Raw genomic sequence first — 72,089 nt, forward strand, 5'->3', positions numbered from 1 at the left:
ATGTGATTTAAGATTTAATTAAACTGGCAACACTTTTATGTTAACTACACTAAGGAAATCGAGATAAATTTTGAATTAATTCTTAAGAATTAAGAATATTTCCAGTTCCAAAATCCATTTATCTGGCAGATTGCCGTGTTGAAATGCCAAATTTTGATAAATTGCGTTAGTCAAACAGGGTTTTGAAGTAAAATCGACACTAGTAATTGATTAACAAAACAATAAACTTAAATAATTATTGATATAAATAAGCCTGGCAGCTCTGTTATGTTAACCACACTAAGAAAATCGAGATAAATTTTGAATTAATTCTTAAGAATGAAGAATATTTCCAGTCCAATATCCATTTATCAAGCAGATTGCCGTGTTGAAATGCCAAATTTTGGTAAATTGCTTCACTCAAACAGGGTTTTGAAGAAACATTGACACTTGCAATTGATTATCAAATCAATAAACTTGAATAATTATTGATATAAATAAGCCGTTCAGCTCTGTTATGTTAACCACACTAAGAAAATCGAGATAAATTTTGAATTAATTCTTAAGAATGAAGAATATTGCCAGTCCAATATCCATTTATCAGGCAGATTGCCGTGTTGAAATGCCAAATTTTGGTAAATTGCTTCACTCAAACAGGGTTTTGAAGAAACATTGACACTTGCAATTGATTAACAAAACAATAAACTTAAATAATTATTGATATAAATAAGCCTGGCAGCTCTGTTATGTTAACCACACTAAGAAAATCGAGATAAATTTTGAATTAATTCTTAAGAATGAAGAATATTGCCAGTCCAATATCCATTTATCAGGCAGATTGCCGTGTTGAAATGCCAAATTTTGGTAAATTGCTTCACTCAAACAGGGTTTTGAATAAACATTGACACTTGCAATTGATTATCAAATAAATAAACTTGAATATTTATTGATATAAATAAGCCTGGCAGCTCTGTTATGTTAATCACACTAAGAAAATCGAGATAAATTTTGAATTAATTCTTAAGAATTAAGAATATTTCCAGTTCCAAAATCCATTTATCTGTCACATTGCCGTGTTGAAATGCCAAATTTTTATAAATTGCGTTAGTCAAATAGGGTTTTGAAGTAAAATCGAAACTAGCAATTGATTAACAAAACAATAAACTTAAATAATTTTTGATATAAATAAGCCTGGCAGCTATGTTATATTAGTCACACTCCATAATTATCTTAACTTGTTCAGTTTTATAACCAGTTGATATGCTTAAGAAGTAAGATTTTGGCGGATTTCCAACAGCAAAAAAAACTTACGGAATTCATAGAGGAAATTAACATTTTTAGTTAGTCGCCTCGGACAATTACGGCTTAAAAGAAAGAACGACACTAATATTTTGAAAAAGAAAAAAATTAACCTAAGTGATTAAAGATTTAATTAAACTGGCAACACTTTTATGTTAACTACACTAAGAAAATTGAGATAAATTTTGAATTAATTCTTAAGAATTAAGAATATTTCCAGTCCAATATCCATTTATCATGCATATTGCCGTGTTGAAATGCAAAATTTTGGTAAATTGCTTCACTCTAACAGGGTTTTGAAGAAACATTGACACTTGCAATTGATTATCAAATCAATAAACTTGAATAATTATTGATATAAATAAGTCTGGCAGCTCTGTTATGTTAACCACTCTAAGAAAATCGAGATAAATTTTGAATTAATTCTTAAGAATGAAGAATATTTCCAATTCCAAAAACCATTTATCTGGCAGATTGCCGTGTTGAAATGCCAAATTTTGATAAATTGCGTTAGTCAAACAGGGTTTTGAAGTAAAATCGACACTAGCAATTGATTAACAAAACAATAAACTTAAATAATTATTGATATAAATAAGCCTGGCAGCTATGTTATAATAGTCACACTCCATAATTATCTTAACTTTTTCAGTTTTATAACCAGTTGATCTGCCTAAGAAGGAAGATTTTGGCGGATTTCCAACAGCAAAAAAAACTTACGGAATTCATAGAGGAAATTTACATTTTTAGTTAGTCGCCTCGGTCAATTACGGCTTAAAAGTAAGAACGACACTAATATTTTGATAACGAAAAAAATTAACCTAAGTGATTAAAGATTTAATTAAACTGGCAACACTTTTATGTTAACTACACTAAGGAAATCGAGATAAATTTTGAATTAATTCTTAAGAAATAAGAATATTTCCAGTTCCAAAATCCATTTATCTGGCAGATTGCCGTGTTGAAATGCCAAATTTTGATAAATTGCGTTAGTCAAACAGGGTTTTGAAGTAAAATCGACACTAGCAATTGATTAACAAAACAATAAACTTAAATAATTATTGATATAAATAAGCCTGGCAGCTCTGTTATGTTAACAACACTAAGAAAATCGAGATAAATTTTGAATTAATTCTTAAGAATGAAGAATATTTCCAGTCCAATATCCATTTATCAGGCAGATTGTCGTGTTGAAATGCCAAATTTTGATAAATTGCGTTAGTCAAACAGGGTTTTGAAGTAAAATCAACAAAAGCAATTGATCAACAAAACAATAAACTTAAATAATTATTGATATAAATAAGCCTGGCAGCTATGTTAAATTAGTCACACTCCATAATTATCTTAACTTTTTCAGTTTTATAACCAGTTGATCTGCCTAAGAAGGAAGATTTTGGCGGATTTCCAACAGCAAAAAAAACTTACGGAATTCATAGAGGAAATTTACATTTTTAGTTAGTCGCCTCGGTCAATTACAGCTTAAAAGTAAGAACGACACTAATATTTTGATAACGAAAAAAATTAACCTAAGTGATTAAAGATTTAATTAAACTGGCAACACTTTTATGTTAACTACACTAAGGAAATCGAGATAAATTTTGAATTAATTCTTAAGAATTAAGAATATTTCCAGTTCCAAAATCCATTTATCTGGCAGATTGCCGTGTTGAAATGCCAAATTTTGATAAATTGCGTTAGTCAAACAGGGTTTTGAAGTAAAATCGACACTAGTAATTGATTAACAAAACAATAAACTTAAATAATTATTGATATAAATAAGCCTGGCAGCTCTGTTATGTTAACCACACTAAGAAAATCGAGATAAATTTTGAATTAATTCTTAAGAATGAAGAATATTTCCAGTCCAATATCCATTTATCAAGCAGATTGCCGTGTTGAAATGCCAAATTTTGGTAAATTGCTTCACTCAAACAGGGTTTTGAAGAAACATTGACACTTGCAATTGATTATCAAATCAATAAACTTGAATAATTATTGATATAAATAAGCCGTTCAGCTCTGTTATGTTAACCACACTAAGAAAATCGAGATAAATTTTGAATTAATTCTTAAGAATGAAGAATATTGCCAGTCCAATATCCATTTATCAGGCAGATTGCCGTGTTGAAATGCCAAATTTTGGTAAATTGCTTCACTCAAACAGGGTTTTGAAGAAACATTGACACTTGCAATTGATTAACAAAACAATAAACTTAAATAATTATTGATATAAATAAGCCTGGCAGCTCTGTTATGTTAACCACACTAAGAAAATAGAGATAAATTTTGAATTAATTCTTAAGAATGAAGAATATTGCCAGTCCAATATCCATTTATCAGGCAGATTGCCGTGTTGAAATGCCAAATTTTGGTAAATTGCTTCACTCAAACAGGGTTTTGAATAAACATTGACACTTGCAATTGATTATCAAATAAATAAACTTGAATATTTATTGATATAAATAAGCCTGGCAGCTCTGTTATGTTAATCACACTAAGAAAATCGAGATAAATTTTGAATTAATTCTTAAGAATTAAGAATATTTCCAGTTCCAAAATCCATTTATCTGTCACATTGCCGTGTTGAAATGCCAAATTTTTATAAATTGCGTTAGTCAAATAGGGTTTTGAAGTAAAATCGAAACTAGCAATTGATTAACAAAACAATAAACTTAAATAATTTTTGATATAAATAAGCCTGGCAGCTATGTTATATTAGTCACACTCCATAATTATCTTAACTTGTTCAGTTTTATAACCAGTTGATATGCTTAAGAAGTAAGATTTTGGCGGATTTCCAACAGCAAAAAAAACTTACGGAATTCATAGAGGAAATTAACATTTTTAGTTAGTCGCCTCGGACAATTACGGCTTAAAAGAAAGAACGACACTAATATTTTGAAAAAGAAAAAAATTAACCTAAGTGATTAAAGATTTAATTAAACTGGCAACACTTTTATGTTAACTACACTAAGAAAATTGAGATAAATTTTGAATTAATTCTTAAGAATGAAGAATATTTCCAGTCCAATATCCATTTATCATGCATATTGCCGTGTTGAAATGCAAAATTTTGGTAAATTGCTTCACTCTAACAGGGTTTTGAAGAAACATTGACACTTGCAATTGATTATCAAATCAATAAACTTGAATAATTATTGATATAAATAAGTCTGGCAGCTCTGTTATGTTAACCACTCTAAGAAAATCGAGATAAATTTTGAATTAATTCTTAAGAATGAAGAATATTTCCAATTCCAAAAACCATTTATCTGGCAGATTGCCGTGTTGAAATGCCAAATTTTGATAAATTGCGTTAGTCAAACAGGGTTTTGAAGTAAAATCGACACTAGCAATTGATTAACAAAACAATAAACTTAAATAATTATTGATATAAATAAGCCTGGCAGCTATGTTATAATAGTCACACTCCATAATTATCTTAACTTTTTCAGTTTTATAACCAGTTGATCTGCCTAAGAAGGAAGATTTTGGCGGATTTCCAACAGCAAAAAAAACTTACGGAATTCATAGAGGAAATTTACATTTTTAGTTAGTCGCCTCGGTCAATTACGGCTTAAAAGTAAGAACGACACTAATATTTTGATAACGAAAAAAATTAACCTAAGTGATTAAAGATTTAATTAAACTGGCAACACTTTTATGTTAACTACACTAAGGAAATCGAGATAAATTTTGAATTAATTCTTAAGAAATAAGAATATTTCCAGTTCCAAAATCCATTTATCTGGCAGATTGCCGTGTTGAAATGCCAAATTTTGATAAATTGCGTTAGTCAAACAGGGTTTTGAAGTAAAATCGACACTAGCAATTGATTAACAAAACAATAAACTTAAATAATTATTGATATAAATAAGCCTGGCAGCTCTGTTATGTTAACAACACTAAGAAAATCGAGATAAATTTTGAATTAATTCTTAAGAATGAAGAATATTTCCAGTCCAATATCCATTTATCAGGCAGATTGTCGTGTTGAAATGCCAAATTTTGATAAATTGCGTTAGTCAAACAGGGTTTTGAAGTAAAATCAACAAAAGCAATTGATCAACAAAACAATAAACTTAAATAATTATTGATATAAATAAGCCTGGCAGCTATGTTAAATTAGTCACACTCCATAATTATCTTAACTTTTTCAGTTTTATAACCAGTTGATCTGCCTAAGAAGGAAGATTTTGGCGGATTTCCAACAGCTAAAAAAACTTACGGAATTCATAGAGGAAATTTACATTTTTAGTTAGTCGCCTCGGTCAATTACAGCTTAAAAGTAAGAACGACACTAATATTTTGATAACGAAAAAAATTAACCTAAGTGATTAAAGATTTAATTAAACTGGCAACACTTTTATGTTAACTACACTAAGGAAATCGAGATAAATTTTGAATTAATTCTTTAGAATGAAGAATATTTCCAGTCCAATATCCATTTATCAGGCAGATTGCCGTGTTGAAATTCAAATTTTGAAAAATTGCGTTAGTCAAACAGGGTTTTGAAGTAAAATCGACACAAGCAATTGATTAACAAATCAATAAACTTGAATAATTATTGATATAAATAAGCCTGGCAGCTCTGTTATGTTAACCACACTAAGAAAATCGAGATAAATTTTGAATTAATTCTTAAGAATGAAGAATATTTCCAGTTCCAAAATCCATTTTACTGGCAGATTGCCGTGTTGAAAGGCCAAATTTTAATAAATTGCGTTAGTCAAACACTGTTTTGAAGTCACAATGACACTTGCAATTGATTATCAAATCAATAAACTTGAATATTTATTGATATAAATAAGCCTGGCAGCTCTGTTATGTTAACCACACTAAAGAAATCGAGATAAATGTTGAATGTGAGCGCCAGCGTTTTAAGACTGGGACTAATTGCTATATGTATTTCAGATTTCAGACCAGAACTGAGATTACAAATCAATATTGCCTTATTACACAACCGACGTCTCGTTGATTTTCTGATGGGAATACTTCCTGCCACCTGTTCATTGCTATACCTCGTCAAAACATCACTACAGCAAAATAGAGAAATCTCGCATTACGCCATCTGAATTATATAGTAAACGCATCGAGAATTCTACTAGTGGTATACTTCCAGCTTCCTGGTCGGGTAATCTACGTCTGTCAACAGTGATCTCCTAACTTGTCTCTTCTAAATAAGAAAAAATAAATAAAGTGTGCCACTTCACCACTACGTGGCGTGCAAAGTTACGATTGACTTTTTTGCGAACCGCCACTTCGCCAGATAAGAGATATCGAACATCATTAAAAAACTAAAAACAAACTTTTGTGCAAATATATGATCGAGTGGGAGTATATAAAGAGCTGCCTCATCGCCGCCGAAGTTCAGAGCGCCAGCGTTTTAAGACTGGGACTAATTGCTATATGTATTTCAGATTCCAGACCAGAACTGAGATTACAAATCAATATTGCCTTATTACACAACCGACGTCTCGTTGATTTTCTGATGGGAATACTTCCTGCCACCTGTTCATTGCTATACCTCGTCAAAACATCACTACAGCAAAATAGAGAAATCTCGCAAGAGATAAGTGGGTCTATCTACCGATAAGGGGGCACCTGCGGGCGGGGGAAACGGGGGTGAAACGGGCCGTATAGGGGCCCCCTTTTGCGGCAATATTCGGCGGGGTCAAAAGGTTAGCTGAGTTACGATGTTAGGTCAATAGGTTATCTGCCCCTATGGACACGATGCAAACAGCCGTTAAATAGGTGTGAAACGGACCCCCTATAGGGGCCCCATTTTGCGTACATTTTCGGCGGGGTCAAAAGGTTAGGTCAATAGGTTAGATGATTTACGATAGGTTATCTGCCCCTATTCCGCAGGTGGTGTGGACTGACACGATGTTATGCAAACAGCCGGCCAGTCATAGTTAATAGCTGGAGGCACCCCATTTTAGGTCAAAAGGTTAGCTGATTTACGATGTTAGGTCAATAGGTTATCTGCCCCTATGGACACGATGCAAACAGCCGTTAAATAGGTGTGAAACGGACCCCCTATAGGGGCCCCATTTTGCGTACATTTTCGGCAGGTCAATAGGTTAGGTCAATAGGTTAGATGATTTACGATAGGTTATCTGCCCCTATTCCGCAGGTGGTGTGGACTGACACGATGTTATGCAAACAGCCGGCCAGTCATAGTTAATAGCTGGAGGCACCCCATTTTAGGTCAAAAGGTTAGCTGATTTACGATGTTATAACCCATAAAACCCAAGGTGTTAACCCATTTTAGGTCAATAGGTTATCTGCCCCTATGGCGGTGACACGATGTTATGCAAACAGCCTACCCGTCATAGTGAATGTCGAGTTGGTTGGTTTTCGCCGACAAACACTTTCGGCCCCCTAAGCGTACCGTAAAATAGCGGGCGGTCATCGGTAAAAGTGTTTTGGGAAAAAAAGAGAAGAGAAGAGTGTATACAAATTATAAGGTTTTATTAAGATATTTTTCGAGTACAGGCTGTATAATACGATTTACATTGAAAATACGTCTTTGGAAATGTATTTTATTTATATCATGGTAATTACGTCGATCTTCGTAGGGTATATACCAAAGTTCACTCAAAGGGTTGAAACGAACCATCTGAAATTAGCGTTTTTACGAGCATTTTCATTAAATGTTCTACCTCGAGGCGTTTGATGGTAAGAGTTACGTTGTCGCCGGGTCCCTCGGGGGTGGTTGTAGGTCCGCCGGAGATGTATTTTTCGGATGGCGGGATATCTTGGCCCTCCAAAGCGGCGGGTGACGGACAGTTGGGATAAAATTTGTCGTGTTCCGTTTGGGGTACGTCGCCGGTTTCCCAACTGCCTAACTGTCCGTGGCAGAGGTAGCATTCGACTATGCCGTCCGAGTCTACGGCGAAAAGTCCGGCGTGGGCCAAGTCTTCCTTGTTCACGTGTACGTTGTCCCATTGCTTGAACGTTTCTAGCCGACCGGTTACGGTGGTGAGATCCTCGTGACTAGCCATCCCGATTCTCTTTGAGCTACGGAATAATATTTCTGGGTCTAAACCCCAAAATGACGTAATCTATAAAAATGACGTAATCTATAAAAATGACTCACTAAAGATGACGTAATCTACACCATGAAACGTAAAGATTACGTAGATGCGTTGTGGTTTTCATAAGCCAGCCGCTATGGGAAAGAGGAAGATGTCTCCGCTTAGGCTACCAAAGAAATGCGGGATATGCTCGGAAATATACCGGTCCGTGAGAGGTTTCAAACAACATTTAATGACACATTTATCATGTAATACAATGAAAGAAGATTCGGATCTGGCGTGTGATTGTGATGAGAGTGAATCGCTCCATTACACGGAGGCCGAGGAAATGTCAGATGATAAAATTATCGATTATCTTAACGAACTTATTGGGACATGTAAAAAGCGCGGTGCCACAATGGAATCAACCGAACCAACTACATCTAACCTGCCAGCCGAATTAAAAATGCCGACTGAAAAGGAAATGGCTGCTCTGATTTATTTTCAAGAATATTGTAAAACTAATCAAATTCATAATATTAAAACCGCTGTAAAGAAAATGTGAATAAACGTTTTTATATTGAATACATTGTTATTTTTAAAGGTGACCGTATAAAATAATTTTTACATTGATAAATTGACACTTAATATTTTTAAAATACGTTTATAATATTTTTCTACCGTGGGCGAATGAATGGACACAATGAACTATTAATTACGTAATCTAAAAAAAATGACGCGAGCAATGAGAAATAACGAGTCTGATTTATAAGATAATAAAAAATATTTATTTTATAAGATGATATATTACAAAAATTATTTTTCTTTTACGAGTCAAAAAAATATTATAGTGTGATACAAAAAAAAATTAAAATGGACATCGTAATTGACTGTCTATTTCAGCGCGGTTCTGGGTAATCCATTCGGCGAAAAGTAGACTTCGTTCCAAAGAACACGGTTGTCGGGTGTTTAGAGTTTGATGTCGGAATAGACATTTTACTGGCGGGGGCGTATCAAAAGTCGCAGCTCGGGGACAGTCAAAAGTTTCCAAATCGTATATGGCGGTCTCAGTATAATCGGCTAAAAATTTACACTTTACGTCTCCTTTTGTAAAAATCATATCCGCACTCGATACCGCTGATATAAGGCAGGCGGGTAGTTTATAATAGGGGAGATACCCCGCGGTCCAGCAAATACCGTGAAGGTTCCTAGACACCCAGCCGTTTTGTCTTTTAATGGCGTTCGGAAGTTGTTGTACTGGATAGGGTTGTTCGAAAGTCCAAGCTTGAACGGCGGGAGGGGTCGATACTGTTGATATAGCTAGTTCCTTCACGACAATGTCGGGGGGCTCTCCGCCGGAGCGCGAGGCGGATTTTCCTAGTAGAAAGTCAAATTCGACAACGGCCATTCTCGCCATGCCACCGACACGATACTGAGGGTTTAGTTAGGAATAAAAACGGGGTATAGTCGCGCGACGGGAATTTATACTCCGTTTATGATGACGTAACAGGTTGTTAAATTTTCTAGTGGCCATTATATCATTGTTGACGTCTCTTCGTGAAAAACCCTTAAAGAAGCTTTGGTGACTTCTACGTTTTGATCGGTGACGTATATAAATCACGCAATAATGTCCGCAAATGACGCTCGTTGTCGATTGAAGTCGCCGCTTGGTGGGCGTGATTTTTCTCGAATTTTGTTTTAAAAAAAGTTTAATGGCTGGCAAAATGGGCCGTAGCGCCAAAGAGTCAAAATACCAAGCCCGTTTTAATTTATCAAGGTAAATCGCGACCCAATGGCTGCCGGGTTCATCGTGGGGGTCCAGATTTACAACCAGTGACGCTGGAAAACTATTAATCTTATCGGGTAGACAATCCGAAGCGAATACGCCCATAAAATTGCGCGTACGTCTCAAAATGTTTAAAATCTCGGATCCGCGCATAATTACACGTTTTCAATAGAAACGTTACGATCTTTGTCTACGCTAAAGCTGGCTTGAAATTCGGCGAAAACTACGCAGCTTAACGTTTGCGGGACTGGTTTAGCGAACGAAAGCTCCAAACGCATCTGTCCCTGTCTGGAGGGGTTCCAATAATGACTCTCACCCGCGCTATGGTCGTTTGAAATGTCGAAGACGTAAAAAGCGTAGCCCCCGGCATAATCTCCCCGGGAAATATCGATCCCGGTGTTTCTATAATGAATTCCGCTACCCGTGAATAAAGTATGATAGGCTTGAATATATTGTCCCGCGTCGTAGTTTGGCGTAATAGGTTTCGAATCCACACCGTCAGAATCCACGTAAAGAGCTAAACTCGATAAATCTTGATGTTCGAAAGCGTACGGGTTTTTTGCCAGGGTTCCATTGTAGGCTTCAAGCGAACCGGGAGGGTACCCAAATATACGTTGGGAATAACTGTGTTTCGGATATTCGAGTTGATGGTGAATATTTTTGTTTCGGTGCGTGTAAAAGCGTACTTTGCTGCTGCTCGTGACAAGGCGTTTTCGTGAGCGATAAGTATTTTGGGTGCAATTTGTATTCGACGTACCAACAAGCTCGCGTCCGTAATGATAATTTTATAGTCAACCCCGGGCTTCGGCGTACCCATTAACGCAAAACTCGCTTTACTTCGCGATAGTTTAATACGTAAATCTACGCCATTAATTAAATATTTTTCGACATTGAGCGCGTCAAGAAACAGCGGACCAATTAAATCTATTTCTTTCGACTGATCCGTGAATCCTTTCCGCTGTTTAAAACCCTCGTTGGCAGTGACCGAATTCATTTCGCCGGGGGTATCCTTGTACCACAGCGCGCCTGTTAAATGGGACGCTTTGGCACCCTTGTCAAAATTTTACAAAGTTTCAATGTACGCCCGATAAGCGTACGAACAAGCTGACGGAGACAGTAAGGTTCCGTTAAGGTAAACTTCCGCGTGATTAAATAGCGTGTGCAAAAAATTGTTACACCCCCCTACAACATCCGACGGTAATAAACTTTTGCCCGCGTCATCGGCGACGATTTTAGCTTTAACAAGTAGGTACGTAAGCGGTAAATCAATATACTCGTGCCCGCTTCCAGGAATATTAAACTCGATGGTATCGCCTCGCAGCGACGAGATGGGTTTGAAGGTGGTCCATTTTCCTCCCTCAATTGACGTTTGGATAGGCGCGGATTGAAAAATATCAAGTTCACTTTTTAACGCTTCGCAATGACCCATAATTTTAGGAGAAAATATCAACGACCTTTCTAGCTCGTTTCCTGCCTACTAATGATTTTTTTCCACCGCGTTTTGGTCTTTTCTTAATTGTTTTAGTTTTGCGTTTACGTTTCCCAGTCCCGTATTGTTGTTTGAGATCATCGTACTTTTCTGTGAGGCGCCGTTTGGTAGCTTCACGTATGGATGACCCCGTCGAGACATCAGCCAAAACTTGTTTTCCCGTGGAGAGGGCTTGGCCCCCCAAAAATTTCGCCCCCCGTAAAAGAAACGGTTTCGCTAGCTTGTACAAGCCGGAGAAGAAACTCCCAAACCCGCTTCCGAATTGCCCGTGCCCCCGCTGATACGGCGATCCCACGTATACGTCGGGAATAGCGCCACCCGCCTGAGTGGCATAATATTGAGCGTACGGGCACGCTACGCAGCGTCTTTTTTCAAGAACGTGTCTTAAGGGCATCTTGGACGCAAATGAAGTTTTACTGTTAGATTGCCAAACTCAAAAGGAGCTGGTTTCCCATAAACATCGCGTAGATCTATTTGGATAGTATCAAAGTATTTCTTCTCAATGGGCACGTAATGCGGTGAAATGTATGTTTTCTCGATATGAGTACCAAATCGGGCTGATTCGTCAACCGCTATTATTCTTAACAATTTGACGAGCGACGAGCCCACCACTTGATCAGCGACGATATCGGAATAAACGAAGATTTGGGGCGGAATGTGGAAATTTAAGCGAGCCGGGTTCTCGCTTCTGCCCGCGATAGTTTTAGTTCTTTCAAATCCTAGCGTGTTGCTCAGTCCGTCACTCATAAATACGCCATAGGGGGTAATATTTTTTCCAACCAGCGCCACGTGTCTGTTCAGCGGATCGTGGGTAAGACACACATTAGCGGCGGTGCATAGCGCGGTGTCGTTTACTACTTTAAGTAAATGGTCTATACTCAAGTAATGCCCCGGAGGGATTTCTCGCATCGTCCCGACCATTTTAGGGTCAGACTGTCCCCCATGTTGGGCGGGATTAACGCGGAAATAGACGTAATTGTCATAGGGCAACACGTTGTAAAACGAAAAGGGATACAATATTTCCACCAACGCAACTTCCCACCCCCCCTTTAATTCAATAGGTTCGGGTAATTTTATCGTGAAACAGGCTACCGTATTATTCGGAAATATCTCGAGATTTGAATTACTGGGTATCGTTAGGTAAAAGGCTTCGGACATCTTTAGCAGAAACCCAAGAATTGAATGTAGCCGGATACCCTAACCAAGAAACGAAATATTCGACTTTACCCTTTGAGCGTCGCTTCTTTAATACTTTGTCAATTGTATATTCTTCCGGTTTTATAACTCGTTGAATTTCTTTGAAATAAAAATATCCCGTGATGGATTCGTCAGCCAAATCAACGAGCTTAAATTGAAGAGGTCTTTTAGTATTCTTGAAAATAACTTTAAATATTTCGGCGCTCCAATTTTGATCGCTGTACCCTTTTAAAAACGGTCTGGCAGTTCGGGTAATCCTTACGTAATCGCCGACTTTGATACGGCATTTTCGGGGCTTGAGGGCGGCTGGCTGAGACTGCCCTGGTTTGTAAATATTTCTATAAACTTGAAGAATATTTTTGTCGTTTACATCGAAGGGAGCCATTTTAATTGCAGTATGATAACTGGCGTTATACGAATGAATTAAATTGGGCAGCTCGTCGAGATAGCGTCGCGTGTTTTTATGAGTAAAAAAACGATACATGCGCTGTTTCAGGGTCCTATTAAAACGCTCTACCATCGCGGCTTTAACATCGCTATTTTCGGAATGGTAATGTCTAATGCCCTCCTCTTTTAGGAGTTTTAAAACAGTCGAATTAACGTACTCCAACCCACGGTCGAACTGTATAGCGCGGGGCTTGCCCCGCTCTTTAAAAATTATTTTCAGGGCGCGGGCAACCTCCGCGCCGGTCTTACGTTTTAGGGGGACGGCAAATGCCACTCTCGAAAAGCAATCTATACAAGTAAGAATAAATGTTTATCCGGAATTGTCGCTCGCTAAAGACCGCATATCTGCCAAATCAGTCTGATAGAGGTCTAGTCTGTTTCCCACACGAATCTTTCGTCGTTGGAATTTTCGAATAACTGGTCTATGTAACGTATAGGCGTCGTGAGTTTGCAAAAACGTTTCAACATTCTCCCGAGATATTCCGAGCTCTTTGACAGAATCGTATAATTTTTCAACACCCCCGTAGCTAGCTGGATTACGAGAATCGAAATATATTTTTTCGAGTCTAGTCGTTACGTTTATCGGTAACTCTCCCATTTCAAAATTTTGGCACGCGGCGTTTTTTTTTTACGTAAACGGTTCTTAATAGTAGGCGACCAAAGTTTCGGTGACTGTCGAGGTGTCGCGAAAGAATTAGGCCCGACCGCTGACGGCAAAGTTTTCTTTCGTTTGGAGGAGGCGAGTGAAAGATGGGGGCCCGGGGGGGCGGAAGCTGTTACGAACGAAGTAGACGGTAATGGGGTGGTGGTGGGGAAGGCTTGAGGGGTGATTTTCCGTAGTTTACCCACCAGGTTATTAAATTTTGACCAACTCTGGGGTCTCGGCGCGTGGGGACTTATTAGATAATATACTAAATCAACAATATCAGAATCCGTTTGTATTTCACCGTCTAATAAAATCTGCCCCTGGCTGTCCCACCGCAGTCGACCCGCTGTCCGAAATCAAATGATTAAATATAGCTCGGGCGCTCGCTCTGTATCCTAGCGGGAACAGATTGACTAATGTATCGAAACTGGGCGTATCGTTATTTTCAATCGGTTTATTTCGAGCGTGCTTTTTTAATAGCATCTCTTCGTATATCTTCCACTTGGTCCTGTCATCGAGCGCTTCGCTTTTTAAAATATCAGCCATTTCCGTGTCAATATCCGGTTTGAGTTGTTGATGGGGTGGCGTAATCGGCGCTAAAGTCATCTTTTTCGAGTACCTTAACATTTTTTATGTTCAACCTGTTAGGGCTCCCACGAGCGACGACACAATAGGCAGAAGAAACGAGAAAAATCCGGCACCTTTTTGATTTAATAATATTCGTTTTTTAGTTTGCCAGCCCAATTTTTTCTGGGCAATTTTGCGTAACGTTTTACGGTGTATTTTTAATCGTAGTTTTTGCCGCGTGGTTAGACGTATATTCCCGATAAGAGTATTATACACGCAATCAGATATTGCTTCGATCAACTCTTTATTGGCGTTAATTAAAATATTACGTCTCTTAACGCCCTTTAATTTGCCGATCGATTCGAGCAGATGTTTTTGCGACCTGACTCGTCGAGACATTGTACATCGAATGAATTCGACTCGCTGGGGGGGTGTGTGGTAACTAACCACCCCTCGGAAAAGTATTATTTCGGAATGTATACCGAGACTTGCTCGCCGGGGAAAATATTAGTTCTGATCCGATGTGAATCGGGGCAATCTTTCTGAAGGTCGATCAATACGTAAGAGTTTGGGTCTCTAGTCGCGTCAGAAATCGCTTCGATAACAAAGTTGGAGTTATCAGGGGCCATTTGGCGCGCCAAACAATTAATCTGTGTTTTGTCCCGTACATTTTTCGTTAAAAGTATGTAGTGCGCATTGAGGGAAATTTCGCGACACCCGCGACCCTGATGAAATAAATTTTGACTTATGTAGATAAAGCTAACATTACGATGATGCGAGACTTTGGTGAACAATTGGGCAACTTCTCCTTTTTGACCCGCCCCCATTAAATCGTCTAAAACGGCCAGTATCCGTTTCGAGCCGTCAAATAAGTCAGGATCGGGTAAACCCTTATGAAATATAACGTTATATTTTTTAAGTTTATCGTATCCTGGCTGATCCTCGCCGTAAAACCAGTGGATTTCTTCAATTTGAGGTTCAAACATTTGTTTTAAATGTTTAATCAGTTTTTCTACGAAATATGTCTTACCACTTTGGCTAGGCCCGCAAAGTATGATGTTACAACTGTGATAAAAAGGGTACATTATCACCGCGTAGCTGAAACCAGAATGAAATAAAATGGACATTTTGTTTTTATATATAATATTTTTTATTTTTGACAATAACAAAACACGTTTTCCCGTGACACACCCCCTTGCCACGTGGAAAGCGGCCGGCGCGCTAGAGACACACCCCCCTCGTGACCCCGACGCGCGCGGATAGCGGATCGAGAGAGAGAACGCGCGCGCGCCTCTCTCTCTCTCTCGAACGCCGAGACGGCGACCCGCGGAGACCGGCGCCTCTCGACCCGCGGCTCGCCCGCATAAGAGCGAAGGTTTTTTTTTAAGCGCGTATTTTATATCCGAATGGAACTGTTCGGTAATTCGATAAAACCCGAACTTTATCCATTACGGGCCGATACGCTTTTTCCAAGTCGACGCTAACGAGCGTATGATCCGGAAGTCGACGGATTTGTTTGGGCAGAGGCACGGCAAACGCCGCCGGTATTTCAGTTTCTTCGTCAGTCACTCCTAGCATAGTTTTTAAATTTTCGCCGTTAATGATATGCTGATTACCGACATTAATTCGAAATCCTTTCACTTTCGTAACGTTAAATTTTTCGCCCGTATCCGGATTTTTCACCCAAAACGAGTAATTTTTTGGCCCGCCATACGCGGCTTCGTAAATAAACGAATTCTTTCCATAACCGGATAACTCGCTGACCATATCGCCCAAATAATGGCCCGTAGTTATAAGGGGTTGTTTCGAGACGTACTGGAGGGCGTCAGTGTCCAAATATAACGCGTTCTCTCCGACTATTTCAAGATATTTTAATAAAACTAATCTCGCTTGACAGGTTGTATAAGCGGCAATTACGCAATTTGTATGTTTTAGAGGGATTTCCGCTTCCTTGATGGGGGCTGATTTCACTAGAAGAGTCGTATCGTTGACTGTCAAAACCGATTTTACGTTGATTTCAGGATTTGATAGCAGTTCAAAGAACACTTTGGGTTCGCGAACGATTTCAGTTTTGGTCACAATGGATCGCTGACCGAGTTTTCTGGAAAAAAAAAGTTTTAATATCTATCACGCTACCCAATATGATTTATAACCCCAATGGGGGGGGTAATAAAATCCATACAGACCCCCACATGGAATTCAGCATTAATTTCGAGATGGCACGAAGTCCTTCGTTTTTGGAGACTTTGGTAGGGTCCAATTTGACCCCTTCATGACGTTCGAAAGCCGCAATGTATTCAGCCTGGGCTTCGGGGGTCTGACAACCTGACGGCCAGCCGCTCGCCTCCACCTTGGTTTTTAGGAAACAGTCAACGTAATCTCGAAAAATCCCTCCACTGTCCGTTGCAGGATCGTATTGCGTCACCGTGTATGACCACGCCTCAATTTTTTTTGTAATTTTGTATCCGCGATTTACCGCCCATCTTAATTCGTCGATTACCCAAACGCCTTTAAGCATTCTTTCGTCGTCAGAATGCTCGCAGTCACCCTGATACCGTAAATCGGCACACGTCCGGCATAGGGTAAACGTTAACTTTTTGTTAACGGTCCGATACGGAAGAATAGGATGGAATAAATTGGTTGGCGGGAGCACGTTACATAACAATAATCCCTCAAAATCGTCAATGGCTGGAATATCGCTACCGAGCAGAATTGTCGGATGACCAACGGGGACTTTGCCACTATAAAAAGGAAAACACACTTAAATATTTGTTTTCGTTATATATATATTTTTCGATATAATACCGTTTGTTTATAAAAGGGTACAGGCTGCAAATGTCCACGTAGAATATTTTATCGTCGGTCCCTTCAACGTTACAGTACGTTCGTAGGGCTGATACTCTGCCCCCGAAAAAAGCGGCTCGCGGGTCTAAACGTTCAGTTAAAGTTTCCGAAAAATTAGAATTTTTTAAAAATTCATTTATGGCTGGATTTTGTTGTTTTTCCAAAATCCAATCGCACCCCCATTGTTGAATGACGGTATAACCCATTTCTTTAAGTTTATTGGTTGTCCGCATCGTGTTGGAAAATCGTGTATTAAGGGTATCGCTCGCGTTAGCGTATAATGGCTGGTTCCTATTTACAGAGTCCCCGAAGCAAGTCCTACAACCGTGATACCTTTAATGAAAAAAAACCTGTTTATATTTTGTCTCTTCGAACTTTTTAAAATAATACTTACCAACAGCCCTGATATTGTAGAGCGTTTTTCTCACCGATTAGACCATCAATTTTAATTTTTCCAGCACGCGGTTCTCGACCATTCAGCGTTGACACGATGGTAACATTCCGGACATGCGCTTCCCAAGCCAGCCATTCTAAAGCCTCGGTGGATTGAGGCTCGGATAACCGATACAAATTAGCCGGTATTATGCCAATCGTTTCTGGCTCCAAAAAGTTTTTCCTTAGCACGTAACTACACACTGACGCGATAGTCACGCCCACGCTAAACGGATTAACTTCGCACAAGTCTTGAAATAGTTTCATAAACTTTAAACAACCCTTAGCTAATATGTGGGTATCTCTAGAACAATAGAGTTTTAACGTTTCGAGGTAATTAAATCCCGAACTCTTTTCGGATTCGAGAGCGTACCATTTGTTAAAACTTTCGCGGTCTTTCGCCGTGAAATATTGGGCCCCGTAAGCTTCCAAGGGGGGCAGCGAGTTCTCCGAGACGTAGTTTGTTTGTTCGGGTTTGTAAATGTCAAAATTATTATCAACTACGTTGAATAGAAAATGAGGGAAAAAATCTTTCGTATATTCGCGACCCAGCTCGAACGTATCCGCGAATTTCGACAGAGGAATGGGTATATAATTATACGAATCCAATAGAGTTAAATTGTGTAGTTTCAGTTGCAAGATGCGAGTTCCATTTATTATCGGATCGGGCTCAAACGAGTCGGCACTCTCCATTATAACTTGTAATAGGAGTTGCGTATCATAATTACTCGCATTATGTCCCAGCGCGGTCACTCTTCTTATCCGAGCCAGTGTTCTTAAATATTCGAAAAAGTTTCGCGCGGAATCTGAACCCAGAAATTGTCTTTGGCGAACGCCGCAAAATTTACAGGCTACGTCGGGGGTATCAACACACGCGACACAATAAGTTTCCGACACGCATAAAATGGGTTGATGAATATAACAGTTTTTCTTATCGGGGTGCCTTTTGGTTTGGACCGTTTCAAAATCGTAAAATATCCACATTTGCGTGGGCTGACCGTTGGAATCGAAACGTGGTGGGGGGTGTCGCGGGTCTTTTATTACTTGGATGTAACATTGATGTCCAGAGGGGGAAAACTTACGACAAACGGTACAATACTGTTCGGTACAAGAATGCAGCTGGCCGTCGCGTTTAGTCAAATCGATTAGAATCGAACATTCCGTGCAATGAAATAAATTTTGACATATTGATAATTTATCGCCTGTTAATTTTATTTTATGATGAGCGTAGCAATCGACACCCGTAAACTTACGTAAACAGTCGGGACATTTTATTATATCTCCGGTACATTTTATGGCCCTGCAACACGCGAAACAATAGTCTGAACACGCGTGGGTGCTATCTTGTCTGTACCCCTCGAGACACTTTGAACAAAATTTTGCTTTCCCGAATAAGGGTGCCAGATTTTTAACTAGATTGAAATGCGCCCCCTCGTTTAAAAGTACAATACGTTTTCTGTCCATACCTCCCCGTACTCTAGAATCGTACACCAAGGTCGGCCAGCTGTTTTTAATTTGATAGATTAAAATATCGTATTCTTTGAGATACGTTCTAAATTTTCTAATCGACTCGGGCGACGCGCATTCTTTATTAGGTCGGACACCCGATTTGGAGCATAGGAGGAGCGCCTCGGCTCGCTGGGCCACATTGTTTTCTTTGGTATGCGACAAAGTTTCATAGACCGTTTTTAGTCTTTTGTTTTCGGGTTCATTCTGATATTTACACAGTGCCACACCGACGCGAAGAGCTCTAGCGAGACAGATTGAGTCGCTGTTCGCAATACGGACAATTGATTGTCTATTCCTAGAAAACATGGCAAAGGTCTCTAGTCGTTTCCGTTTCGTACAGCCACCGCCTTGGGGGAGACGGACAATGGAAAAAGTTAAATTAACGGGTGCCAGGAAAAACGCTTCTTCCTCATCTGAATATATAGATTCGGATACCTCGTCGAGAAGGGCCTCGATATCAATTTGGTCACGTCTCCTAAATGAAATGGTTATATCGGGATGCGCCGCACCCAGCGCCGAACTACGGATTACTAGTTGTACCATGTCAGCGGGGTTTACATCGCGTAATACCCGTTCAGTGACCCTGGCAAGCCCTTCCGCTATATTATTAGATATTTCAGCTTCCAATTCAATTCCCGTCATATTGAAGTTCGGGAACTGTTTTTCATTCTGACCCAAAATTACGCAATTCGGGTCCTCAAATTCAATATACCCCACAATTGGGAAATCTCCCTCCGCCTCCCCGTAACCGCTTTGGTTAAGTAGGTCGTTGAAATAGTCGTCCACCATTTCGGCGGATTCACGCGGTTCAGCATCATCGACCGTGACAATTTCAGGGGCGTCTATAAAAAATAAATATATATTTTAATTTCTTAGATATTTTTCGGTACGAGAAAAAAACTTACTCTTCAGGTAGTCCAACACAGGTTCGTCATATTCGGCACCCAACATAGCATCCCACTCGAGTTCGAGTAATTCTTTTTCCCGCTTATTATATCTCGCTTCAATAATTTCGCCTAACCGAGGCGGTAATGCTTGATTAAATAATCGGAGTTCGGCTACCGTTTGGCACGCTTCTGGAACGTGGGGGATAGCTTGAACAGTTTCAAAAATTTCAATAACCGTCAAAATTAATTTAAAACTCAGACGGCTAAAGATTGCGGGTAACTTATTTGGTGCAAACCCCGGGTCTAAATTTAAAAATAAACATATTCCGTAATAAAATTGCAGTAGTTGCGGTACGGACCAGGGTCTATTTACCTCCAAATCGTCTAGAAACCAACATAAGCTTTCGCTATCCATTTTTTCTAGGCGATAAGAAAACGACTTCCAACTTGAGAATTCCGCTGATTAGTGAAGTTTCTTTGGCCGATAGGGCTCTATTTATACGTATCTTTTGAGGCTGTATAAAAATAATATCACGTCGTTAAGTCGAAACTCTATTATATAAAACTCGATTGTTTTCTAAAAGATGGACCCCAATGTTTTTTAAGCCTATTAAATTTAAGGGTGGATCAATGACTACTTTAATGATAGCCCCATCAATATGGTGGCGGTTCATCCTTTTATCGCTGACAAAGGTTGTTTTTCAAAAGAGCCGCAGAAAACTCTTTTGACTATTTTGACAAAGCTGGATGAATATACGAAAAAAACTTTTTGACTGTGTCCTTCTTGTTCTCCGAGCGGCCAATTTTTTTACGAGCCGCTGTTTTATTAGACACCAAACCCTTAGGGTGGAATCCTTTGGGGGCCACGCCGCTCGAGTCTTAATTGAACAATGTAGGCCCCTACGGTCTTTTTCTTTGAAGGGAAAATTGTTTAGGGGCTCTTTTTTTTGTGTCAACCCTAACCTTTTTTACGATGCAAATTAAGTTTGACCCACGACTCCTGAATTTAACATGACGCGTCAAATCGGGTATTGTTAAAATAGTGTGCACCGAAATGTTTATAAAAAGCGATTGTTTTCACAGCTGTTTTTAAGCGTCGAAGGATGGTCATGGTGAAAGAGTTATATGCTCAAACACTTTTTAAAAAAGACGTTTCAAAGTGTTAGATATTTTTTGGGGACAAACGTTTTGTCGAAAAATGGTTATAAATGAATGTTGTTGCTCGTAGAATTTTATGGAGCCCCATAAACTATGTGGAATAGATCCTCTTAATTATTGTATATATTTTTTTCATTTGTTGGTATATTTTTTCATTTGTAAATAATTCCTTTCTATATTTTAGTTTTTTGTCAATATTTCTTTTTGTATATTTTAGTCATTTGTTTATTTTAGTTTTTTGTTTATTTTAATACTTTGTATGTCATTTGCGTTTTTATAAAATATATAAAGTTTAAATCCGTTTTTTGGTTTATTGATAAATTTAGTTTAACGATAACTTCCGGTATGGAAGGTTCTATCCCCGCCTCTCCCGTTAGTCGGCTTATCGCGAACAATCCTAAAAACGCATTACTAATCGCGTTGATTTTACTTTTAATGGGACTTGTGGAATTTCTATCTCTTTGGTTTACCAATATGGGCGTCGCTATACACATAACACCGCAAAATTTGACTAATCGCGTGAGTCATTGAGTCAACCCATTACATCATCCTGATTACGTCATCAAATTATTATCGCTATATAAGGGATTCATCCCCGTCATCCATCGGCAGTACACTACAAACCGTTTCTCGAGCATCATGTCTAAACGAAGCTGTGTAGATAACGTTCCTGGGCCCACTAAAATGTCTAAATTTGATCCGACTCAGCGGAAAGTTAACCCTCGGTATTCACTTTCATCCGAGCTTTTCGTTACTACGGGTTTTACGTCTGAGCTCGATATATCTGTAGCTCTATGCAATAAAATCACACACCAGGTCTTTGAAATGTCTTCGCGCGCCTGGGATGATTTATACGGCCACTGGGAACAAATAAATGATCCCCAACGGTTGCCCTTTCGATCACCGTTCCCGCTATCTGATGCGCTAGTGACCGCCGCCATGTCTGACCAAAAAGAATTAACCTTGCAAAGTACGATATCCGAAGCGTCGGTCGTAATCAAAGCGCCGGAAACTCGAGAATTGGACCGACTCAAATATTTCATTAATTCGCACATTCAACTCCTTAAAGTGAACCAAAAACTCTTTGAATTAATGGGTTACGTTATAACCGATAATTATCGTAAAATTTACGAAATATTGTATAAAGAACCATGTGCACCCAACAATTTATTTCTATCGGATGAACATGAAAGGTATGATACCGTCCAATTACGTAACAGCATTTAAAATTATTGACGATTTTAAAGAAACAGTGGCCAACCAAAATATGTTTTGTGTATTTAACTTTTACAATTTGTTTAATATGGTATCTACCAACCATAAATATATTAAAAATAAATTGTTTTATCTTTAAACGTTTTCATCCGCTTAATGTACTGTAACTTTGAATGTATAAATAAAACCTTATAATTTGTATACACTCTGCTCTTTTTTTCCAAAACACTTTTACCGATGACCGCCCGCTATTTTACGCTACCCTTAGGGGGCCCGAAAGTGTTTGTCGGCGAAAACCAACCAACTCGACATTCACTATGACGGGTAGGCTGTTTGCATAACATCGTTTCACCGCCATAGGGGCAGATAACCTATTGACCTAAAATGGGTTAACACCTTGGGTTTTATGGGTTATAACATCGTAAATCAGCTAACCTTTTGACCTAAAATGGGGTGCCTCCAGCTATTAACTATGACTGGCCGGCTGTTTGCATAACATCGTGTCAGTCCACACCACCTGCGGAATAGGGGCAGATAACCTATCGTAAATCATCTAACCTATTGACCTAACCTATTGACCTGCCGAAAATGTACGCAAAATGGGGCCCCTATAGGGGGTCCGTTTCACACCTATTTAACGGCTGTTTGCATCGTGTCCATAGGGGCAGATAACCTATTGACCCAACATCGTAAATCAGCTAACCTTTTGACCTAAAATGGGGTGCCTCCAGCTATTAACTATGACTGGCCGGCTGTTTGCATAACATCGTGTCAGTCCACACCACCTGCGGAATAGGGGCAGATAACCTATCGTAAATCATCTAACCTATTGACCTAACCTTTTGACCCCGCCGAAAATGTACGCAAAATGGGGCCCCTATAGGGGGTCCGTTTCACACCTATTTAACGGCTGTTTGCATCGTGTCCATAGGGGCAGATAACCTATTGACCTAACATCGTAACTCAGCTAACCTTTTGACCCCGCCGAATATTGCCGCAAAAGGGGGCCCCTATAGGGGCCCGTTTCACCCCCGTTTCCCCCGCCCGCAGGTGCCCCCTTATCGGTAGATAGACCCACTTATCTCTCTCGCATTACGCCATCTGAATTATATAGTAAACGCATCGAGAATTCTACTAGTGGTATACTTCCAGCTTCCTGGTCGGGTAATCTACGTCTGTCAACAGTGATCTCCTAACTTGTCTCTTCTAAATAAGAAAAAATAAATAAAGTGTGCCACTTCACCACTACGTGGCGTGCAAAGTTACGATTGACTTTTTTGCGAACCGCCACTTCGCCAGATAAGAGATATCGAACATCATTAAAAAACTAAAAACAAACTTTTGTGCAAATATACGATCGAGTGGGAGTATATAAAGAGCTGCCTCATCGCCGCCGAAGTTCAGAGCGCCAGCGTTTTAAGACTGGGACTAATTGCTATATGTATTTCAGGTAATAACAAACTTTATCGATATTTAACATTCTCTCGCTGGTGCTCTTACTGTGACTGATACCTTAGATTAGTGCTATAAACAATTGCTTACTACTTGAATTTATCATACTTATAAAATGGAAAAAGACGCAACCCTTATTGCTATTCTACAAGAACTTAAAACACTTAGGACCGACAACAAAATAGAATTTGATAAATTAAATGCAGCTAACCAAACCTTTAGCCTAAAAATGGATAAAATCTGTAAAAAAATAAACTTGAAGAGAAAGCAAACGAACTAGACACCATGAAATTTGAAAACGATAGCTTTCAAGAGTCAATTAAAGAAAAACTGGATACTAAAGATAAGCAAATAATGAGCCTCATGACACAAGTAGATTCGCTAGAAGCCGAAAAAAGACGCAATAATTTAACTATATCAGGCCTTCCGCCAAAACCGGGTGAAGATCGTGTACAATTAGCAAAAGAAATAGAAGCACTTTTAAAAGAATTACTTAATATTGATCTTACTATCTTACCCCATCAAGTTTATAGAAGAGGGGAACGAAAACTCATAATTTTAAAACTCGATAACTTTGCTATAAAAAATGAAATAATGAAATACGCTTATAAACTTAAAGGATCCAAAATTTTTATTGCCCACGATTATACGATTAAACAAGAAGTAGCTAGATACAATCTGCGACAGTTTATTAGAGCTCCTGGTAATGAAGCAGCTAGATTTAAAACACAATTTACAGTTATTAAAAACGAGCAAATCTACTATTTCAATGAGTTAAAAAATTGTGTTGATATTAAAAATTAAAAATGCCTGTATTTAACGAAACATTTATTAGGTTTTTTCATTTTTTTAGACTATGAGCTTTATTTATGCAAATATTCGTAGCGCATTTTGTAATTTTCCCTCCCTATATGCGAACCTAGCAAGCTTAAAAATAAACCCCGAAATTTTTGCACTTACTGAAACATGGTTCAGAGACAGCGCAATTTTCTATCATACTGGGTATACATTCTGTGGTTTGGGAGACAGAATCGGCGGAGGTATTGGTTTCTACTATAGAAATGAACTGCAAATGTCTAATATAAATGAAATATGTATTTATAATAAGGATATAGAGTGCTTCGCCATTAAAAATAATAAATCTAGGGACATATATATTGTAATCTACAGGCCACACTCCGCTAACATTAAAGACTTCTTTACTCAGTTAGAGCAAATAATATCTAGCTCAATCAAAATTAAACATAGTAAAATAACAATTGCCGGTGACTTCAATATTGACCTGTTAGCCTCCACGCCATGCTCAAATGAACTCTTAGATTTATTTAATAGCTACCACTTCCAACAAAATATTTTCCAACAAACGCGTAAGTCGGGTAAATGTATAGACAATATATTTACAAACTACAAACCAAATATTTCAGTGCTTGATATAGATATATCTGACCATATTACTATTCACTTAAAAGGGCTAAGTTATGATAAAATAGTTAAGGAAACCAAAATTAGAAACCTAAATCAAAATAATTTAAAGAAATTTACCACTAAAATTGCGAGTATCGATTGGTCAGATTTATACAATATGAATTGTGTTAACAACGCGTATAATTACTTTGAAACTAAAATAAAAAAAGAATACGACAACTGCTTTAAATTAATAACATTGCCAAAGAAGAAAGATACCTGGATAACGAAAGAACTGATCAATTTACTTAAAGAAAAACACAAGTTACAGAAAAAAGCAAAACGACACCCAACGACTGAAAATATCAATAACTATACAAAATTCAGAAATGCTACATATAATACACTAAGAAATGCACGCAATATTTATTACTATAATAAATTAAAAGAAAGCAAAAATCCTAGAGAAAAATGGAAAACCATAAATTTTTTATTGAATAGAAATAAAAAACCTCAGATAGAGATACCAATAACGGCAAATAACTTAAATAACTACTTTACCGAAGACATTCCGTCTAATCAAACTGATCCCACTTATTCTTCATCTAATCCACACACCATGAGTCTTTACCCAGTTACCGCTGATGAAATTCGCTCTATTTCCGCTACTATTCCTAACAACTCGGCCGCCGGATTCGATGATCTACAGACAAAACCAATTAAACTTATTCTTCCCTTTATTTTACTACCAATAGTATTTATGATAAATCTTTCTTTCAGTACAGGCAAATACCCAGAAGCACTTAAACGCACTATTATTACTCCTATTCACAAAAAAGGAGATACCCTCGATTGTAAAAATTATAGGCCAATTTCAATTTTACCTTTTATATCTAAACTCTTCGATAAAGCATTTAACAATCGTTTACTATCATTCAGCAATAAATATAAACTTATCTCAGACTCTCAGTTCGGATTTCGGTCGGGGCTAGGAACAATTAATGCAATAACAGAAGCCTATAATATAATACTTAATTACTTAGATAAAAGCGAAATTTGCATAGGAGTGTTTTTAGACTTACGCAAAGCCTTTGATTCAGTACCTCATAATAATCTAGTAAATAAACTATGTAATATGGGAATTAGGGGTGTAGCGGGTAACTGGATAAAGAGCTACTTAACATATAGGGTTTGCTATACAAAAGTAAATGATACTCTATCGGAGGCTAAAGTACTTCGTAATGGTACTCCCCAGGGCTCGGTCCTTTCGCCACTACTCTTCAATCTATATGTAAATGACGTCACAGAAACCATCAAAACTGGTTTAGTATTGTACGCGGACGATACGCTACTGCTATATGGTGGGAAAACTATCGATTGGGTTATTAAAAAAGTAAATAATCGTTTAGAGAAAATTAATATGTGGCTAAGGAAAAATAGTTTAAACCTGAATCTGACCAAAACGGAATTTATTGTATTTAGTAATAAAGGAAAAGATATAAATACTGTGGAAAAAATTACAATCGACAACCATCAATTAAATAGAGTTAAAACGTATAAATATCTAGGAATATTGTTTGATGAAAGTCTCAACTGGAACGCCCATGTCGACATACTTTGTAAATCATTAAGATCAGTTTGTGGTATTATGTACAAATGCAATACAATTATGACCCATAAAATATTAAAAGAAATATATTTTTCTCTATTCCATTCTAAATTAAACTACGGTTACTGTATCTGGGGAAACACGACAATGCATAATTTAAAAAGAATAAATGTCCTTCAAAAAAGAGCCATCCGCGCAATAAATAAAGTACCCTTTTTAACCCACACCAAAGAATTATTTATTAAAGACTCGATATTAAATATCTTCCAGCTACGAGACTATTCATCAATATTATTTCTATATAAAGACTATCACGGAAAAAGGAAATTATTGCAATCAAACACATTCCCAAAAATAACTAGATCAACTAAATTGTTTAAATTACCTCTCTGTACGACTTCAAAAAAATTTACATCGATATTTTATAGCGGAGTTAAACTCTTTAACTCCATAATTGAAAAACTAAACATTACTGAAAAATACCACCATTTTAAACGTAGCTTAAAGTCCCTCTTGTTATTGAATGACATTTAAATATACCCCAAATCAAATATAAATCTTCCAATCGCCCTGATCCCGTTACTTATTTGTTATTTCTTATCCCTAATTTTACTTTTATTGAGTATATTTAAATTAAGAAAGTTTCAATAATCATTACTTTTTTATGTAATATTTTTTTTTTTGTTTGTTATTTTTATATATGTTTTTTAATATTGCTAAAATTCTAAAAATAAGAGAACAACACGCAAGGGCTTACAAGTCAATTATGACTTAGCCCTACAACTCATGTAACCTTAAAAGATATATTTAATAAAATAATTGAATTGAAAAATTGAATTGAATTAATTTTTAAGAATGAAGAATATTTCCAGTTCCAAAATCCATTTATCTGTCAGATTGGCGTGTTGAAATGCCAAATTTTGATAAATTGCGTTAGTCAAACAGGGTTTTGAAGTAAAATCAACAAAAGCAATTGATCAACAAAACAATAAACTTAAATAATTATTGATATAAATAAGCCTGGCAGCTATGTTATATTAGTCACACTCCATAATTATCTTAACTTTTTCAGTTTTATAACCAGTTAATCTGCCTAAGAAGGAAGATTTTGGCGGATTTCCAACAGCAAAAAAAACTTACGGAATTCATAGAGGAAATTTACATTTTTAGTTAGTCGCCTCGGTCAATTACGGCTTAAAAGTAAGAACGACACTAATATTTTGATTACGAAAAAAATTAACCTAAGTGATTAAAGATTTAATTAAACTGGCAACACTTTTATGTTAACTACACTAAAGAAATCGAGATAAATTTTGAATTAATTCTTAAGAAATAAGAATATTTCCAGTTCCAAAATCCATTTATCTGGCAGATTGCCGTATTGAAATGCCAAATTTTGATAAATTGCGTTAGTCAAACAGGGTTTTGAAGTAAAATCGACACTAGCAATTGATTAACAAAACAATAAACTTAAATAATTATTGATATAAATAAGCCTGGCAGCTCTGTTATGTTAACCACACTAAGAAAATCGAGATAAATTTTGAATTAATTCTTAAGAATGAAGAATATTTCCAGTCCAATATCCATTTATCAGGCAGATTGTCGTGTTGAAATGCCAAATTTTGATAAATTGCGTTAGTCAAACAGGGTTTTGAAGTAAAATCAACAAAAGCAATTGATCAACAAATCAATAAACTTGAATAATTATTGATATAAATAAGCCTGGCAGCTCTGTTATGTTAACCACACTAAGAAAATCGAGATAAATTTTGAATTAATTCTTAAGAATTAAGAATATTTCCAGTTCCAAAATCCATTTATCTGGCAGACTGCCGTGTTGAAATGCCAAATTTTGATAAATTGCGTTAGTCAAACAGGATTTTGAAGTAAAATCGACACAAGCAATTGATTAACAAATCGATAAACTTGAATAATTATTGATATAAATAAGCTTGGCAGCTCTGTTATGTTAATCACACTAAGAAAATCGAGATAAATTTTCAATTAATTCTTAAGAATGAAGAATGTTTCCAGTCCAATATCTATTTATCTGGCAGATTGCCGTGTTGAAATGCCAAATTTTGGTAAATTGCTTCACTCAAACAGGCTTTTAAAGAAACATTGACACTAGCAATTGATTATCAAATCAATAAACTTGAATAATTATTGATATAAATAAGCCTGGCAGCTCTGTTATGTTAACCACACTAAGAAAATCGAGATAAATTTTGAATTAATTCTTAAGAATGAAGAATATTTCCAGTTCCAAAATCCATTTTACTGGCAGATTGCCGTGTTGAAATGCCAAATTTTAATAAATTGCGTTAGTCAAACACTGTTTTGAAGTAACAATGACACTTGCAATTGATTATCAAATCAATAAACTTGAATATTTATTGATATAAATAAGCCTGGCAGCTCTGTTATGTTAACCACACTAAAGAAATCGAGATAAATGTTGAATTAATTTTTAAGAATGAAGAATATTTCCAGTTCCAAAATCCATTTATCTGTCAGATTGCCGTGTTGAAATGCCAAATTTTGATAAATTGCGTTAGTCAAACAGGGTTTTGAAGTAAAATCAACAAAAGCAATTGATCAACAAAACAATAAACTTAAATAATTATTGATATAAATAAGCCTGGCAGCTATGTTATATTAGTCACACTCCATAATTATCTTAACTTTTTCAGTTTTATAACCAGTTGATCTGCCTAAGAAGGAAGATTTTGGCGGATTTCCAACTGCAAAAAAAACTTACGGAATTCATAGAGGAAATTTACATTTTTAGTTAGTCGCCTCGGTCAATTACGGCTTAAAAGTAAGAACGACACTAATATTTTGATAACGAAAAAAATTAACCTAAGTGATTAAAGATTTAATTAAACTGGCAACACTTTTATGTTAACTACACTAAGGAAATCGAGATAAATTTTGAATTAATTCTTAAGAAATAAGAATATTTTCAGTTCCAAAATCCATTTATCTGGCAGATTGCCGTGTTGAAATGCCAAACTTTGATAAATTGCGTTAGTCAAACAGGGTTTTGAAGTAAAATCGACACTAGCAATTGATTAACAAAACAATAAACTTAAATAATTATTGATATAAATAAGCCTGGCAGCTCTGTTATGTTAACCACACTAAAGAAATCGAGATAAATGTTGAATTAATTTTTAAGAATGAAGAATATTTCAAGTTCCAAAATCCATTTATCTGTCAGATTGCCGTGTTGAAATGCCAAATTTTGATAAATTGCGTTAGTCAAACAGGGTTTTGAAGTAAAATCAACAAAAGCAATTGATCAACAAAACAATAAACTTAAATAATTATTGATATAAATAAGCCTGGCAGCTATGTTATATTAGTCACACTCCATAATTATCTTAACTTTTTCAGTTTTATAACCAGTTGATCTGCCTAAGAAGGAAGATTTTGGCGGATTTCCAACTGCTAAAAAAACTTACGGAATTCATAGAGGAAATTTACATTTTTAGTTAGTCGCCTCGGTCAATTACGGCTTAAAAGTAAGAACGACACTAATATTTTGATAACGAAAAAAATTAACCTAAGTGATTAAAGATTTAATTAAACTGGCAACACTTTTATGTTAACTACACTAAGGAAATCGAGATAAATTTTGAATTAATTCTTAAGAAATAAGAATATTTTCAGTTCCAAAATCCATTTATCTGGCAGATTGCCGTGTTGAAATGCCAAACTTTGATAAATTGCGTTAGTCAAACAGGGTTTTGAAGTAAAATCGACACTAGCAATTGATTAACAAAACAATAAACTTAAATAATTATTGATATAAATAAGCCTGGCAGCTCTGTTATGTTAACCACACTAAGAAAATCGAGATAAATTTTGAATTAATTCTTAAGAATGAAGAATATTTCCAGTCCAATATCCATTTATCAGGCAGATTGTCGTGTTGAAATGCCAAATTTTGATAAATTGCGTTAGTCAAACAGGGTTTTGAAGTAAAATCAACAAAAGCAATTGATCAACAAAACAATAAACTTAAATAATTATTGATATAAATAAGCCTGGCAGCTATGTTATATTAGTCACACTCCATAATTATCTTAACTTTTTCAGTTTTATAACCAGTTGATCTGCCTAAGAAGGAAGATTTTGGCGGATTTCCAACAGCAAAAAAAACTTACGGAATTCATAGAGGAAATTTACATTTTTAGTTAGTCGCCTCGGTCAATTACGGATTAAAAGTAAGAACGACACTAATATTTTGATAACGAAAAAAATTAACCTAAGTGATTTAAGATTTAATTAAACTGGCAAAACTTTTATGTTAACTACACTTAGGAAATCGAGATAAATTTTGAATTAATTCTAAAGAATTAAGAATATTTCCAGTTCCAAAATCCATTTATCTGGCAGATTGCCGTGTTGAAATGCCAAATTTTGATAAATTGCGTTAGTCAAACAGGGTTTTGAAGAAAAATCGACACTAGCAATTGATTAACAAAACAATAAACTTAAATAATTATTGATATAAATAAGCTTGGCAGCTCTGTTATGTTAATCACACTAAGAAAATCGAGATAAATTTTGAATTAATTCTTAAGAATGAAGAATATTTCCAGTTCCAAAATCCATTTATCTGGCAGATTGCCGTATTGAAATGCCAAATTTTGATTAATTGCGTTAGTCAAACAGGGTTTTGAAGTAAAATCGACACAAGCAATTGTTTAACAAATCAATAAACTTGAATAATTATTGATATAAAAAAGCCTGGTATCTCTGTTATGTTAACCACACTAAGAAAATCGAGATAAATTTTGAATTAATTCTTAAGAATGAAGAATATTTCCAGTTCCAAAATCCATTTATCTGGCAGATTGCCGTGTTGAAATGCCAAATTTTGATAAATTGCGTTAGTCAAACAGGGTTTTGAAGTAAAATCAACAAAAGCAATTGATCAACAAAACAATAAACTTTAATAATTATTGATATAAATAAGCCTGGCAGCTCTGTTATGTTAACCACACTAAGAAAATCGATATAAATTTTCAATTAATTCTTAAGAATGAAGAATGTTTCCAGTCCAATATCCATTTATCTGGCAGATTGCCGTGTTGAAATGCCAAATTTTGGTAAATTGCTTCACTCAAACAGGCTTTTAAAGAAACATTGACACTAGCAATTGATTATCAAATCAATAAACTTGAATAATTATTGATATAAATAAGCCTGGCAGCTCTGTTATGTTAACCACACTAAGAAAATCGAGATAAATTTTGAATTAATTCTTAAGAATGAAGAATATTTCCAGTTCCAAAATCCATTTTACTGGCAGATTGCCGTGTTGAAATGCCAAATTTTAATAAATTGCGTTAGTCAAACACTGTTTTGAAGTAAAATCGACACAAGCAATTGATTAACAAATCAATAAACTTGAATATTTATTAATATAAATAAGCCTGTTATCTCTGTTATGTTAACCACACTAAGAAAATCGAGATAAATTTTGAATTAATTTTTAAGAATGAAGAATATTTCCAGTTCCAAAATCCATTTATCTGTCAGATTGCCGTGTTGAAATGCCAAATATTGATAAATTGCGTTAGTCAAACAGGGTTTTGAAGTAAAATCAACAAAAGCAATTGATCAACAAAACAATAAACTTAAATAATTATTGATATAAATAAGCCTGGCAGCTATGTTATATTAGTCACACTCCATAATTATCTTAACTTTTTCAGTTTTATAACCAGTTGATCTGCCTAAGAAGGAAGATTTTGGCGGATTTCCAACAGCAAAAAAAACTTACGGAATTCATAGAGGAAATTTACATTTTTAGTTAGTCGCCTCGGTCAATTACGGCTTAAAAGTAAGAACGACACTAATATTTTGATAACGAAAAAAATTAACCTAAGTGATTAAAGATTTAATTAAACTGGCAACACTTTTATGTTAACTACACTAAGGAAATCGAGATAAATTTTGAATTAATTCTTAAGAAATAAGAATATTTCCAGTTCCAAAATCCATTTATCTGGCAGATTGCCGTATTGAAATGCCAAATTTTGATAAATTGCGTTAGTCAAACAGGGTTTTGAAGTAAAATCGACACTAGCAATTGATTAACAAAACAATAAACTTAAATAATTATTGATATAAATAAGCCTGGCAGCTCTGTTATGTTAACCACACTAAGAAAATCGAGATAAATTTTGAATTAATTCTTAAGAATGAAGAATATTTCCAGTTCCAAAATCCATTTTACTGGCAGATTGCCGTGTTGAAATGCCAAATTTTAATAAATTGCGTTAGTCAAACACTGTTTTGAAGTAACAATGACACTTGCAATTGATTAACAAATCAATAAACTTGAATAATTATTGATATAAATAAGCCTGGCAGCTCTGTTATGTTAACCACACTAAAGAAATCGAGATAAATGTTGAATTAATTCTTAAGAATTAAGAATATTTCCAGTTCCAAAATCCATTTATCTGGCAGATTGCCGTATTGAAATGCCAAATTTTGATAAATTGCGTTAGTCAAACAGGGTTTTGAAGTAAAATCGACACTAGCAATTGATTAACAAAACAATAAACTTAAATAATTATTGATATAAATAAGCCTGGCAGCTCTGTTATGTTAACCACACTAAGAAAATCGAGATAAATTTTGAATTAATTCTTAAGAATGAAGAATATTTCCAGTTCCAAAATCCATTTTACTGGCAGATTGCCGTGTTGAAATGCCAAATTTTAATAAATTGCGTTAGTCAAACACTGTTTTGAAGTAACAATGACACTTGCAATTGATTAACAAATCAATAAACTTGAATAATTATTGATATAAATAAGCCTGGCAGCTCTGTTATGTTAACCACACTAAAGAAATCGAGATAAATGTTGAATTAATTCTTAAGAATTAAGAATATTTCCAGTTCCAAAATCCATTTATCTGGCAGACTGCCGTGTTGAAATGCCAAATTTTGATAAATTGCGTTAGTCAAACAGGGTTTTGAAGTAAAATCAACAAAAGCAATTGATCAACAAAACAATAAACTTAAATAATTATTGATATAAATAAGCCTGGCAGCTATGTTATATTAGTCACACTCCATAATTATCTTAACTTTTTCAGTTTTATAACCAGTTGATCTGCCTAAGAAGGAAGATTTTGGCGGATTTCCAACTGCAAAAAAAACTTACGGAATTCATAGAGGAAATTTACATTTTTAGTTAGTCGCCTCGGTCAATTACGGCTTAAAAGTAAGAACGACACTAATATTTTGATAACGAAAAAAATTAACCTAAGTGATTAAAGATTTAATTAAACTGGCAACACTTTTATGTTAACTACACTAAGGAAATCGAGATAAATTTTGAATTAATTCTTAAGAAATAAGAATATTTTCAGTTCCAAAATCCATTTATCTGGCAGATTGCCGTGTTGAAATGCCAAACTTTGATAAATTGCGTTAGTCAAACAGGGTTTTGAAGTAAAATCGACACTAGCAATTGATTAACAAAACAATAAACTTAAATAATTATTGATATAAATAAGCCTGGCAGCTCTGTTATGTTAACCACACTAAAGAAATCGAGATAAATGTTGAATTAATTTTTAAGAATGAAGAATATTTCCAGTTCCAAAATCCATTTATCTGTCAGATTGCCGTGTTGAAATGCCAAATTTTGATAAATTGCGTTAGTCAAACAGGGTTTTGAAGTAAAATCAACAAAAGCAATTGATCAACAAAACAATAAACTTAAATAATTATTGATATAAATAAGCCTGGCAGCTATGTTATATTAGTCACACTCCATAATTATCTTAACTTTTTCAGTTTTATAACCAGTTGATCTGCCTAAGAAGGAAGATTTTGGCGGATTTCCAACTGCTAAAAAAACTTACGGAATTCATAGAGGAAATTTACATTTTTAGTTAGTCGCCTCGGTCAATTACGGCTTAAAAGTAAGAACGACACTAATATTTTGATAACGAAAAAAATTAACCTAAGTGATTAAAGATTTAATTAAACTGGCAACACTTTTATGTTAACTACACTAAGGAAATCGAGATAAATTTTGAATTAATTCTTAAGAAATAAGAATATTTTCAGTTCCAAAATCCATTTATCTGGCAGATTGCCGTGTTGAAATGCCAAACTTTGATAAATTGCGTTAGTCAAACAGGGTTTTGAAGTAAAATCGACACTAGCAATTGATTAACAAAACAATAAACTTAAATAATTATTGATATAAATAAGCCTGGCAGCTCTGTTATGTTAACCACACTAAGAAAATCGAGATAAATTTTGAATTAATTCTTAAGAATGAAGAATATTTCCAGTCCAATATCCATTTATCAGGCAGATTGTCGTGTTGAAATGCCAAATTTTGATAAATTGCGTTAGTCAAACAGGGTTTTGAAGTAAAATCAACAAAAGCAATTGATCAACAAAACAATAAACTTAAATAATTATTGATATAAATAAGCCTGGCAGCTATGTTATATTAGTCACACTCCATAATTATCTTAACTTTTTCAGTTTTATAACCAGTTGATCTGCCTAAGAAGGAAGATTTTGGCGGATTTCCAACAGCAAAAAAAACTTACGGAATTCATAGAGGAAATTTACATTTTTAGTTAGTCGCCTCGGTCGATTACGGATTAAAAGTAAGAACGACACTAATATTTTGATAACGAAAAAAATTAACCTAAGTGATTTAAGATTTAATTAAACTGGCAAAACTTTTATGTTAACTACACTTAGGAAATCGAGATAAATTTTGAATTAATTCTAAAGAATTAAGAATATTTCCAGTTCCAAAATCCATTTATCTGGCAGATTGCCGTGTTGAAATGCCAAATTTTGATAAATTGCGTTAGTCAAACAGGGTTTTGAAGTAAAATCGACACTAGCAATTGATTAACAAAACAATAAACTTAAATAATTATTGATATAAATAAGCTTGGCAGCTCTGTTATGTTAATCACACTAAGAAAATCGAGATAAATTTTGAATTAATTCTTAAGAATGAAGAATATTTCCAGTTCCAAAATCCGTTTATCTGGCAGATTGCCGTATTGAAATGCCAAATTTTGATTAATTGCGTTAGTCAAACAGGGTTTTGAAGTAAAATCGACACAAGCAATTGTTTAACAAATCAATAAACTTGAATAATTATTGATATAAAAAAGCCTGGTATCTCTGTTATGTTAACCACACTAAGAAAATCGAGATAAATTTTGAATTAATTCTTAAGAATGAAGAATATTTCCAGTTCCAAAATCCATTTATCTGGCAGATTGCCGTGTTGAAATGCCAAATTTTGATAAATTGCGTTAGTCAAACAGGGTTTTGAAGTAAAATCAACAAAAGCAATTGATCAACAAAACAATAAACTTTAATAATTATTGATATAAATAAGCCTGGCAGCTATGTTATATTAGTCACACTCCATAATTATCTTAACTTTTTCAGTTTTATAACCAGTTGATCTGCCTAAGAAGGAAGATTTTGGCGGATTTCCAACAGCAAAAAAAACTTACGGAATTCGTAGAGGAAATTTACATTTTTAGTTAGTCGCCTCGGTCAATTACGGCTTAAAAGTAAGAACGACACTAATATTTTGATAACGAAAAAAATTAACCTAAGTGATTTAAGATTTAATTAAACTGGCAACACTTTTATGTTAACTACACTAAGGAAATCGAGATAAATTTTGAATTAATTCTTAAGAATTAAGAATATTTACAGTTCCAAAATCCATTTATCTGGCAGATTGCCGTGTTGAAATGCCAAATTTTGATAAATTGCGTTAGTCAAACAGGGTTTTGAAGTAAAATCGACACTAGCAATTGATTAACAAAACAATAAACTTAAATAATTATTGATTTAAATAAGCCTGGCAGCTCTGTTATGTTAACCACACTAAGAAAATCGAGATAAATTTTGAATTAATTCTTAAGAATGAAGAATATTTCCAGTCCAATATCCATTTATCAAGCAGATTGCCGTGTTGAAATGCCAAATTTTGGTAAATTGCTTCACTCAAACAGGGTTTTGAAGAAACATTGACACTTGCAATTGATTATCAAATCAATAAACTTGAATAATTATTGATATAAATAAGCCGTTCAGCTCTGTTATGTTAACCACACTATGAAAATCGAGATAAATTTTGAATTAATTCTTAAGAATTAAGAATATTTCCAGTTCCAAAATCCATCTATCTGGCAGACTGCCGTGTTGAAATGCCAAATTTTGATAAATTGCGTTAGTCAAACAGGATTTGGAAGTAAAATCGACACAAGCAATTGATTAACAAATCGATAAACTTGAATAATTATTGATATAAATAAGCTTGGCAGCTCTGTTATGTTAATCACACTAAGAAAATCGAGATAAATTTTGAATTAATTCTTAAGAATGAAGAATATTTCCAGTTCCAAAATCCATTTATCTGGCAGATTGCCGTATTGAAATGCCAAATTTTGATTAATTGCGTTAGTCAAACAGGGTTTTGAAGTAAAATCGACACAAGCAATTGATTAACAAATCAATAAACTTGAATATTTATTAATATAAATAAGCCTGTTATCTCTGTTATGTTAACCACACTAAGAAAATCGAGATAAATTTTGAATTAATTTTTAAGAATGAAGAATATTTCCAGTTCCAAAATCCATTTATCTGTCAGATTGCCGTGTTGAAATGCCAAATTTTGATAAATTGCGTTAGTCAAACAGGGTTTTGAAGTAAAATCAACAAAAGCAATTGATCAACAAAACAATAAACTTTAATAATTATTGATATAAATAAGCCTGGCAGCTATGTTATATTAGTCACACTCCATAATTATCTTAACTTTTTCAGTTTTATAACCAGTTGATCTGCCTAAGAAGGAAGATTTTGGCGGATTTCCAACAGCAAAAAAAACTTACGGAATTCGTAGAGGAAATTTACATTTTTAGTTAGTCGCCTCGGTCAATTACGGCTTAAAAGTAAGAACGACACTAATATTTTGATAACGAAAAAAATTAACCTAAGTGATTTAAGATTTAATTAAACTGGCAACACTTTTATGTTAACTACACTAAGGAAATCGAGATAAATTTTGAATTAATTCTTAAGAATTAAGAATATTTACAGTTCCAAAATCCATTTATCTGGCAGATTGCCGTGTTGAAATGCCAAATTTTGATAAATTGCGTTAGTCAAACAGGGTTTTGAAGTAAAATCGACACTAGCAATTGATTAACAAAACAATAAACTTAAATAATTATTGATTTAAATAAGCCTGGAAGCTCTGTTATGTTAACCACACTAAGAAAATCGAGATAAATTTTGAATTAATTCTTAAGAATGAAGAATATTTCCAGTCCAATATCCATTTATCAAGCAGATTGCCGTGTTGAAATGCCAAATTTTGGTAAATTGCTTCACTCAAACAGGGTTTTGAAGAAACATTGACACTTGCAATTGATTATCAAATCAATAAACTTGAATAATTATTGATATAAATAAGCCGTTCAGCTCTGTTATGTTAACCACACTAAGAAAATCGAGATAAATTTTGAATTAATTCTTAAGAATGAAGAATATTGCCAGTCCAATATCCTTTTATCAGGCAGATTGCCGTGTTGAAATGCCAAATTTTGGTTAATTGCTTCACTCAAACAGGGTTTTGAAGAAACATTGACACTTGCAATTGATTATCAAATAAATAAACTTGAATATTTATTGATATAAATAAGCCTGGCAGCTCTGTTATGTTAATCACACTAAGAAAATCGAGATAAATTTTGAATTAATTCTTAAGAATTAAGAATATTTCCAGTTCCAAAATCCATTTATCTGTCAGATTGCCGTGTTAAAATGCCAAATTTTTATAAATTGCGTTAGTCAAATAGGGTTTTGAAGTAAAATCGAAACTAGCAATTGATTAACAAAACAATAAACTTAAATAATTTTTGATATAAATAAGCCTGGCAGCTATGTTATATTAGTCACACTCCATAATTATCTTAACTTTTTCAGTTTTATAACCAGTTGATCTGCCTAAGAAGGAAGATTTTGGCGGATTTCCAACAGCAAAAAAAACTTACGGAATTCGTAGAGGAAATTTACATTTTTAGTTAGTCGCCTCGGTCAATTACGGCTTAAAAGTAAGAACGACACTAATATTTTGATAACGAAAAAAATTAACCTAAGTGATTTAAGATTTAATTAAACTGGCAACACTTTTATGTTAACTACACTAAGGAAATCGAGATAAATTTTGAATTAATTCTTAAGAATTAAGAATATTTCCAGTTCCAAAATCCATTTATCTGGCAGATTGCCGTGTTGAAATGCCAAATTTTGATAAATTGCGTTAGTCAAACAGGGTTTTGAAGTAAAATCGACACTAGCAATTGATTAACAAAACAATAAACTTAAATAATTATTGATATAAATAAGCCTGGCAGCTCTGTTATGTTAACCACACTAAGAAAATCGAGATAAATTTTGAATTAATTCTTAAGAATTAAGAATATTTCCAATTCCAAAATCCATTTATCTGGCAGATTGCCGTGTTGAAATGCCAAATTTTGATAAATTGCTTCAGTCAAACAGGGTTTTGAAGAAAAATCGACACTAGCAATTGATTAACAATACAATAAACTTGAATAATTATTGATATAAATAAGCCTGGTAGCTCTGTTATGTTAACCACACTAAGAAAATCGAGATAAATTTTGAATTAATTCTTAAAAATTAAGAATATTTCCAATTCCAAAATCCATTTATCTGGCAGATTGCCGTGTTGAAATGCCAAATTTTGATAAATTGCTTCAGTCAAACAGGGTTTTGAAGAAACATTGACACTTGCAATTGATTATCAAATCAATAAGCTTGAATAATTATTGATATAAATAATCCTGGCAGCTCTGTTATGTTAACCACACTAAGAAAATCGAGATAAATTTTGAATTAATTCTTAAGAATGAAGAATATTTCCAGTTCCAAAATCCATTTATCTGGCAGATTGCCGTGTTGAAATGCCAAATTTTGATAAATTGCATTAGTCAAACAGGGTTTTGAAGTAAAATCGACACAAGCAATTGATTAACAAATCAATAAACTTGAATATTTATTAATATAAATAAGCCTGGTATCTCTGTTATGTTAACAACACTAAGAAAATCGAGATAAATTTTGAATTAATTCTTAAGAATGAAGAATATTTCCAGTTCCAAAATCCATTTATCTGGCAGATTGCCGTGTTGAAATGCCAAATTTTGATAAATTGCGTTAGTCAAACAGGGTTTTGAAGTAAAATCGACACAAGCAATTGTTTAACAAATCAATAAACTTGAATAATTATTGATATAAAAAGCCTGGCAGCTCTGTTATGTTAACCACACTAAGAAAATCGAGATAAATTTTGAATTAATTCTTAAGAATTAAGAATATTTCCAGTTCCAAAATCCATTTATCTGGCAGATTGCCGTGTTGAAATGCCAAATTTTGATAAATTGCTTTAGTCAAACAGGGTTTTGAAGTAAAATCGACACAAGCAATTGATTATCAAATCAATAAACTTGAATAATTATTGATATAAATAAGCCTGGCAGCTCTGTTATGTTAACCACACTAAGAAAATCGAGATAAATTTTTAATTAATTCTTAAGAATGAAGAATATTTCCAGTTCCAAAATCCATTTATCTGTCAGATTGCCGTGTTGAAATGCCAAATTTTGATAAATTGCGTTAGTCAAACAGGGTTTTGAAGTAAAATCGACACCAGCAATTGATTAACAAAACAATAAACTTAAATAATTATTGATATAAATAAGCCTGGCAACTATGTTATATTAGTCACACTCCATAATTATCTTAACTTTTTCAGTTTTATAACCAGTTGATCTGCCTAATAAGGAAGATTTTGGCGGATTCCCAACAGCAAAAAAACTTACGGAATTCATAGAGGAAATTAACATTTTTAGTTAGTCGTCTCGGACAATTACGGCTTATAAGTAAGAACGACACTAATATTTTGATAACGAAAAAAATTAACCTAAGTGATTAAAGATTTAATTAAACTGGCCACACTTTTATGTTAACTACACTAAGGAAATCGAGATAAATTTTGAATTAATTCTTAAGAATGAAGAATATTTCCAGTTCCAAAATCCATTTATCTGGCAGATTGCCGTGTTGAAATGCCAAATTTTGATAAATTGCTTAAGTCAAACAGGATTTACAAGTAAAATCGACACAAGCAATTGATTAACAAATCAATAAACTTGAATAATTATTGATATAAATAAGCCTGGCAGCTCTGTTATATTAACCACACTAAGAAAATCGAGATACATTTTGAAATCATTCTTAAGAATTAAGAATATTTCCAGTTCCAAAAACCATTTATCTGCAGATTGCCGTGTTGAAATGCCATATTTTGATAAATTGCTTTAGTCAAACAGGGTTTTGAAGTAAAATCGACACAAGCAATTGATTATCAAATCAATAACCTTGAATAATTATGTATATAAATAAGCCTGGCAGCTCTGTTATGTTAACCACACTAAGAAAATCGAGATAAATTTTGAATTAATTCTTAAGAATGAAGAATATTTCCAGTTCCAAAATCCATTTATCTGGCAGATTGCCGTGTTGAAATGCCAAATTTTGATCAATTGCGTTAGTCAAACAGGGTTTTGAAGTAAAATCGACACTAGCAATTGATTAACAAATCAATAAACTTGAATAATTATTGTTATAAATAAGCCTTTCAGCTCTGTTAAGTTAACCACACTAAGAAAATCGAGATAAATTTTGAATTAATTCTTAAGAATTAAGAATATTTCCAATTCCAAAATCCATTTATCTGGCAGATTGCCGTGTTGAAATGCCAAATTTTGATAAATTGCTTCAGTCAAACAGGGTTTTGAAGAAAAATCGACAATAGCAAATCAAATCAAATCAAATCAAATCAAGTTTATTAGTATTTTCAGGTTGAGACAACATTTTAGAAAAGGGCCAAAGTCATCTTGCGACTTATTGGCCCTGTATATAAAAACAGGTACATTATTACTTAACTATTTGTATACAAAGTAGATATAAACAATTTGAGTATATTACATAAGGAAACACAAAAAAATCAAAGCCGAGGTTTATACCTAACAATAATACAACAAAAAAAAGAAAAAAAAAATATATAATAATTAAAATTTAAATTATTTTCTGATTAAAAAAATTGTGAAATATCTAGGGGCAAGTATCATAGTTTAATATTAGGGCTTTGAGTGTTTTTTTAAGGCAATTTTAGTTTTGCAACCATTTAGGTGTTGACTAATTTTATTGTAACTCTTACAACCCTTATAAAATATCGAATTTAGTTTTTTAGTGGTTCTACAAAAAGGTTCGTCTACTGTATTTATAGTACGTCTGGAGTGATTTTTATTAACTAATTTAAATAATTGGTTTTTATTATTGCCATTGATATTTTCATGTATAAATTTTAAATAGTAATATTCAATTATTTGTGTTACGTTTAATAAAGAACATTTACTAAACAAAGGCTTTGTTGGGGTTAACCATGGTACATTAAATATGTTACGAATTGCACGCTTTTGTATACCTTGAATTCTATTCAAGTTATTTAAGCTCGTATTGCCCCAGGCCTGAATACCATAGATTAGATAGGGGTACAATAAAGCGTTATAGATTTCAATAAGTGTTTTTCTCGGGAATATTAGCTTGCATTGGTATATTTTATAACAGGCTGATTTAATTTTTTTAACTACTTCATTAGTCTGACAATCGAAGGATAATTTGTAGTCGAACCATACGCCCAAGTACTTGTATTGGAGTACTCTTTTAATAGTTTTTTCGCCTATAGTTAATTTACATATGCTATCATCAATTTGTTTATTAACATTTTTAAAAATTATATATTCCGTTTTTAAAACGTTTAATTTTAGATCGTTATTTTCTAACCATGTTTTAATAATACTGAGAGTGTTATTTGTATTTTCAATAAGTGTTTTTAAGTTAAAATGGTTGAGAATTAAAATCGCGTCATCGGCATATAAGTAAAGACCTTTACGTATTTTATCGGTTAAATCATTTATATAAATATTAAAAAGGAGCGGTGATAAAATAGAGCCTTGTGGAAGCCCAATAGTAATATTGTTAAAATCAGATATATTTTTGTTAATTTTAGTTTGACATTTTCGATTAGACAGGTAGTTTTTTATCCATTTTAACCCTAGGCCTCTGAAACCAAGTGTTTCAAGTTTTTTTAGCAGACGATCGTGCGGGACGCTATCAAAGGCCTTTTCTAAGTCTAAAAACAGACCTATGCAATAAATTCCGCCGTCCAGGGCATCAAGTATTTTTTTGTATACTTTTGCGATGGCTGAGTCGGTACCCATTCCGGTTCTAAAGCCAAATTGGTGTTTAGATAAAAGAGAGTGCTTGTCGCAAAAAGAGCTAATTCGCTTGAGGAAACACTTATCGAAAATTTTCGCGATTATAGAGAGCACTGAAATTGGGCGATAATTACTAGGTACATTAGGGTCGCCTTTTTTGTAAATTGGGGTTATATGTGCATTTTTCAAACGATCCGGGTATGTTCCGGTTGAGAACGATAGGTTTATGAGAAATATCAATGGCAATATTAAATATTGAGAGACAAACTGTAACGGCTTAGGGTGAATCCCATCGGAACCTGGGGCAGAGTTTACTTGTAAAGATTTAATGGTCTCTTCAATTTCCGATGGAGTTACATCATAAAGGGCGAAGGTATGGTCGTTTTTAATACATTCGACCGGAGAATCTAGAATTTTGTCTTGTGATATTATAGAAGTGAAATGGATATTAAATTCATTAGGCAAGATAGTAGTAGGGCTGTCGTGACTTTCTCTTCTAGCAGTTGCCTGATTAATTACTTTCCATTTTTCTTTTGGGTTCTTTGCCAATGAGAATTTTCTAGAAATGTAAGCACTTCTGGCGTTTCTAACTTGGTTGTTACAATAGTTTCGGTATGAGTGGTAGTTTGCTATGTTTTCCTCAGTAGGCCATTTTTTAGATATTTTCAAAAGATTATGTTTATTTTTTATAATGATTTTAAGTTTTTTATCAACCCACGAGTCAGCTGATTTACGTATTAGTTTATACTGAAAAGTTCTATTGTACAGGTCTGTTATCGTTTTTTCAAAATATCCATAGGCCACATTTACATCGTCCTGTTTTAAACGTTTCTAGGTTTTTAAGACTAAAGTCTCAAATTTCAATAGCATATTCACTAAAGGGAGTAGATTCATATTTTAACATGAGTGGGTAGTGATCTGACACGTCATGAGTTTCAAGAATGTTTACATTTAGATCAATATTAGAGAAGATATTATCAATGCACTTAGTAGAGGAACTAGTCACACGTGTAGAGGCGTGTACTTTTTTATTTAAACCAAAAGTTGAAAATAAGTCTTCGATGGCCGCTGGGTGTGACGTCAATGTATTAAAGTCGTAATTGAAATCTCCCCCTATAATTTTGGTAACATTGCAATTCCCTAATTTACTTGTGATAAATTCTAAGTGATTTATGAAAGAGGTAAAGATAGCTGTATGAGGTCTGTATAATATTACAAAAGTTGCGTTTGAAGGGGTGACTTTTATAACATAGCTTTCAATGTTACTGTTGAATATACATAATTCTTGTAAGACCATAAATTTAATTTTATAGTTGACGTAAAACCCTACACCCCCACCTTTTCTATTTCCTATGCCAGTGAATATGTAGTTGGGTAAATACAAAGAGTAATCATTCTGAAACCATGTTTCTGATAAGGCATATATATCCGCGTTTTCTAAGTTTGGGTGCGATATTAGTTTTAACAGATTGCAATTTGCGCTTTGAATGTTCGAGTAAACAACTTTCATGGATGTTAGGGTGAAAATAAACAACTCGATATAATCAGTTAAGTGTAATATAAATATATTTTTTAGCTTTTTATTTCAACAGAACCTGTGATGTCATTGAAGTAGTAAGTGTTATCTTGGAATTGGATTAGGAAATTAGATTTAAAGGTAGCCTGGCCTTGGCCTTTCTCTTTAATAAAGTTTCTAAGGTGAAATCTGGCGTTATCTTGACGGATAGTGAAATCGTGGGAAATGAATATCTTTGAACCTTTGAGCTTATAGGCATTACGCATTATGTCGGACTTGGCTTGGGAGGTAGATAATTTTAAAACAACCCTACGGTTTTCACCTCTACGGAATATTTGGTGGGGATATATGCTAATATCAAGGCCTAGAATTTCTTTTAGGATATTGTACGCGTCTTTCGCTAGTTTGTTTCTATCTTCTCCAGCTATTTCTGGTAGACCTGAGATTACAACGTTATTTCGGCGTTTCTCTATTTCTAAAGATTCAATTTGGTGTTTGAGTAACGATACTTCCTTATCTTTTTCGTCGAATTTCGTTTCCGCGGTTTTGAAGAAATTATCGGTTTCAAATTCAAGTGAGTTAATTTTATCGGACTGCGATTCTAGGGCATCAATTCTAGTTTCGTGATCATTGATTTTTTTGCACATTGAGTCGATTTTAGAGTTAGTTTTTTTTAATGACTCAGTGAGGGTCTCAAATTTCTTAATTATAGATGCATTATCAGTTTTGGCTTCCGCTCTAATTTTAAGGAACTCGGACTTGTTCTCTGATCGCATTGCCTGAAGTTCCTTCATTATAGTTTGTAATTCAGACATATTTATAAATAGGCTTATCGATTTTAAAGAGCGCCAGTGAAAAATTGTATTATGGACAGACAAAAGGTAAAAGAAAAATAAAATTAAATGGAATTACCTATAAAATATGATATAATTAGTCTCTGTTGTAGATCACTGGCGCTCTAACTGGGGAACGGTGCGGCGACTGATTATATATCCTCGGTTGGAGATGAGATTGCGTCACTTTATGATAATATTTTTTTTCCGCTTTACGGGCGTAGATGATAATAAAAAATATTCGGGATTCTTGAAGTAGGTACGCCGACAAGTGAGGGGAAAAAAAAACAGTTTGTAAAGTTTTTCTTCTTTGGCCGTCCACAAGCAAACACAGCACGAAAAAACCTTCACAGGAGACACCGGCAGTTAAGCAGAAGGCGTAATAGCAGTTGACGTATAAACCTTGGACGTTAAAATCTGTCAGAGTTTCAGCTTTCTCCTATAAAATATGATATAATTAGTCTCTGTTGTAGATCACTGGCGCTCTAACTGGGGAACGGTGCGGCGACTGATTATATATCCTCGGTTGGAGATGAGATTGCGTCACTTTATGATAATATTTTTTTTTTTCCGCTTTACGGGCGTAGATGATAATAAAAAATATTCGGGATTCTTGAAGTAGGTACGCCGACAAGTGAGGGGAAAAAAAAAACAGTTTGTAAAGTTTTTCTTCTTTGGCCGTCCACAAGCAAACACAGCACGAAAAAACCTTCACAGGAGACACCGGCAGTTAAGCAGAAGGCGTAATAGCAGTTGACGTATAAACCTTGGACGTTAAAATCTGTCAGAGTTTCAGCTTTCTCCTATAAAATATGATATAATTAGTCTCTGTTGTAGATCACTGGCGCTCTAACTGGGGAACGGTGCGGCGACTGATTATATATCCTCGGTTGGAGATGAGATTGCGTCACTTTATGATAATATTTTTTTTTTTTCGCTTTACGGGCGTAGATGATAATAAAAAATATTCCGGATTCTTGAAGTAGGTACGCCGACAAGTGAGGGGAAAAAAAACAGTTTGTAAAGTTTTTCTTCTTTGGCCGTCCACAAGCAAACACAGCACGAAAAAACCTTCACAGGAGACACCGGCAGTTAAGCTTATTTATATCAATAATTATTCAAGTTTATTGATTTGGTAATCAATTGCTTGTGTCAATATTTCTTCAAAACCCTGTTTGTCTGAAGAAATTTACCAAAATTTGGCATTTCAACACGTCAATCTGCCAGATAAATGGATTTTGGAGCTGGAAATATTCATAATTCTTAAGAATTAATTCAAAATTTATATTTATTTTCTTAGTGTGGTTAACAAAACAGAGCTGCCAGGCTTATTTATATCAATAATTATTCAAGTTCATTGATTTGTTAATCAATTGCTAGTGTCAATGTTTCTTCAAAACTCTGTTTGACTGAGGAAATTTACCAAAATTTGGCATTTCAACACGGCAATCTGCCAGATAAATGGATTTTGGAGCTGGAAATATTCATAATTCTTAAGAATTTATTCAAAATTTATATTTATTTTCTTAGTGTGGTTAACAAAACAGAGCTGCCAGGCTTATTTATATCAATAATTATTCAAGTTCATTGATTTGTTAATCAATTGCTTGTGTCAATATTTCTTCAAAACCCTGTTTGTCTGAAGAAATTTACCAAAATTTGGCATTTCAACACGTCAATCTGCCAGATAAATGGATTTTGGAGCTGGAAATATTCATAATTCTTAAGAATTAATTCAAAATTTATATTTATTTTCTTAGTGTGGTTAACAAAACAGAGCTGCCAGGCTTATTTATATCAATAATTATTCAAGTTCATTGATTTGTTAATCAATTGCTAGTGTCAATGTTTCTTCAAAACTCTGTTTGACTGAGGAAATTTACCAAAATTTGGCATTTCAACACGGCAATCTGCCAGATAAATGGATTTTGGAGCTGGAAATATTCATAATTCTTAAGAATTTATTCAAAATTTATATTTATTTTCTTAGTGTGGTTAACAAAACAGAGCTGCCAGGCTTATTTATATCAATAATTATTCAAGTTCATTGATTTGTTAATCAATTGCTAGTGTCAATGTTTCTTCAAAACTCTGTTTGACTGAGGAAATTTACCAAAATTTGGCATTTCAACACAGCAATCTGCCAGATAAATGGATTTTGGAGCTGGAATTAATTCAAAATTTATATTTATTTTCTTAGTGTGGTTAACAAAACAGAGCTGCCAGGCTTATTTATATCAACAATTATTCAAGTTTATTGATTTGTTAATCAATTGCTAGTGTCAATGTTTCTTCAAAACCCTGTTTGGCTGAAGAAATTTACCAAAATTTGGCATTTCAACACGGCAATCTGCCAAATAAATGGATTTTGGAGCTGGAATTAATTCAAAATTTATATTCATTTTCTTAGTGTGGTTAACAAAACAGAGCTGCCAGGCTTATTTATATCAATAATTATTCAAGTTTATTGATTTGTTAATCAATTGCTAGTGTCAATATTTCTTCAAAACCCTGTTTGGCTGAAGAAATTTACCAAAATTTGGCATTTCAACACGGCAATCTGCAAGATAAATGGATTTTGGAGCTGGAAATATTCATAATTCTTAAGAATTAATTCAAAATTTATATTTATTTTCTTAGTGTCATTAACGAAACAGAGCTGCCAGGCTTATTTATATCAATAATTATTCAAGCTCATTGATTTGTTAATCAATTGCTAGTGTCAATGTTTCTTCAAAACCTTGTTTGACTGAGGAAATTTACCAAAATTTGGCATTTCAACACGGCAATCTGCCAGATAAATGGATTTTGGAGCTGGAATTAATTCAAAATTTATATTTATTTTCTTAGTGTGGTTAACAAAATAGAGCTGCCAGGCTTATTTATATCAATAATTATTCAAGCTCATTGATTTGTTAATCAATTGCTAGTGTCAATGTTTCTTCAAAACCTTGTTTGACTGAGGAAATTTACCAAAATTTGGCATTTCAACACGGCAATCTGCCAGTTAAATGGATTTTGGAGCTGGAATTAATTCAAAATTTATATTTATTTTCTTAGTGTGGTTAACAAAACAGAGCTGCCAGGCTTATTTATATCAATAATTATTCAAGTTCATTGATTTGTTAATCAATTGCTAGTGTCAATGTTTCTTCAAAACCTTGTTTGACTGAGGAAATTTACCAAAATTTGGCATTTCAACACGGCAATCTGCCAGATAAATGGATTTTGGAGCTGGAATTAATTCAAAATTTATATTTATTTTCTTAGTGTGGTTAACAAAACAGAGCTGCCAGGCTTATTTATATCAATAATTATTTAAGTTTATTGATTTGTTAATCAATTGCTAGTGTCAATGTTTCTTCAAAACCCTGTTTGACTGAAAAAATTTACCAAAATTTGGCATTTCAACACGGCAATCTGCAAGATAAATGGATTTAGGAGCTGGAAATATTCATAATTCTTAAGAATTAATTCAAAATTTATATTTATTTTCTTAGTGTGGTTAACAAAACAGAGCTGCCAGGCTTATTTATATCAATAATTATTCAAGTTTATTGATTTGTTAATCAATTGCTAGTGTCAATGTTTCTTTAAAACCCTGTTTAACTGAAGAAATTTACCAAAATTTGGCATTTCAACACGGCAATCTGCCAGATAAATGGATTTTGGAGCTGGAATTAATTCAAAATTTATATTTATTTTCTTAGTGTGGTTAACAAAACAGAGCTGCCAGGCTTATTTATATCAATAATTATTCAAGTTCATTGATTTGTTAATCAATTGCTAGTGTCAATGTTTCTTCAAAACCCTGTTTGGCTGAAGAAATTTACCAAAATTTGGCATTTCAACACGGCAATCTGCCAAATAAATGGATTTTGGAGCTGGAATTAATTCAAAATTTATATTTATTTTCTTAGTGTGGTTAACAAAACAGAGCTGCCAGGCTTATTTATATCAATAATTATTCAAGTTTATTGATTTGTTAATCAATTGCTAGTGTCAATATTTCTTCAAAACCCTGTTTGGCTGAAGAAATTTACCAAAATTTGGCATTTCAACACGGCAATCTGCAAGATAAATGGATTTTGGAGCTGGAAATATTCATAATTCTTAAGAATTAATTCAAAATTTATATTTATTTTCTTAGTGTCATTAACGAAACAGAGCTGCCAGGCTTATTTATATCAATAATTATTCAAGCTCATTGATTTGTTAATCAATTGCTAGTGTCAATGTTTCTTCAAAACCTTGTTTGACTGAGGAAATTTACCAAAATTTGGCATTTCAACACGGCAATCTGCCAGTTAAATGGATTTTGGAGCTGGAATTAATTCAAAATTTATATTTATTTTCTTAGTGTGGTTAACAAAACAGAGCTGCCAGGCTTATTTATATCAATAATTATTCAAGTTCATTGATTTGTTAATCAATTGCTAGTGTCAATGTTTCTTCAAAACCTTGTTTGACTGAGGAAATTTACCAAAATTTGGCATTTCAACACGGCAATCTGCCAGATAAATGGATTTTGGAGCTGGAATTAATTCAAAATTTATATTTATTTTCTTAGTGTGGTTAACATAACAGAGCTGCCAGGCTTATTTATATCAATAATTATTTAAGTTTATTGATTTGTTAATCAATTGCTAGTGTCAATGTTTCTTCAAAACCCTGTTTGACTGAAAAAATTTACCAAAATTTGGCATTTCAACACGGCAATCTGCAAGATAAATGGATTTAGGAGCTGGAAATATTCATAATTCTTAAGAATTAATTCAAAATTTATATTTATTTTCTTAGTGTGGTTAACAAAACAGAGCTGCCAGGCTTATTTATATCAATAATTATTCAAGTTTATTGATTTGTTAATCAATTGCTAGTGTCAATGTTTCTTTAAAACCCTGTTTAACTGAAGAAATTTACCAAAATTTGGCATTTCAACACGGCAATCTGCCAGATAAATGGATTTTGGAGCTGGAATTAATTCAAAATTTATATTTATTTTCTTAGTGTGGTTAACAAAACAGAGCTGCCAGGCTTATTTATATCAATAATTATTCAAGTTCATTGATTTGTTAATCAATTGCTAGTGTCAATGTTTCTTCAAAACTCTGTTTGACTGAGGAAATTTACCAAAATTTGGCATTTCAACACGGCAATCTGCCAGATAAATGGATTTTGGAGCTGGAATTAATTCAAAATTTATATTTATTTTCTTAGTGTGGTTAACAAAACAGAGCTGCCAGGCTTATTTATATCAATAATTATTCAAGTTCATTTATTTGTTAATCAATTGCTATTGTCAATGTTTCTTCAAAACCCTGTTTGGCTGAAGAAATTTACCAAAATTTGGCATTTCAACACGGCAATTTGCCAAATAAATGGATTTTGGAGCTGGAATTAATTCAAAATTTATATTTATTTTCTTAGTGTGGTTAACAAAACAGAGCTGCCAGGCTTATTTATATCAATAATTATTCAAGTTTATTGATTTGTTAATCAATTGCTAGTGTCAATATTTCTTCAAAACCCTGTTTGGCTGAAGAAATTTACCAAAATTTGGCATTTCAACACGGCAATCTGCAAGATAAATGGATTTTGGAGCTGGAAATATTCATAATTCTTAAGAATTAATTCAAAATTTATATTTATTTTCTTAGTGTCATTAACGAAACAGAGCTGCCAGGCTTATTTATATCAATAATTATTCAAGCTCATTGATTTGTTAATCAATTGCTAGTGTCAATGTTTCTTCAAAACCTTGTTTGACTGAGGAAATTTACCAAAATTTGGCATTTCAACACGGCAATCTGCCAGATAAATGGATTTTGGAGCTGGAATTAATTCAAAATTTATATTTATTTTCTTAGTGTGGTTAACAAAATAGAGCTGCCAGGCTTATTTATATCAATAATTATTCAAGCTCATTGATTTGTTAATCAATTGCTAGTGTCAATGTTTCTTCAAAACCTTGTTTGACTGAGGAAATTTACCAAAATTTGGCATTTCAACACGGCAATCTGCCAGTTAAATGGATTTTGGAGCTGGAATTAATTCAAAATTTATATTTATTTTCTTAGTGTGGTTAACAAAACAGAGCTGCCAGGCTTATTTATATCAATAATTTTTCAAGTTCATTGATTTGTTAATCAATTGCTAGTGTCAATGTTTCTTCAAAACCCTGTTTGACTGAAGAAATTTACCAAAATTTGGCATTTCAACACGGCAATCTGCAAGATAAATGGATTTTGGAGCTGGAAATATTCATAATTCTTAAGAATTAATTCAAAATTTATATTTATTTTCTTAGTGTCATTAACAAAACAGAGCTGCCAGGCTTATTTATATCAATAATTATTCAAGCTCATTGATTTGTTAATCAATTGCTAGTGTCAATGTTTCTTCAAAACCTTGTTTGACTGAGGAAATTTACCAAAATTTGGCATTTCAACACGGCAATCTGCCAGATAAATGGATTTTGGAGCTGGAATTAATTCAAAATTTATATTTATTTTCTTAGTGTGGTTAACAAAACAGAAATGCCAGGCTTATTTATATCAATAATTATTCAAGTTCATTGATTTGTTAATCAATTGCTAGTGTCAATGTTTCTTCAAAACTCTGTTTGACTGAGGAAATTTACCAAAATTTGGCATTTCAACACGGCAATCTGCAAGATAAATGGATTTGGAGCTGGAAATATTCATAATTCTTAAGAATTAATTCAAAATTTATATTTATTTTCTTAGTGTGGTTAACAAAACAGAGCTGCCAGGCTTATTTATATCAATAATTATTCAAGTTCATTGATTTGTTAATCAATTGCTAGTGTCAATGTTTCTTCAAAACCTTGTTTGACTGAGGAAATTTACCAAAATTTGGCATTTCAACACGGCAATCTGCCAGATAAATTGATTTTGGAGCTGGAATTAATTCAAAATTTATATTTATTTTCTTAGTGTGGTTAACAAAACAGAGCTGCCAGGCTTATTTTTATCAATAATTATTCAAGTTTATTGATTTGTTAATCAATTGCTAGTGTCAATGTTTCTTCAAAACCCTGTTTGACTGAAGAAATTTACCAAAATTTGGCATTTCAACACGGCAATCTGCAAGATAAATGGATTTTGGAGCTGGAAATATTCATAATTCTTAAGAATTAATTCAAAATTTATATTTATTTTCTTAGTATCATTAACAAAACAGAGCTGCCAGGCTTATTTATATCAATAATTATTCAAGTTCATTGATTTGTTAATCAATTGCTAGTGTCAATGTTTCTTCAAAACCTTGTTTGACTGAGGAAATTTACCAAAATTTGGCATTTCAACACGGCAATCTGCCAGATAAATGGATTTAGGAGCTGGAAATATTCATAATTCTTAAGAATTAATTCAAAATTTATATTTATTTTCTTATTGTGGTTAACAAAACAGAGCTGCCAGGCTTATTTATATCAATAATTATTCAAGTTTATTGATTTGTTAATCAATTGCTAGTGTCAATGTTTCTTCAAAACCCTGTTTGACTGAAGAAATTTACCAAAATTTGGCATTTCAACACGGCAATCTGCCAAATAAATGGATTTTGGAGCTGGAAATATTCATAATTCTTAAGAATTAATTCAAAATTTATATTTATTTTCTTAGTGTGGTTAACAAAACAAAGCTGCCAGGCTTATTTATATCAATAATTATTCAAGTTCATTGATTTGTTAATCAATTGCTAGTGTCAATGTTTCTTCAAAACCTTGTTTGACTGAGGAAATTTACCAAAATTTGGCATTTCAACACGGCAATCTGCCAGATAAATGGATTTTGGAGCTGGAATTAATTCAAAATTTATATTTATTTTCTTAGTGTGGTTAACAAAACAGAGCTGCCAGGCTTATTTATATCAATAATTATTTAAGTTTATTGATTTGTTAATCAATTGCTAGTGTCAATGTTTCTTCAAAACCCTGTTTGACTGAAAACATTTACCAAAATTTGTCATTTCAACACGGCAATCTGCAAGATAAATGGATTTAGGAGCTGGAAATATTCATAATTCTTAAGAATTAATTCAAAATTTATATTTATTTTCTTAGTGTGGTTAACAAAACAGAGCTGCCAGGCTTATTTATATCAATAATTATTCAAGTTTATTGATTTGTTAATCAATTGCTAGTGTCAATGTTTCTTCAAAACCCTGTTTGACTGAAGAAATTTACCAAAATTTGGCATTTCAACACGGCAATCTGCCAAATAAATGGATTTTGGAGCTGGAAATATTCATAATTCTTAAGAATTAATTCAAAATTTATATTTATTTTCTTAGTGTGGTTAACAAAACAAAGCTGCCAGGCTTATTTATATTAATAATTATTCAAGTTCATTGATTTGTTAATCAATTGCTAGTGTCAATGTTTCTTCAAAACCTTGTTTGACTGAGGAAATTTACCAAAATTTGGCATTTCAACACGGCAATCTGCCAGATAAATGGATTTTGGAGCTGGAATTAATTCAAAATTTATATTTATTTTCTTAGTGTGGTTACCAAAACAGAGCTACCAGGCTTATTTATATCAATAATTATTCAAGTTTATTGATTTGTTAATCATTTGCTAGTGTCAATGTTTCTTCAAAACCCTGTTTGTCTGAAGAAATTTACCAAAATTTGGCATTTCAACACGTCAATCTGTTAGATAAATGGATTTTGGAGCTGGAAATATTCATAATTCTTAAGAATTAATTCAAAATTTATATTTATTTTCTTAGTGTGGTTAACAAATCAGAGCTGCCAGGCTTATTTATATCAATAATTATTCAAGTTTATTGATTTGGTAATCAATTGCTTGTGTCAATATTTCTTCAAAACCCTGTTTGTCTGAAGAAATTTACCAAAATTTGGCATTTCAACACGTCAATCTGCCAGATAAATGGATTTTGGAGCTGGAAATATTCATAATTCTTAAGAATTAATTCAAAATTTATATTTATTTTTTTAGCGTGGTTAACAAAACAGAGCTGCCAGGCTTATTTATATCAATAATTATTCAAGTTCATTGATTTGTTAATCAATTGCTAGTGTCAATGTTTCTTCAAAACTCTGTTTGACTGAGGAAATTTACCAAAATTTGGCATTTCAACACGGCAGTCTGCCAGATAAATGGATTTTGGAGCTGGAATTAATTCAAAATTTATATTTATTTTCTTATTGTGGTTAACAAAACAGAGCTGCCAGGCTTATTTATATCAATAATTATTCAAGTTTATTGATTTGTTAATCAATTGCTATTGTCAATGTTTCTTCAAAACCCTGTTTGGCTGAAGAAATTTACCAAAATTTGGCATTTCAACACGGCAATCTGCCAGATAAATGGATTTTGGAGCTGGAATTAATTCAAAATTTATATTTATTTTCTTAGTGTGGTTAACAAAACAGAGCTGCCAGAATTATTTATATCAATAATTATTCCAGTTTATTGATTTGTTAATCAATTGCTATTGTCAATGTTTCTTCAAAACCCTGTTTGGCTGAAGAAATTTACCAAAATTTGGCATTTCAACACGGCAATCTGCCAGATAAATGGATTTTGGAGCTGGAAATATTCATAATTCTTAAGAATTAATTCAAAATTTATATTTATTTTCTTAGTGTGGTTAACAAAACAGAGCTGCCAGGCTTATTTATATCAATAATTATTCAAGTTTATTGATTTGTTAATCATTTGCTAGTGTCAATGTTTCTTCAAAACCCTGTTTGGCTGAAGAAATTTAACAAAATTTGGCATTTCAACACGGCAATCTGCCAAATAAATGGATTTTGGAGCTGGAATTAATTCAAAATTTATATTTATTTTCTTAGTGTGGTTAACAAAATAGAGCTGCCAGGCTTATTTATATCAATAATTATTCAATTTTATTGATTTGGTAATCAATTGCTTGTGTCAATATTTCTTCAAAACCCTGTTTGTCTGAAGAAATTTACCAAAATTTGGCATTTCAACACGTCAATCTGCCAGATAAATGGATTTTGGAGCTGGAAATATTCATAATTCTTAAGAATTAATTCAAAATTTATATTTATTTTCTTAGTGTGGTTAACAAAACAAAGCTGCCAGGCTTATTTATATCAATAATTATTCAAGTTCATTGATTTGTTAATCAATTGCTAGTGTCAATGTTTCTTCAAAACTCTGTTTGACTGAGGAAATTTACCAAAATTTGGCATTTCAACACGGCAATCTGCCAGATAAATGGATTTTGGAGCTGGAATTAATTCAAAATTTATATTTATTTTCTTAGTGTGGTTAACAAAACAGAGCTGCCAGGCTTATTTATATCAATAATTATTCCAGTTTATTGATTTGTTAATCAATTGCTATTGTCAATGTTTCTTCAAAACCCTGTTTGGCTGAAGAAATTTACCAAAATTTGGCATTTCAACACGGCAATCTGCCAAATAAATGGATTTTGGAGCTGGAATTAATTCAAAATTTATATTTATTTTCTTAGTGTGGTTAACAAAACAGAGCTGCCAGGCTTATTTATATCAATAATTATTTAAGTTTATTGATTTGTTAATCAATTGCTAGTGTCAATGTTTCTTCAAAACTCTGTTTGACTGAGGAAATTTACCAAAATTTGGCATTTCAACACGGCAATCTGCAAGATAAATGGATTTAGGAGCTGGAAATATTCATAATTCTTAAGAATTAATTCAAAATTTATATTTATTTTCTTAGTGTGGTTAACAAAACAGAGCTGCCAGGCTTATTTATATCAATAACTATTCAAGTTTATTGATTTGTTAATCAATTGCTAGTGTCAATGTTTCTTCAAAACCCTGTTTGACTGAAGAAATTTACCAAAATTTGGCATTTCAACACGGCAATCTGCCAAATAAATGGATTTTGGAGCTGGAATTAATTCAAAATTTATATTTATTTTCTTAGTGTGGTTAACAAAACAGAGCTGCCAGGCTTATTTATATCAATAATTATTCAAGTTTACTGATTTGTTAATCAATTGCTAGTGTCAATGTTTCTTAAAAACCCTGTTTGACTGAAGAAATTTACCAAAATTTGGCATTTCAACACGGCAATCTGCAAGATAAATGGATTTGGAGCTGGAAATATTCATAATTCTTAAGAATTAATTCAAAATTTATATTTATTTTCTTAGTGTGGTTAACAAAACAGAGCTGCCAGGCTTATTTATATCAATAATTATTCAAGTTTATTGATTTGTTAATCAATTGCTATTGTCAATGTTTCTTCAAAACCCTGTTTGGCTGAAGAAATTTACCAAAATTTGGCATTTCAACACGGCAATCTGCCAGATAAATGGATTTTGGAGCTGGAATTAATTCAAAATTTATATTTATTTTCTTAGTGTGGTTAACAAAACAGAGCTGCCAGAATTATTTATATCAATAATTATTCCAGTTTATTGATTTGTTAATCAATTGCTATTGTCAATGTTTCTTCAAAACCCTGTTTGGCTGAAGAAATTTACCAAAATTTGGCATTTCAACACGGCAATCTGCCAGATAAATGGATTTTGGAGCTGGAAATATTCATAATTCTTAAGAATTAATTCAAAATTTATATTTATTTTCTTAGTGTGGTTAACAAAACAGAGCTGCCAGGCTTATTTATATCAATAATTATTCAAGTTTATTGATTTGTTAATCATTTGCTAGTGTCAATGTTTCTTCAAAACCCTGTTTGGCTGAAGAAATTTAACAAAATTTGGCATTTCAACATGGCAATCTGCCAAATAAATGGATTTTGGAGCTGGAATTAATTCAAAATTTATATTTATTTTCTTAGTGTGGTTAACAAAATAGAGCTGCCAGGCTTATTTATATCAATAATTATTCAATTTTATTGATTTGGTAATCAATTGCTTGTGTCAATATTTCTTCAAAACCCTGTTTGTCTGAAGAAATTTACCAAAATTTGGCATTTCAACACGTCAATCTGCCAGATAAATGGATTTTGGAGCTGGAAATATTCATAATTCTTAAGAATTAATTCAAAATTTATATTTATTTTCTTAGTGTGGTTAACAAAACAAAGCTGCCAGGCTTATTTATATCAATAATTATTCAAGTTCATTGATTTGTTAATCAATTGCTAGTGTCAATGTTTCTTCAAAACTCTGTTTGACTGAGGAAATTTACCAAAATTTGGCATTTCAACACGGCAATCTGCCAGATAAATGGATTTTGGAGCTGGAATTAATTCAAAATTTATATTTATTTTCTTAGTGTGGTTAACAAAACAGAGCTGCCAGGCTTATTTATATCAATAATTATTCCAGTTTATTGATTTGTTAATCAATTGCTATTGTCAATGTTTCTTCAAAACCCTGTTTGGCTGAAGAAATTTACCAAAATTTGGCATTTCAACACGGCAATCTGCCAAATAAATGGATTTTGGAGCTGGAATTAATTCAAAATTTATATTTATTTTCTTAGTGTGGTTAACAAAACAGAGCTGCCAGGCTTATTTATATCAATAATTATTTAAGTTTATTGATTTGTTAATCAATTGCTAGTGTCAATGTTTCTTCAAAACCCTGTTTGACTGAAAAGATTTACCAAAATTTGTCATTTCAACACGGCAATCTGCAAGATAAATGGATTTAGGAGCTGGAAATATTCATAATTCTTAAGAATTAATTCAAAATTTATATTTATTTTCTTAGTGTGGTTAACAAAACAGAGCTGCCAGGCTTATTTATATCAATAATTATTCAAGTTTATTGATTTGTTAATCAATTGCTAGTGTCAATGTTTCTTCAAAACCCTGTTTGACTGAAGAAATTTACCAAAATTTGGCATTTCAACACGGCAATCTGCCAAATAAATGGATTTTGGAGCTGGAATTAATTCAAAATTTATATTTATTTTCTTAGTGTGGTTAACAAAACAGAGCTGCCAGGCTTATTTATATCAATAATTATTCAAGTTTACTGATTTGTTAATCAATTGCTAGTGTCAATGTTTCTTAAAAACCCTGTTTGACTGAAGAAATTTACCAAAATTTGGCATTTCAACACGGCAATCTGCAAGATAAATGGATTTGGAGCTGGAAATATTCATAATTCTTAAGAATTAATTCAAAATTTATATTTATTTTCTTAGTGTGGTTAACAAAACAGAGCTGCCAGGCTTATTTATATCAATAATTATTCAAGTTCATTGATTTGTTAATCAATTGCTAGTGTCAATGTTTCTTCAAAACCCTGTTTGGCTGAAGAAATTTAACAAAATTTGGCATTTCAACACGGCAATCTGCCAAATAAATGGATTTTGGAGCTGGAATTAATTCAAAATTTATATTTATTTTCTTAGTGTGGTTAACAAAATAGAGCTGCCAGGCTTATTTATATCAATAATTATTCAAGTTTATTGATTTGGTAATCAATTGCTTGTGTCAATATTTCTTCAAAACCCTGTTTGTCTGAAGAAATTTACCAAAATTTGGCATTTCAACACGGCAATCTGCCAGATAAATGGATTTTGGAGCTGGAATTAATTCAAAATTTATATTTATTTTCTTAGTGTGGTTAACAAAACAGAGCTGCCGGGCTTATTTATATCAATAATTATTCAAGTTTATTGATTTGTTAATCAATTGCTAGTGTCAATGTTTCTTCAAAACCCTGTTTGACTGAAGAAATTTACCAAAATTTGGCATTTCAACACGGCAATCTGCAAGATAAATGGATTTAGGAGCTGGAAATATTCATAATTCTTAAGAATTAATTCAAAATTTATATTTATTTTCTTAGTGTGGTTAACAAAACAGAGCTGCCAGGCTTATTTATATCAATAATTATTCAAGTTTATTGATTTGTTAATCATTTGCTAGTGTCAATGTTTCTTCAAAACCCTGTTTGGCTGAAGAAATTTAACAAAATTTGGCATTTCAACACGGCAATCTGCCAAATAAATGGATTTTGGAGCTGGAATTAATTCAAAATTTATATTTATTTTCTTAGTGTGGTTAACAAAATAGAGCTGCCAGGCTTATTTATATCAATAATTATTCAAGTTTATTGATTTGGTAATCAATTGCTTGTGTCAATATTTCTTCAAAACCCTGTTTGTCTGAAGAAATTTACCAAAATTTGGCATTTCAACACGTCAATCTGCCAGATAAATGGATTTTGGAGCTGGAAATATTCATAATTCTTAAGAATTAATTCAAAATTTATATTTATTTTCTTAGTGTGGTTAACAAAACAAAGCTGCCAGGCTTATTTATATCAATAATTATTCAAGTTCATTGATTTGTTAATCAATTGCTAGTGTCAATGTTTCTTCAAAACTCTGTTTGACTGAGGAAATTTACCAAAATTTGGCATTTCAACACGGCAATCTGCCAGATAAATGGATTTTGGAGCTGGAATTAATTCAAAATTTATATTTATTTTCTTAGTGTGGTTAACAAAACAGAGCTGCCAGGCTTATTTATATCAATAATTATTCAAGTTCATTGATTTGTTAATCAATTGCTACAGTACCGCCTAGAACAAAGTTCACTAAACGAGCGCTCGCTTAAAGCGGCGCTTATGGGGGGGAAACATGAGCTAGGGCTGCTGCCAGACCCCCGCTTCGCTATAAGCGAGCGCTCGCTTAGTGAACTTTGTTCTAGGCGGTACTGTAGTGTCAATGTTTCTTCAAAACCTTGTTTGACTGAGGAAATTTACCAAAATTTGGCATTTCAACACGGCAATCTGCCAGATAAATTGATTTTGGAGCTGGAATTAATTCAAAATTTATATTTATTTTCTTAGTGTGGTTAACAAAACAAAGCTGCCAGGCTTATTTATATCAATAATTATTCAAGTTCATTGATTTGTTAATCAATTGCTAGTGTCAATGTTTCTTCAAAACTCTGTTTGACTGAGGAAATTTACCAAAATTTGGCATTTCAACACGGCAATCTGCCAGATAAATGGATTTTGGAGCTGGAATTAATTCAAAATTTATATTTATTTTCTTAGTGTGGTTAACAAAACAGAGCTGCCAGGCTTATTTATATCAATAATTATTCAAGTTCATTGATTTGTTAATCAATTGCTACAGTACCGCCTAGAACAAAGTTCACTAAACGAGCGCTCGCTTAAAGCGGCGCTTATGGGGGGGAAACATGAGCTAGGGCTGCTGCCAGACCCCCGCTTCGCTATAAGCGAGCGCTCGCTTAGTGAACTTTGTTCTAGGCGGTACTGTAGTGTCAATGTTTCTTCAAAACCTTGTTTGACTGAGGAAATTTACCAAAATTTGGCATTTCAACACGGCAATCTGCCAGATAAATTGATTTTGGAGCTGGAATTAATTCAAAATTTATATTTATTTTCTTAGTGTGGTTAACAAAACAGAGCTGCCAGGCTTATTTTTATCAATAATTATTCAAGTTTATTGATTTGTTAATCAATTGCTAGTGTCAATGTTTCTTCAAAACCCTGTTTGACTGAAGAAATTTACCAAAATTTGGCATTTCAACACGGCAATCTGCAAGATAAATGGATTTTGGAGCTGGAATTAATTCAAAATTTATATTTATTTTCTTAGTGTCATTAACAAAACAGAGCTGCCAGGCTTATTTATATCAATAATTATTCAAGCTCATTGATTTGTTAATCAATTGCTAGTGTCAATGTTTCTTCAAAACCTTGTTTGACTAAGGAAATTTACCAAAATTTGGCATTTCAACACGGCAATCTGCCAGATAAATGGATTTTGGAGCTGGAATTAATTCAAAATTTATATTTATTTTCTTAGTGTGGTTAACAAAACAGAAATGCCAGGCTTATTTATATCAATAATTATTCAAGTTCATTGATTTGTTAATCAATTGCTAGTGTCAATGTTTCTTCAAAACTCTGTTTGACTGAGGAAATTTACCAAAATTTGGCATTTCAACACGGCAATCTGCCAGATAAATGGATTTTGGAGCTGGAATTAATTCAAAATTTATATTTATTTTCTTAGTGTGGTTAACAAAACAGAGCTGCCAGGCTTATTTATATCAATAATTATTCAAGTTTACTGATTTGTTAATCAATTGCTAGTGTCAATGTTTCTTAAAAACCCTGTTTGACTGAAGAAATTTACCAAAATTTGGCATTTCAACACGGCAATCTGCAAGATAAATGGATTTGGAGCTGGAAATATGCATAATTCTTAAGAATTAATTCAAAATTTATATTTATTTTCTTAGTGTGGTTAACAAAACAGAGCTGCCAGGCTTATTTATATCAATAATTATTCAAGTTCATTGATTTGTTAATCAATTGCTAGTGTCAATGTTTCTTCAAAACCTTGTTTGACTGAGGAAATTTACCAAAATTTGGCATTTCAACACGGCAATCTGCCAGATAAATTGATTTTGGAGCTGGAATTAATTCAAAATTTATATTTATTTTCTTAGTGTGGTTAACAAAACAGAGCTGCCAGGCTTATTTATATCAATAATTATTTAAGTTTATTGATTTGTTAATCAATTGCTAGTGTCAATGTTTCTTCAAAACCCTGTTTGACTGAAAAGATTTACCAAAATTTGTCATTTCAACACGGCAATCTGCAAGATAAATGGATTTAGGAGCTGGAAATATTCATAATTCTTAAGAATTAATTCAAAATTTATATTTATTTTCTTAGTGTGGTTAACAAAACAGAGCTGCCAGGCTTATTTATATCAATAATTATTCAAGTTTATTGATTTGTTAATCAATTGCTAGTGTCAATGTTTCTTCAAAACCCTGTTTGACTGAAGAAATTTACCAAAATTTGGCATTTCAACACGGCAATCTGCCAAATAAATGGATTTTGGAGCTGGAATTAATTCAAAATTTATATTTATTTTCTTAGTGTGGTTAACAAAACAGAGCTGCCAGGCTTATTTATATCAATAATTATTCAAGTTTACTGATTTGTTAATCAATTGCTAGTGTCAATGTTTCTTAAAAACCCTGTTTGACTGAAGAAATTTACCAAAATTTGGCATTTCAACACGGCAATCTGCAAGATAAATGGATTTGGAGCTGGAAATATTCATAATTCTTAAGAATTAATTCAAAATTTATATTTATTTTCTTAGTGTGGTTAACAAAACAGAGCTGCCAGGCTTATTTATATCAATAATTATTCAAGTTCATTGATTTGTTAATCAATTGCTAGTGTCAATGTTTCTTCAAAACCCTGTTTGGCTGAAGAAATTTAACAAAATTTGGCATTTCAACACGGCAATCTGCCAAATAAATGGATTTTGGAGCTGGAATTAATTCAAAATTTATATTTATTTTCTTAGTGTGGTTAACAAAATAGAGCTGCCAGGCTTATTTATATCAATAATTATTCAAGTTTATTGATTTGGTAATCAATTGCTTGTGTCAATATTTCTTCAAAACCCTGTTTGTCTGAAGAAATTTACCAAAATTTGGCATTTCAACACGGCAATCTGCCAGATAAATGGATTTTGGAGCTGGAATTAATTCAAAATTTATATTTATTTTCTTAGTGTGGTTAACAAAACAGAGCTGCCGGGCTTATTTATATCAATAATTATTCAAGTTTATTGATTTGTTAATCAATTGCTAGTGTCAATGTTTCTTCAAAACCCTGTTTGACTGAAGAAATTTACCAAAATTTGGCATTTCAACACGGCAATCTGCAAGATAAATGGATTTAGGAGCTGGAAATATTCATAATTCTTAAGAATTAATTCAAAATTTATATTTATTTTCTTAGTGTGGTTAACAAAACAGAGCTGCCAGGCTTATTTATATCAATAATTATTCAAGTTTATTGATTTGTTAATCATTTGCTAGTGTCAATGTTTCTTCAAAACCCTGTTTGGCTGAAGAAATTTAACAAAATTTGGCATTTCAACACGGCAATCTGCCAAATAAATGGATTTTGGAGCTGGAATTAATTCAAAATTTATATTTATTTTCTTAGTGTGGTTAACAAAATAGAGCTGCCAGGCTTATTTATATCAATAATTATTCAAGTTTATTGATTTGGTAATCAATTGCTTGTGTCAATATTTCTTCAAAACCCTGTTTGTCTGAAGAAATTTACCAAAATTTGGCATTTCAACACGTCAATCTGCCAGATAAATGGATTTTGGAGCTGGAAATATTCATAATTCTTAAGAATTAATTCAAAATTTATATTTATTTTCTTAGTGTGGTTAACAAAACAAAGCTGCCAGGCTTATTTATATCAATAATTATTCAAGTTCATTGATTTGTTAATCAATTGCTAGTGTCAATGTTTCTTCAAAACTCTGTTTGACTGAGGAAATTTACCAAAATTTGGCATTTCAACACGGCAATCTGCCAGATAAATGGATTTTGGAGCTGGAATTAATTCAAAATTTATATTTATTTTCTTAGTGTGGTTAACAAAACAGAGCTGCCAGGCTTATTTATATCAATAATTATTCAAGTTCATTGATTTGTTAATCAATTGCTACAGTACCGCCTAGAACAAAGTTCACTAAACGAGCGCTCGCTTAAAGCGGCGCTTATGGGGGGGAAACATGAGCTAGGGCTGCTGCCAGACCCCCGCTTCGCTATAAGCGAGCGCTCGCTTAGTGAACTTTGTTCTAGGCGGTACTGTAGTGTCAATGTTTCTTCAAAACCTTGTTTGACTGAGGAAATTTACCAAAATTTGGCATTTCAACACGGCAATCTGCCAGATAAATTGATTTTGGAGCTGGAATTAATTCAAAATTTATATTTATTTTCTTAGTGTGGTTAACAAAACAGAGCTGCCAGGCTTATTTTTATCAATAATTATTCAAGTTTATTGATTTGTTAATCAATTGCTAGTGTCAATGTTTCTTCAAAACCCTGTTTGACTGAAGAAATTTACCAAAATTTGGCATTTCAACACGGCAATCTGCAAGATAAATGGATTTTGGAGCTGGAATTAATTCAAAATTTATATTTATTTTCTTAGTGTCATTAACAAAACAGAGCTGCCAGGCTTATTTATATCAATAATTATTCAAGCTCATTGATTTGTTAATCAATTGCTAGTGTCAATGTTTCTTCAAAACCTTGTTTGACTAAGGAAATTTACCAAAATTTGGCATTTCAACACGGCAATCTGCCAGATAAATGGATTTTGGAGCTGGAATTAATTCAAAATTTATATTTATTTTCTTAGTGTGGTTAACAAAACAGAAATGCCAGGCTTATTTATATCAATAATTATTCAAGTTCATTGATTTGTTAATCAATTGCTAGTGTCAATGTTTCTTCAAAACTCTGTTTGACTGAGGAAATTTACCAAAATTTGGCATTTCAACACGGCAATCTGCCAGATAAATGGATTTTGGAGCTGGAATTAATTCAAAATTTATATTTATTTTCTTAGTGTGGTTAACAAAACAGAGCTGCCAGGCTTATTTATATCAATAATTATTCAAGTTTACTGATTTGTTAATCAATTGCTAGTGTCAATGTTTCTTAAAAACCCTGTTTGACTGAAGAAATTTACCAAAATTTGGCATTTCAACACGGCAATCTGCAAGATAAATGGATTTGGAGCTGGAAATATGCATAATTCTTAAGAATTAATTCAAAATTTATATTTATTTTCTTAGTGTGGTTAACAAAACAGAGCTGCCAGGCTTATTTATATCAATAATTATTCAAGTTCATTGATTTGTTAATCAATTGCTAGTGTCAATGTTTCTTCAAAACCTTGTTTGACTGAGGAAATTTACCAAAATTTGGCATTTCAACACGGCAATCTGCCAGATAAATTGATTTTGGAGCTGGAATTAATTCAAAATTTATATTTATTTTCTTAGTGTGGTTAACAAAACAGAGCTGCCAGGCTTATTTTTATCAATAATTATTCAAGTTTATTGATTTGTTAATCAATTGCTAGTGTCAATGTTTCTTCAAAACCCTGTTTGACTGAAGAAATTTACCAAAATTTGGCATTTCAACACGGCAATCTGCAAGATAAATGGATTTTGGAGCTGGAAATATTCATAATTCTTAAGAATTAATTCAAAATTTAAATTTATTTTCTTAGTGTCATTAACAAAACAGAGCTGCCAGGCTTATTTATATCAATAATTATTCAAGCTCATTGATTTGTTAATCAATTGCTAGTGTCAATGTTTCTTCAAAACCTTGTTTGACTGAGGAAATTTACCAAAATTTGGCATTTCAACACGGCAATCTGCCAGATAAATTGATTTTGGAGCTGGAATTAATTCAAAATTTATATTTATTTTCTTAGTGTGGTTAACAAAACAGAGCTGCCAGGCTTATTTTTATCAATAATTATTCAAGTTTATTGATTTGTTAATCAATTGCTAGTGTCAATGTTTCTTCAAAACCCTGTTTGACTGAAGAAATTTACCAAAATTTGGCATTTCAACACGGCAATCTGCAAGATAAATGGATTTTGGAGCTGGAAATATTCATAATTCTTAAGAATTAATTCAAAATTTAAATTTATTTTCTTAGTGTCATTAACAAAACAGAGCTGCCAGGCTTATTTATATCAATAATTATTCAAGCTCATTGATTTGTTAATCAATTGCTAGTGTCAATGTTTCTTCAAAACCTTGTTTGACTGAGGAAATTTACCAAAATTTGGCATTTCAACACGGCAATCTGCCAGATAAATGGATTTTGGAGCTGGAATTAATTTAAAATTTATATTTATTTTCTTAGTGTGGTTAACAAAACAGAAATGCCAGGCTTATTTATATCAATAATTATTCAAGTTCATTGATTTGTTAATCAATTGCTAGTGTCAATGTTTCTTCAAAACTCTGTTTGACTGAGGAAATTTACCAAAATTTGGCATTTCAACACGGCAATCTGCCAGATAAATGGATTTTGGAGCTGGAATTAATTAAAAATTTATATTTATTTTCTTAGTGTGGTTAACAAAACAGAGCTGCCAGGCTTATTTATATCAATAATTATTCAAGTTTATTGATTTGGTAATCAATTGCTTGTGTCAATATTTCTTCAAAACCCTGTTTGTCTGAGGAAATTTACCAAAATTTCTCATTTCAACACGTCAATCTGCCAGATAAATGGATTTTGGAGCTGGAAATATTCATAATTCTTAAGAATTAATTCAAAATTTATATTTATTTTTTTAGTGTGGTTAACAAAACAGAGCTGCCAGGCTTATTTATATCAATAATTATTCAAGTTCATTGATTTGTTAATCAATTGCTAGTGTCAATGTTTCTTCAAAACTCTGTTTGACTGAGGAAATTTACCAAAATTTGGCATTTCAACACGGCAGTCTGCCAGATAAATGGATTTTGGAGCTGGAATTAATTCAAAATTTATATTTATTTTCTTATTGTGGTTAACAAAACAGAGCTGCCAGGTTTATTTATATCAATAATTATTCAAGTTTATTGATTTGTTAATCAATTGCTATTGTCAATGTTTCTTCAAAACCCTGTTTGGCTGAAGAAATTTACCAAAATTTGGCATTTCAACACGGCAATCTGCCAAATAAATGGATTTTGGAGCTGGAATTAATTCAAAATTTATATTTATTTTCTTAGTGTGGTTAACAAAACAGAGCTGCCGGGCTTATTTATATCAATAATTATTCAAGTTTATTGATTTGTTAATCAATTGCTAGTGTCAATGTTTCTTCAAAACCCTGTTTGGCTGAAGAAATTTACCAAAATTTGGCATTTCAACACGTCAATCTGCCAGATAAATGGATTTTGGAGCTGGAAATATTCATAATTCTTAAGAATTAATTCAAAATTTATATTTATTTTCTTAGTGTGGTTAACAAAACAAAGCTGCCAGGCTTATTTATATCAATAATTATTCAAGTTCATTGATTTGTTAATCAATTGCTAGTGTCAATGTTTCTTCAAAACTCTGTTTGACTGAGGAAATTTACCAAAATTTGGCATTTCAACACGGCAATCTGCCAGATAAATGGATTTTGGAAATGGAATTAATTCAAAATTTATATTTATTTTCTTAGTGTGGTTAACAAAACAGAGCTGCCAGGCTTATTTATATCAATAATTATTCCAGTTTATTGATTTGTTAATCAATTGCTATTGTCAATGTTTCTTCAAAACCCTGTTTGGCTGAAGAAATTTACCAAAATTTGGCATTTCAACACGGCAATCTGCCAAATAAATGGATTTTGGAGCTGGAATTAATTCAAAATTTATATTTATTTTCTTAGTGTGGTTAACAAAACAGAGCTGCCAGGCTTATTTATATCAATAATTATTTAAGTTTATTGATTTGTTAATCAATTGCTAGTGTCAATGTTTCTTCAAAACCCTCTTTGACTGAAAAAATTTACCAAAATTTGGCATTTCAACACGGCAATCTGCAAGATAAATGGATTTAGGAGCTGGAAATATTCATAATTCTTAAGAATTAATTCAAAATTTATATTTATTTTCTTAGTGTGGTTAACAAAACAGAGCTGCCAGGCTTATTTATATCAATAATTATTCAAGTTTATTGATTTGTTAATCAATTGCTAGTGTCAATGTTTCTTCAAAACCCTGTTTGACTGAAGAAATTTACCAAAATTTGGCATTTCAACACGGCAATCTGCCAAATAAATGGATTTTGGAGCTGGAATTAATTCAAAATTTATATTTATTTTCTTAGTGTGGTTAACAAAACAGAGCTGCCAGGCTTATTTATATCAATAATTATTCAAGTTTACTGATTTGTTAATCAATTGCTAGTGTCAATGTTTCTTCAAAACCCTGTTTGACTGAAGAAATTTACCAAAATTTGGCATTTCAACACGGCAATCTGCAAGATAAATGGATTTTGGAGCTGGAAATATTCATAATTCTTAAGAATTAATTCAAAATTTATATTTATTTTCTTAGTGTCATTAACAAAACAGAGCTGCCAGGCTTATTTATATCAATAATTATTCAAGCTCATTGATTTGTTAATCAATTGCTAGTGTCAATGTTTCTTCAAAACCTTGTTTGACTGAGGAAATTTACCAAAATTTGGCATTTCAACACGGCAATCTGCCAGATAAATGGATTTTGGAGCTGGAATTAATTCAAAATTTATATTTATTTTCTTAGTGTGGTTAACAAAACAGAGCTGCCAGGCTTATTTATATCAATAATTATTCAAGTTCATTGATTTGTTAATCAATTGCTAGTGTCAATGTTTCTTCAAAACTCTGTTTGACTGAGGAAATTTACCAAAATTTGGCATTTCAACACGGCAATCTGCCAGATAAATGGATTTTGGAGCTGGAATTAATTCAAAATTTATATTTATTTTCTTAGTGTGGTTAACAAAACAGAGCTGCCAGGCTTATTTATATCAATAATTATTTAAGTTTATTGATTTGTTAATCAATTGCTAGTGTCAATGTTTCTTCAAAACCCTGTTTAACTGAAAAAATTTACCAAAATTTGGCATTTCAACACGGCAATCTGCCAGATAAATGGATTTTGGAGCTGGAATTAATTCAAAATTTATATTTATTTTCTCAGTGTGGTTAACAAAACAGAGCTGCCAGGCTTATTTATATCAATAATTATTTAAGTTTATTGATTTGTTAATCAATTGCTAGTGTCAATGTTTCTTCAAAACCCTGTTTGACTGAAAAAATTTACCAAAATTTGGCATTTCAACACGGCAATCTGCAAGATAAATGGATTTAGGAGCTGGAAATATTCATAATTCTTAAGAATTAATTCAAAATTTATATTTATTTTCTTAGTGTGGTTAACAAAACAGAGCTGCCAGGCTTATTTATATCAATAATTATTCAAGTTTACTGATTTGTTAATCAATTGCTAGTGTCAATGTTTCTTCAAAACCCTGTTTGGCTGAAGAAATTTACCAAAATTTGGCATTTCAACACGGCAATCTGCCAAATAAATGGATTTTGGAGCTGGAATTAATTCAAAATTTATATTTATTTTCTTAGTGTGGTTAACAAAACAGAGCTGCCAGGCTTATTTATATCAATAATTATTCAAGTTCATTGATTTGTTAATCAATTGCTAGTGTCAATGTTTCTTCAAAACCTTGTTTGACTGAGGAAATTTACCAAAATTTGGCATTTCAACACGGCAATCTGCCAGATAAATGGATTTTGGAGCTGGAATTAATTCAAAATTTATATTTATTTTCTTAGTGTGGTTAACAAAACAGAGCTGCCAGGCTTATTTATATCAATAATTATTCAAGTTTATTGATTTGTTAATCAATTGCTAGTGTCAATGTTTCTTCAAAACCCTGTTTGACTGAAGAAATTTACCAAAATTTGGCATTTCAACATGGCAATCTGCAAGATAAATGGATTTTGGAGCTGGAAATATTCATAATTCTTAAGAATTAATTCAAAATTTATATTTATTTTCTTAGTGTGGTTAACAAAACAGAGCTGCCAGGCTTATTTATATCAATAATTATTCAAGTTTATTGATTTGTTAATCAATTGCTAGTGTCAATGTTTCTTCAAAACCTTGTTTGACTGAGGAATTTTACCAAAATTTGGCATTTCAACACGGCAATCTGCCAGATACATGGATTTTGGAGCTGGAATTAATTCAAAATTTATATTTATTTTCTTAGTGTGGTTAACAAAACAGAGCTGCCAGGCTTATTTATATCAATAATTATTCAAGTTTATTGATTTGTTAATCATTTGCTAGTGTCAATGTTTCTTCAAAACCCTGTTTGTCTGAAGAAATTTACCAAAATTTGGCATTTCAACACTTCAATCTGCCAAATAAATGGATTTTGGAGCTGGAAATATTCATAATTCTTAAGAATTAATTCAAAATTTATATTTATTTTCTTAGTGTGGTTAACAAAACAGAGCTGCCAGGCTTATTTATATCAATAATTATTCAAGTTCATTGATTTGTTAATCAATTGCTAGTGTCAATGTTTCTTCAAAACCTTGTTTGACTGAGGAAATTTACCAAAATTTGGCATTTCAACACGGCAATCTGCCAGATAAATGGATTTTGGAGCTGGAATTAATTCAAAATTTATATTTATTTTCTTAGTGTGGTTAACAAAATAGAACTGCCAGGCTCTTTTATATCAATAATTATTCCAGTTTATTGATTTGTTAATCAATTGCTATTGTCAATGTTTCTTCAAAACCCTGTTTGGCTGAAGAAATTTACCAAAATTTGGCATTTCAACACGGCAATCTGCCAAATAAATGGATTTTGGAGCTGGAATTAATTCAAAATTTATATTTATTTTCTTAGTGTGGTTAACAAAACAGAGCTGCCAGGCTTATTTATATCAATAATTATTTAAGTTTATTGATTTGTTAATCAATTGCTAGTGTCAATGTTTCTTCAAAACCCTCTTTGACTGAAAAAATTTACCAAAATTTGGCATTTCAACACGGCAATCTGCAAGATAAATGGATTTAGGAGCTGGAAATATTCATAATTCTTAAGAATTAATTCAAAATTTATATTTATTTTCTTAGTGTGGTTAACAAAACAGAGCTGCCAGGCTTATTTATATCAATAATTATTCAAGTTTATTGATTTGTTAATCAATTGCTAGTGTCAATGTTTCTTCAAAACCCTGTTTGACTGAAGAAATTTACCAAAATTTGGCATTTCAACACGGCAATCTGCCAAATAAATGGATTTTGGAGCTGGAATTAATTCAAAATTTATATTTATTTTCTTAGTGTGGTTAACAAAACAGAGCTGCCAGGCTTATTTATATCAATAATTATTCAAGTTTACTGATTTGTTAATCAATTGCTAGTGTCAATGTTTCTTCAAAACCCTGTTTGACTGAAGAAATTTACCAAAATTTGGCATTTCAACACGGCAATCTGCAAGATAAATGGATTTTGGAGCTGGAAATATTCATAATTCTTAAGAATTAATTCAAAATTTATTTTTATTTTCTTAGTGTGGTTAACAAAACAGAGCTGCCAGGCTTATTTATATCAATAATTATTCAAGTTCATTGATTTGTTAATCAATTGCTAGTGTCAATGTTTCTTCAAAACCCTGTTTGACTGAAGAAATTTACCAAAATTTGGCATTTCAACACGGCAATCTGCAAGATAAATGGATTTTGGAGCTGGAAATATTCATAATTCTTAAGAATTAATTCAAAATTTATATTTATTTTCTTAGTGTCATTAACAAAACAGAGCTGCCAGGCTTATTTATATCAATAATTATTCAAGCTCATTGATTTGTTAATCAATTGCTAGTGTCAATGTTTCTTCAAAACCTTGTTTGACTGAGGAAATTTACCAAAATTTGGCATTTCAACACGGCAATCTGCCAGATAAATGGATTTTGGAGCTGGAATTAATTCAAAATTTATATTTATTTTCTTAGTGTGGTTAACAAAACAGAAA

At 33.0% G+C, this 72,089-nt stretch overlaps 2 protein-coding genes across 2 annotated transcripts; both read right to left on the bottom strand.

The window, feature by feature from the left end:
* Positions 1–7,738: 7,738 nt before the first annotated feature.
* Positions 7,739–8,581, bottom strand: LOC149945160 (baculoviral IAP repeat-containing protein 3-like). The gene is made up of 2 exons (XM_090176399.1): positions 7,968–8,581; positions 7,739–7,897 (listed from the first exon to the last, which is right to left on the bottom strand). Exons 1-2 carry the CDS (start codon positions 8,280–8,282, stop codon positions 7,739–7,741), a joined length of 474 nt encoding a protein of 157 aa, XP_090032525.1. The 5' UTR covers positions 8,283–8,581.
* Positions 8,582–15,619: 7,038 nt separating this feature from the next.
* Positions 15,620–20,647, bottom strand: LOC149945161 (uncharacterized). Its single transcript, XM_090176400.1, has 6 exons — positions 20,117–20,647; positions 19,427–20,053; positions 17,665–17,953; positions 17,232–17,603; positions 16,613–17,167; positions 15,620–16,527 (listed from the first exon to the last, which is right to left on the bottom strand). The coding sequence occupies exons 1-6, from the start codon at positions 20,511–20,513 to the stop codon at positions 15,810–15,812; spliced, it is 2,958 nt and encodes a 985-aa protein (XP_090032526.1). The 5' UTR covers positions 20,514–20,647; the 3' UTR covers positions 15,620–15,809.
* Positions 20,648–72,089: the final 51,442 nt, after the last annotated feature.

This window comes from Leiobunum rupestre, chromosome 5 (genome assembly GCF_980474605.1).
Source record: "Leiobunum rupestre chromosome 5, qqLeiRupe1.1.hap1, whole genome shotgun sequence".
Classification (NCBI taxonomy): domain Eukaryota; kingdom Metazoa; phylum Arthropoda; class Arachnida; order Opiliones; family Sclerosomatidae; genus Leiobunum; species Leiobunum rupestre.

What these genes read in the sequence shown, in the direction of transcription:
- LOC149945160 (XM_090176399.1), bottom strand. Translation starts at nt 8,282, where the DNA reads ATGGCTAGTCACGAGGATCTCACCACCGTAACCGGTCGGCTAGAAACG. An exon ending in CCGAGGGACCCGGCGACAAC is followed by an intron (nt 7,898 to 7,967) that starts GTAACTCTTACC and finishes CGCTAATTTCAG; the next exon opens with ATGGTTCGTTTCAACCCTTT.
- LOC149945161 (XM_090176400.1), bottom strand. Translation starts at nt 20,513, where the DNA reads ATGGATAGCGAAAGCTTATGTTGGTTTCTAGACGATTTGGAGGTAAAT. An exon ending in CTACAATATCAGGGCTGTTG is followed by an intron (nt 17,604 to 17,664) that starts GTAAGTATTATT and finishes TTTTCATTAAAG; the next exon opens with GTATCACGGTTGTAGGACTT. An exon ending in ATGCTGAATTCCATGTGGGG is followed by an intron (nt 16,528 to 16,612) that starts GTCTGTATGGAT and finishes TTTTTTTTCCAG; the next exon opens with AAAACTCGGTCAGCGATCCA.